At 60.1% G+C, this 69,072-nt stretch overlaps 1 protein-coding gene across 8 annotated transcripts; it reads left to right on the top strand.

The window, feature by feature from the left end:
* The first annotated feature begins 1,106 nt into the window (after nucleotides 1–1,106).
* Nucleotides 1,107–46,978, top strand: LOC123620178. 8 transcript variants are annotated; one of them, XM_045525185.1, is made up of 8 exons: nucleotides 1,107–1,263; nucleotides 34,092–34,490; nucleotides 40,930–41,013; nucleotides 41,613–41,710; nucleotides 44,085–44,283; nucleotides 44,441–44,776; nucleotides 45,130–45,221; nucleotides 45,333–45,636. In XM_045525185.1, the coding sequence occupies exons 2-8, from the start codon at nucleotides 34,247–34,249 to the stop codon at nucleotides 45,402–45,404; spliced, it is 1,125 nt and encodes a 374-aa protein (XP_045381141.1). In that variant the 5' UTR covers nucleotides 1,107–1,263; nucleotides 34,092–34,246; the 3' UTR covers nucleotides 45,405–45,636. The 8 variants fall into 8 exon arrangements, with proteins under 8 accessions (XP_045381141.1, XP_045381143.1, XP_045381138.1 ...); XM_045525187.1 differs by having other exon boundaries at nucleotides 45,152–45,221; XM_045525182.1 differs by lacking the exons at nucleotides 45,130–45,221; nucleotides 45,333–45,636 and adding an exon at nucleotides 46,627–46,978.
* The last annotated feature ends 22,094 nt before the right edge of the window (nucleotides 46,979–69,072 follow it).

Consider the following 69,072-nt stretch of genomic DNA (forward strand, 5'->3'; position numbering starts at 1 on the left):
CTGTGTACAGTGCCGTGTTGGGGGTGTGCAAACCAACGAGCCTCCCTGTGTACAGTGCTGTGCTGGGGGTGTGCAAACCAACGTGCCTCGCTGTGTACAGTGCCGTGCTGGGGGTGTGCAAACCAACGAGCCTCCCTCTGTACAGTGCTGTGTTGGGGGTGTGCAAACCAACGTGCCTCGCTGTGTACAGTGCCGTGCTGGGGGTGTGCAAACCAACGAGCCTCCCTCTGTACAGTGCCGTGTTGGGGGTGTGCAAACCAACGTGCCTCGCTGTGGACAGTGCCGTGCTGGGGGTGTGCAAACCAACGTGCCTCGCTGTGTACAGTGCCGTGCCGGCAGAGGCGTCTGAGGGAGCCCGGGCGAAGCTGAGCCGGGGCCGCGCTGCTCCTGTGAGCTGTTCCATCCCTGCCCGGCTGCGGCGTGTGGGGCTCGTGCCTGCGAGCACAACCTCGCCTGTGCCCCTGCGGTGTGTTTGCTGTACAAGCACATTCCTAACACCGGTGCTCACTTGTTTTAACGTTTCGATAAAGAATTCTGGACGTGTTGCCCAGTGCTGGCGCGGCACAGGGCCGGCAGCAGAGAGGCGCAGGGTCGGGGCAAAGGCCTGGAGGAGCCCGGGGCTCCCGTGGGCGGAACCGAGACCCGCGTGGGCCGGTGGAGGAGGCAGCCGAAGTAGCAGACCGCGAGGTGGAGTCCTTGCTGTCCGGACGGTGGTCCCGGGACGGCAGGTGCAGGTGAGGAAGGGGGGGGGGAATTGGAGCCTCGTGGCCACGGCCGGCTCGTAGGACGGAGCAGCCGCCATGGAAACCGCCAGCAGCTCCTCAAAGTGCTCAACGTGCAGCGACCGCGTGACCCAGCACTTCTAGGTGAAAATCGAAAACCTACGTCCCCACAAAACCCGGACCCGGCGTTGGGCGCGACAGCCAAGGGCGGGCACAGAAGTCCGTCACTGGACAAGCAGGAAACAAAACGCCATCTAGCCACGCAATGCGCCGTGAGGCCACGTGAGCAGGGAGGGCGCACGGATGTCGCTGTGACGTGGATGAGCCACGGAACGTCCTCCGCGCAGGAGGCGGGTCGCACAGGGCCGCGAGGGGTCGCTCCGTTTTCGTGCAGTGCGCGCCGTGGGCGACTGCGTGGAGACCGGTGGGTCCGGGGCTGCCCAGGGCAGGGGCTGGGGAGTGACAGCCGCTGACCATGGGCTTCCTTTTGTGCCATGAAAATGTGCTACGGCCTGTGAACACGCAAAGGCCGCTGAAGTGGGTGAGTTTTACAGTGCATGAGCTTTCCCCGGTGGAGCTGTTGGAGAAAGAAAAGGGGCGGGAGGGGTCTCCAGGGAGCAGAGCCGGGCCCAGGTGGGGACAGGAACGTGGGGACAGGAACGTGGGGGCGGACGGCGCGGACTGCGGCCTGGGTCCTGCGGTGACCCGCCCCGGCTCGCTGCGATTTCGCTTCATGAGACTTTGCAGGCAGGGCGGGTTTGGGGCTTTTCCTGCCGGGCGGTAGAGACAGGCTGAGAGGCCGCGTGTGTCCGTGTGTCCTGCCGGCATTTTCTTTAACCAAAACGATGGAGGTGCCCGGGCGGCCCGGAGCTTGGACCGTCTCGGGTCTGACACGGAGGCGTCAGTCCTGCTTCCCGAGCGTGCAGCCTCCCCACAGCCGAGGCTGGAAACTGCTGACGGGCAGCGCGTCTTTGCCGCAGAGAGTGGCGTCGGCAGGGAATCACTCTGTCTCATCCGGGGCCAGGGTGGCAGCGGACCTGGGGCTCGGACTGTGGACTGTGTCACTTTGACCCCGCGGCGCCGGTGACCAGAGCGAGTTTCCAAGTGGGCACTCGTGAGTGGGGGAGCGGGGCCTCCGTGGCCGGTGAGTCCTGAGCTGAGGCCGCGGGTCCCAGCTTACCGTCCTGGCCCAGCCACCCGGCCACCTCCAGCCCTGAGGAGGGTCCCGCTGGGGAGGAGTCGGCAGGACCAGGGAGGGACGGTGCTGGCCGGTTTCCCCGGCAACATTCCTCTTCCACGTCCCTCCCCGTGCGTCCCTCCCCGTGCGGCACCCTGGAGAAGGAGGCTGCGACGCACAGCCCACACTTCAGGGCTGCGGATTCTGTTTACTTTAATGTCATGTCCTGGAGAGCTTGTCCTTGTGGGTCTCGGCACAGTGCCCCATTGTGTGCACAAGCCACACACATCTGTGACTTTGTTAAATGCTGTGAAGGCCCCGTGCACCGGGGTCGTGCCGTGGCGGGTGCTGGGCTAGGTCCTCAAACACTCGGCTTTCACAGTACAGAGACTACACGGGTAGTCGTGTCTCAGCGTAGTTTTAAGTTTTCATTTCTCGTATCATGAATGACTGAGCATTTGTTACATGTCCAAGAGCCATTTTTATTTCTCTTTTTTGGCAAACTCTTTGTTCACTCATCTGGAGAGTTCTTTCTATGTAGAGATTAGCTCTTCATCTGTGATACTAACGGCTCGTATATTTTCCCTGCGTGTCATTTGTCTTTTAACTCCGTGTTGCGGTAGTTGTTTGGGCAACGGGAAAAATATTTTAGGCAAAAAATTTCATCTTACGGCTTCCGGATATTGTGTCATGTATAAAAGGCCTCTCCACTCTGGGTTACAAAGGACTTTTCCTACGTTTCCTTCTAGTATTATTATGGTTTTGCTCCCTGACATTTACGTTTTGATCCTTCTAGAATCCTGCCGGTGTCTGGTGTGAGCTATGCGTCCAACTTAAGGTGTTGACCCAGTTGTCTGAGTATCATTTGTGAATAGTCGTCTGCCCATCACTGATTTATCACACACTAGCGTCTCACACGTAGTTGGGCTCTTCCTGAACTATATTCTGCTCTGTGCGTCTGGCCCGGCAGGTGCCAGGAAGGACTTGCCGCCGTGTGTCCGCTGTGCAGGTGGGACCTCACGACACGGCCGCGGTCACCCCACGGCAGCCCCGGCCCCTGCTGACTCCCGGGCTCCTTCCTCCTCCCGTTGGGGGCAGCTGATCAGGAACAGCTGCAGATGAAGGGTCTGCGTTTCTTATCTGTGTCCTCCAGTCTCACAAGACACTGCCCCATCTGGGGCTCCCAGAGAGCCATGTGGCGCTGACGGTGGTGACACTAATCTCTGAAGAGGGACAGTTTTCTGTGGAGGAGCTTCACGAGATGGTTCTTTGACTCGAGGCTGAAGCTCAAGAGCCGTCCTGGCTTCTGCTTCCCTCACGCCCCTCCCCCGGCTGCCGTCTTCCCTGTGGCCGTCCCCCTCCGCTCACCTGTGGCCACGGCGTCAGCGCAGGGGCCGGCCCCCCGGGACCCCAGCCCTCCTGGGCCGAGGGGCTGCTCCCCTCTCGGACCACAGCGCTGCCCGTCTCCGTCCACCGGGCTCGTCTCGGCACCTCGTGGCAGGGCTGGGCCGGCTTCTCGGCACCTCGGGCTCAGAGCTGCGTCTGACTGGACGGGGAACCGGCTCAGGACGTTGTGGTGTTTAGACTGTTCCGTGAACTGCATTTGTTCTGGCTCAGGAGAAGCTGCCTGCATGTCCGCTGTCACTTAACCCTAAAGCAGGTGGCGTGGCAGGGGCACCGTGGTGCACAGCCTCACCTGTCTGTGGGTCACTGCGCATCGCAGGTGGCCGGGGCTGCCTGGCCTCGGTGACCCTCCCGGGCCCTCACGGCCCCCATTCTCCCCCTCCCACGCCTCCCAGGGCCTGTCCTGGGTGAAACCAGAGGCAGGTGTTGCTCTTCCTCCTCCTGGCACCTCCCTGAGCCTCTCTCCTCGTCCCAGCTCATGCTCAGCTCACCCTGGTGTGTTGGTGACTCATGGCTTAGGGCGGTTTCCTTCCTGGGGACCTTGGCGTCTGTGAGCAGACCCGGGGCACCGAGGAGCAGCACCACTCCCCCCGGTCCCCGCCGGCTGCTGGCCCTGGTCCAGCGGAGGTGACCACTGGGAGGCCTCCGGGGCCCAGGGGGACATGCATGTCCCACCCCAGGTGGCTGTGACGAGGCCACAGGTCGGGACGAGGAAGAGACCCACGTCCTCTCCCGGACTCGGGGGCCCTTTGGCCGTGAGCACCCAGGTCTGCGGGGCGCGGAGCCGCGGTCTGGGGAAGGGCCACCCCCTCGCCGTGGCAGCCGTCCGCAGGCTGTGTGGGCAGGGCCGGGGTACACACCACAGGCTGCTTTCGTGCCCGCAGGGCTGGTGCGCTCGGGGTGCTGTGCCCTCTCTGCCACCCCGGCCAGGGCTGCCGTGTGTGCGAGATGTAGGGGGGGTGATGGGGTCCAAGTCGGACTTTGCCGGGTTCTGTCTCATTAGGGAGTAACTCGGCCGTCGGGTCAAATGCACACACTGCCGGCACCGTGAGTGACGACAAATCCCTTCAGCAGAAAGACGTGAACCTTTAAGGCCCTCGGAGCCTCCTCTGTGGTGGGGCCGCCGGCAGGGGCTGGTCATAGCGGGGCTGGTCACAGCGGGGCCTGGTCCCGGCAGGGCGGGCTGCTCCGTGCTGAGGCCACAGCAGGAAGCTCCCCAGAGCCCCGGCAGCCGCAGCCGCCCGGCCGCACTCTCGCTTCCTGTTCCGTATGTGCATGATCGAAATGTCAGGGAACTAAAAGGAAAAGTGGGGTGGGTGTGGTGGAGCAGGAACGAGGGTGCACTTTCCTGGTGGGTGATGCCTGGTGGATGACTTGTCGCCCGGAATGTGCGTCGGAGCCAGAGGAATGGCAGGAATTAGCTGGATGTGAGAAGGCCCTTGGGCCGCGTCCCTGGGGACTCACATGGGGCTTATTCTAGATCCGCTCTCTCCTCCCCCGGCTGATGAGACTCAGAGCTTCACTCCCCAACTTGGATCTCAGGGCTCCTCCCTCAGGGCCGAGGCTGCTGGCTGCCCGCGGTGGCCGCGCCCTGTGTCCACCGGCGCTGTGTCAGCGAGAGGCCAGAGTTTAAAATCCACCCAGGGTCGTGGGGAGCAGCCGCGGCCGCAGCTGGAGCCGTGTTTGAGCCAAAATAGAAGCGACGGAGAAGTTCAGCAGCTTCTGTCCTCGAGGGCAGAGTGTCGGCCACGCGGCTCCCGTTACTCACTCAGGAGCACGTGTGTCCCCGCGGATCTAGCAGTGGACTCAGCAGACGGCGTCCCCGCCCCCGCAGACCTGTGTTCCGTCAGGGCAGAGGGACAAGCGAGCGAGCCGAGTGCCATGTGCCGCACCCCCGGGGCTGGCTGTTTCTGGGTGGGCGCGGAGAGGGGTGGTCCCGGCTTCCGCGGGCCTTTGAGGCTGAGGGCTGGGAGGCGGCAGCTCCAGTTGGACCCAGAGCCAGTGCCCCAGGGCTGTGACGACGGGGGTGGGGGGGTGGGGGGGTGATGGACGGCCACGGGGTGCGTGCTGGGCCTGACGCCCACCCGTTCTAAGGGGCCCTATGCTGTTCTTCCAGGCTGGCACTGTTTCCAGCTCGTCTCACGAGCGTAATCCTTGAACGCCAGGTTTGAAGGGGAGTCAGGTGGGGAGAGAGAATTCAAAGCTCTGACTGGAGCCCAGAAATGCAGGCCTGGATTTGGTGGGAAATTTAGAGTGGTTATGCAGGTGTAGACCCGGCCCCTTCCCCAGGACGTCCACACACTCACCTAGCCTAGGTGGGGTTGCGAATTGCAAAGAAAAATGGGCATCAAGATTAGATGTCTTTTTCAGCTGAATTTTAAGGCCAGTGTTGTTCTAGTTTTCCAAATTAATTTTGTGAGGTTATTATTCAGATTAACATGAAAGCCTGCTCAAAACGATCCAAAGATTCCTATACCTCACTTTCTTTTATGAATATAGAATATGTGTTACTTCCAAATGAGATATTTGTGAATAAAATCTAGTCTTGTATAAAAAGTGTAATACACTGTATTAATTATCTATTATCGTAGGACGAATTACTCCAAAATGTAGTAGCTTAACTTAGTAAGTTGTTAGAGCCCAGTTGCTGTGGGTCCGGGTGTCTCTGCAGGCCCTGCCTGGGCTCACCGGCTCAGGACCCGTCTCCAGGGTCCGTTGGGGCGGGATTTGCTTCCGAGCTCGCTCGGTGGCTTGCTGGGTGTTGCTGGAGTCCCCAGGGCTGTTCACCTGAGGGCCCAGGGTCCCCGCTGGCTGACTGCCGGGGGTCTCGCCCCCGGGCAGCCGGCAGGGGAGACCGAGTGAGAGTGCGTGCTTGTGAGCAAGTCAGTCTCTCACTACCTAATCTTGGGAGTGACATCCATCACTTTTGCCATCGTCTATTTGTCAGCAGCAGGTCACCAGGCCCAGCCCACACACGGCGGAGGACATTCCAAGGGGCGTGAACGCCGGGAGACGGCTCCGAGCCCCCGACCACACGTGCTGAGCGAGCACAGCTGCTCTGGGCATGCGTTAGGGGGGTCTGTGACGTCATGAACACAACTCGTCACCTCTACAGCTTGTGCAGAATCACATGGTTGTATCAATATATGTTGAAAAGATATTCAGTGTAAGTTAACAACCATTCCCAATTTTTTAAAAACAACCCTGTAAGTCATATGGGAATAGAATGAAACTACTTAAATGTAATCAAAACCAACCTACAAAACCCCTTTCAGTGAAGTTGGGGAGCTAGACAGTGATGCCTTAGTCACTGTTGTTTGAGATTGTGTTGGACATTGTAGAAAATGCAGCACAGTAAAACAAAATGAGCTATATGGTATAAAATTCAAAAGTAAAAATAAAGCTACCTCTTTTGTGCTTACGATATGAAGGTGTATCTGGAAAATACAAGAGATGCTAGTAACAAACTACTGAAATTAATTAGTAATTTGGTTAAGTGGCTGGATAGAAAATAGATGTATAAAAACCAATAACTTCAAAACAAAACAATGCAACAACAAAAAACCTAATAGCTGTTTGCTATATATCTACCTATCTACATATAGACATGTTTATCCATCTATCTGTCTATTTAAACCACTGTTGGTTCTGTTTCTCTGGAAAACTCTGACTAATACACAGTCTAATACACGATCAGATATTTGAGCTGTTGCCACCACAGGAAAGATAGAGGGTGGCGTTTGAGCTCAGCTGGGTTTAATTACCAGGCGAAAACAAATAAATTAATACTTTTCAAAGTAACATATCAGAATTCAGAATATATATCATTTATCATGTCCAGTATATAGTCCAAAATTCCTAGACATATGAAGAAACAAAAATATGTGACTCATGCTAAAAAACACAAAAAAAGTCCATTACTGGGGACTGACCCCAAGATGATCCAGATGTTAAAATTAGCAGACAAAAATTTCAAGGCAAAAAGAACAAGTTGGGACGTGTCAATGTACCAGACTGCAGTGACTGTGGAACAGTATCTCATTATGGGTTTAATTGGCAATTGCTAATGGTTAACGAGGGTCAGCATCTTTTCACATGCTTAGTAGCCATTCATTTATCAGACCTGTTCAAATCTCGTGCCCATTTTAAAATTGGGTTGTCTTTTGATTATAGAGTTTTAAGAATTCTCTATACATTCTTTTATATAATATCCTTTAAAAATAATATTCTTTTATAAAGTATTTTATATAATACGTTCTTTTAATGCATATTCTTTTATGGAATCCCGTACGAAGAATTTTATATTACAAATCCTTTTTAAAATATGTAATCTGTATCTTCTAGTCTGTGGCTTATGTTTTCATTTATTCAGTGGTGTCTTTTGAAGTGCAAAAGTTTTCATTTTGATGCAGTCTAATTTATCAATTTGTTCTTTTAAGGATGTGGTTTTGGTGTTGTATTTAAGAGCTCTTTGTCTAACATAAGGTCACAAAGATTTTTCTGCTACATTTCTTCTAAAAGTCTTATAGATTTAGCCATTACATTTAGGTCTATAATATCTTCTGAGTTATTTTGTGTGTATGTGTTTGGTGGAAAGAAAGGGTCTACATTCATCTTTCTTGCATATGGATATCCAATTTTCCCAGCATCATTTGTTGAAAAGATTATCATTTCTCCAATGATTGCCTGGACACCTTTGTTGACAATCAGTTGACTATAAATGGAAGAGTTTATTTCTGAACTCTCGGTTCTGTTCCACTGATCGACAAGTCTATCTGTCCTTAATGCCAGCTCCATGGTGTCTTCATTACTGTGGCCTTGGGGTTAGTGTTGAAGTTAGGAAACTACAAGTCTTACTTGTAGTTCTCCTTATTCCAAATGGTTTTGGTATTCCAGATCCTTTGTAGTTCCATATACATTTTAGGGTTATCTTGTTATTTTCTGAAAAAGAGCCTGTGGGGATTTCAATATGGATTTCATTCAGTTTGCAGATTGACCTGAGAATTGCCTTCTAACAATATTGAATCTTCCAATCCATGAACATGGGCTGTCTCTCAATTTATTTGGATATTTTTAATGTCTCTCAGCAATATTTTGTAGTTTTCAGGGTGCAATTCTTGGACTTCTTTTGTTAAATTCATTCTTAAGATTTTTTCTCTTTTGATGCTGCTGTGAATGGAAATTGTTTCTTAATTTTCTTGTTTGTGGCTGTTATACAGAGCTATAAGGGATGGTATATAGAGATACAGTCAATTTTTGAAATCTTGTATCCTGTGAATTTGCTGAACTTCTTTATTAGTTAAAGTGTGTTTTTGGTGGAGTTCTTAGAATTTTGCACATGAAGGTAATCTGCAAATAAGGATAGTTTTACTTCTTCCTCTCTAATACAGATGCTTTGCTTTTATTTATTTTGCCTGATTGCATTGGCTACAGCCTCCAGTACAATGTTGAATAGAAGTGGTGACAGTGGATATTGTTTCCTTATTCCTGATCTTAGAGAAAAAAATTTTAGTCAGTCTTTCATCATTAAGTATTATGTTAGCTATAGGTTTTACACAGACGCCCTTTGTCAAATTGAGGACGTTCTCCTTCCATTCCCACTTTGTGGAGACATTTTATCATGAAAGACGCTGGATATTTTCAAATGCTTTTTCTGAGTCTGTTGAGATAACCATGTGGTTTTTGTTCTTTATTTTATAAATGATGTATCGCATTAATCAGGTGTTGGATGTTAAGCCAATATTTGGATGTTAGGGTATAAATCCCCGTTGGACATGAAGTATTTTACATGTTGCTGGATTCAGTTTGTTGATATTTTGTTGGGGATTTTTGTATCTATATTCATGAGGGTTTTGGCCTATGGTTTTCTTACCTTGTGACGTCTTTGGCTATGGTATAAGGACAATACTGGCCTCATCGGATGAATTGGGAGCTATCCCCCCCCCTCCTCTGTTTTCATGAACAGTTTGTGAAGGATTGGTATTAATTCTTGCAGTGTTTGCTGGAATTCACCAATAAAACCGTCTGGCTTTTCCTTATAGGATGATTTTAATTATTAATTCAATGTCTTTCCTTGTTACAAGTCTATTTAGAATATATTCTTTCTTGAGTCAGGCTTGGTAATTTGTGCCTTTCCAGGGATTTGTCCATTTCATCGGAGCTGTTTAATTTTTGTCATAAAGTTGTTCACAGTAGTATTTCATAACCCTTTTAGTGTGTGCAGGGTCAGCAGTGATGACCCTGCTTTGCTCCTGGTCCTGGTCATCTACACCCTCCCCCCACCCACCCACGCTGCCTGCGCGTCCCACGCCAGCCGCTCACCTCGGCCTGTCCTCCAGCCGGGTCCCCGCAGCTCCCTTCGCGTGGCTGTCTGACGTGGGCTTCCTGGCCGTGTGACAGGATACAGCCGCCCGCCTGACGCAGGGGCTGGCGTTACAAGGGGCTCAGTCGGTTTTGGCTTCTCTCCCATTTTTGTCTCCCTTGACTCTGGTCCACGAGGACTTTGGCAAACACCCCACGTGGTCCGGGCAGGGAGCCCCATGCTCTTCCCCGGGGTGGAGTGTCCAGTCCACACCCAGCAGTGCTGTGGTCCAGGTGCATCAGCACAGCGCTCCCTCCTCCATGCTGGCTGCTTGGACTGACGGCCGGTGTGGGGCTGGGGCTGGAGTGTGGGCGGTGGGGTGGTCATCTTGGGTGGCAGGTCAGGGCCCGGGAGGGGCCGGTTGTCAGCCTCGATGCCATGCCGGTGCACACGCACAGTGCTTGTGCCCTGTCTCTCCTGTGCTGGCCCTGGCGCATCCGCCCTGGCTCCAGTCTCCGGGATGGGAGTGGCACGGTGACAGCCCAGCAGACCCGGGAAAACACTTCCCCGGTGAGGACCACCCAGACTGATGCTTGTGTCTCTGCTTTTCTGTGTTCCTGTTCTTTAAAGGGCCATGAGGAAAATGTTATTTGAATCAAATATAACCTCGTTATAGATGTTTCTGGCAAAGAAACATGCCCACCAACTCCTGTTGATTGGCTGGAACCACATGGACTTTGGCTTTTGTACTCCTTGTGAACATTTGTATTCCTATCTAAACTAGGCATAAACAAAGGGACAAAAGCTCCCCAAACACGGGAGATGTCAATGGCCTGTGAGGAGCTCACCTGATCTCTCTTGCAAGAGCAGAAGTGCTTTAGTTTAAGAACAAGGCATCCTGCCCAGGCGTTGAGTTTTCAGGTACCTCCAAGTTTTGGGAGCTGCCTGTGAAGACTCTGGGGAGTCTTGCTGGCTCGGTGACGTCCCTCCAGAATCTTCCCACAGCTAAGGTGGCACATCCACAGTGGCGGTCGTCACCAGGCCTGTCCAGGTCCTGTCCCGGGAGCCCCAGGCCACACACGCCCTGAACGGCAGCCCAGGGCCCCTTCGAGTCCCGGCAGGGCTGGTGGGAACAGGCCGGCCTTGTGCCCTGAGGTCAGGACAGGGAGCCTCTCCTGGGGGCCCCCAAGACTGCCCCGCAGCTCTCTCTGGGACGGGGGGTGCGTGTGCTGCTCTGGGCACGGGTGGCCTGTCCCTCCGGTGGTGGAGGCTGTCCCAGCCACCATCCGCCTCTGCGCACCAAGACAGCAGTGCCCAGACAGCTGCGGGGGTTCGCAGGGAGAACATGCTCTGAGAAAATAATGAATGGGCAGTTTTTCCAGAACTTGAATTCTGTTGGCTTCAGACATGAACTTTCATGTGTAAAAGCTGAGCTGTGTATTTTACGAGACCAAAGACACATAAACGTGGTGCGGCGTCAGGAACACCCTGCAGTTCCGCATGAGGGTCACTGGCCCCGGCTGGCTCTGTGATGCTGCTGCTGTTTACATTCCGACCCCAGACTCCCCGCATTCCTTGAATTGCTGGGAACCGGGCCGGGCTGGAGACCAGCGTGAAGTTCAAACCCCTCCCCCACTGTCCACACAGCCGCCACCAGCCCTTGGACTGGGACATGCTGGGGACGTTGTGCGGAAGCCCCAGGGGCAGGGGTGGCGGGACAGCAACCTGGTGACGGTGGGGCTCGCCCTCCTGGGTGCAGCCGTGAGTCTGGGTCCGGGAGGCCCAGGGAGGCTGTGTCCGCAGGGCTGAGTGTGGCCACGGCTTCCCGCTGGGGACAGCGCAGGGTGGTCAGCGCGCCCCGCTGCTGGGGAGACAACGCACGGTGCAGGAAGCTCGGGCCTCGGGAGGCCAGAGCCAGGAGACACCTCCCTGCCAGCCGTGGGGGTGCCCCGCTGTGCACTTGGGGTGGGCTCGGGCAGCTGTTGGGAGGAGGTGCGTGGTCGGGAGACTCAGTGGAAGCGCAGCTGGGAAAGGAGGGGCGGGAATGGGGGGGAATCGGGGTGCAGCAAACGCCCCGGAGGGAGGTGGGGCAAGAGGGCGCTTGTCCAGGCCCCCACGTGGGGGAAGCAGCTGAGGTGGGAGCCAGACGGTGGGGGGGCCCACCTGTGCTCTGCGGGGCAGGCGGGTGGGGGGGCCCTGGAGGCGGAGGGGCAGCTGAGGCCGGCCCCCCAGGGAGTGCGGCCCTCACAGGGTCAGAGCGAGAGACCCTTCCTGCCTCAGTCGTCCCATTGCATTGACGGGGGTGTCCGCTGAGGGGGACATGGGCCGCAGGCGCCGTGGGCTGCAACACAGCAAGGCCGACAGCCCAGCAGGGAGAGGCCCCCACCGGGCAGCTTCACGCCCCCCACGGAGGGTGTCTGAGAAGCCCACCCCCAGCTCCGGCGGGGGCTGCTGTCCTCCGGGGAGCACGGTGGGCCTGCAGGGGGCCGCGGCCCCGGGTGGGGGGCCTGTCTCGGGGTGGGGGGGCCTGATGAGGATCTGGCGCCGCAGAACCGGCTGCCGTCCCCGCAGGGCAGGGTCCCCCCGTCCCCACAGGGTCCCCCCATCACCACAGGGTCCCCCCGTCCCCGCAGGGCAGGGTCCTCCCCATCCCCACAGGGTCCCCCCCGTCCCCACAGGGTCCCCCCGTCCCCACAGGGCAGGGTCCTCCCCATCCCCACAGGGTCCCCCCCGTCCCCACAGGGTCCCCCCGTCCCTGCAGGGCAGGGTCCTCGCCGTCCCCACAGGGTCCTCCCCGTCCCCACAGGGTTCTCCCTGTCCCCGCAGGGCAGGGTCCCCCCGTCCCCAGAGGGCAGGGTCCTCCCCATCCCCCCGGGTCCCCCCGTCCCCGCAGGGCAGGGTCCTCCCCGTCCCCACAGGGTCCCGCCATCCCCGCAGGGCAGGGTCCTCCCCGTCCCCACAGGGTCCCCCTGTCCCCACAGGGCAGGGTCCTCGCCATCCCCGCAGGGTCCCCCCGTCCCCGCAGGGCAGGGTCCCCGCCGTCCTGCCTGGTTCCCGCGCTCTGGCCCACACGTCCCTGGGGCCTCGGCATGAAGACACTTTCTTGAGAAGAAATTTTTTCCTTTCTGACTTAAAATGAGGGGTTGTAAGTTGGTGCAACCAATCCCACATTCTCAAGAAACCGGTTTCCCTCCCTGCCGGCCCCTGTTCCAGCCGCACTTCACGGTCGTCACTGTCACTTTCCCAAGAGCGTCACCGCGAAAGTCTGCCCGGGAGCGCGAGTGTCGGCCCTCACTTTCTCTGTTCCCCATTTCCTCACCACTTCTTGTTACCCCGGGTTTGCTTCCCTTTCCGACTCAGCTCCCGCCCCGGGCCGCGTCCTGCCGGCGACTGAAGTTATTGAAGCCGCGTTTCACGGCGTGTGAGGTGCCGCCCCCGCCTGGCACAGCTCAGGGTCGCGGGTACTGCAGCCCCCGGCTGTCCCCAGGGCTTCTGCCCCCGGCCAGCCCCACGGTGACCCCTCGGGGTGACAGCTCCCATGCCTGCCTGCTTCTGGGGCCTCTGACTTAGCTGAGGTTTGAGGCTGTGGGGTCGTTGCCCCCTGAGACACCCCGGGGCAAGGAGGGGTCAGGGTGACCAGACTCAGCGGCGTGAAGGGGCCTTCCAGAGTCTTCTGGCGCCTTCTGGGACCCAATCCAGAGACTGGTTCTCAGACAACCCCCAAAGTCCCTTGGGGTTGTCTTACTTGCTCCCAGGGAGCTCGGGGCTTGGATGGCGGGACCCCCAGGAAGGGGACAGCCCCAGGCCCTGGAGATGCCCCTGCATGGGGAGGGCGGGACACTGTGGAGACCCCAGCTCCCTGCTGGCAAAGGGGGCTCCTGTCTCCTCACCGTCCTGGGCTTGTCCCTGGGCTCCGTCACGCAGTCCCTTCCTCCACCTCCCTGAGGGGAAACACCTGTCCCGTCCCAGGAAGCCCCAGGTTGTCGGGAACCCGCTCTGGGTCCCCAGCAGGGTCCTCCCGTCGGAGAGCAGGTGAGACAGTGGGGACAGCCATGTCACATCCCACAGGCCCCGGGACCGAGGTGACAGTGGGGACAGCCATGTCACATCCCACAGGCCCCGGGACCCAGGTGACAGTGGGGACAGCCATGTCACATCCCACAGGCCCCGGGACCCAGGTGACAGTGGGGACAGCCATGTCACATCCCACAGGCCCTGGGACCCCAGGTGACAGTGGGGACACCCATGTCACATCCCACAGGCCCTGGGACCCAGGTGACAGTGGGGACAGCCATGTCACATCCCACAGGCCCTGGGACCCCAGGTGACAGTGGGGTCCCCTGTCCCCCCTCCCGCAGTCCCTGGGCCTCCAGGCTGACGTCTGCTGCTCTGGCAGCTGCGGGGTAAGAGCTGCCTGCACAGGAGTGAGTTTCTGCTGCTCGTCTGGCCCTGAGTCGGCTGACGCTGAGCCAGCGGCCAGGACAGCCACAGCCGGTCACCGCGGGGGGCTCCCCGGCACTGGCTCCACCCTCGTCCTATTCGCAGTGGTCCTGTCTGGGGGTCTGGTCAGCACAGAAGGGTCGTGCCCTGGGTCTGCTTTGACTGTCCTGGTTCTCAGTGACGCCCGTGGTCCCCACCCGCCATCTCTGTGCCTGGCCACCCGCTGCCTTGGTGAGTGGCCTTCCCGCCCGACCCGCCATCCTTTGTGTTTCCTCAACACGAGTCCGTGGTCGACCACCCGCGTTACAGACGTTTTCTCCTCGTTCGTGACTTTCCTCTTCCCTCTGTCTCTCGGCTTCTGATGACTGACTTGGGTGCAGGAAATTCGTCAGCCTCCTCCACCGTCTTTGCGTGTGAGCAGGCGCGTCCCAGCCCCCAGCACGGAGAGACCTTCTCCTGCGACGGCTGCTCTCACGTGTAACTCTCACGTGCTGCGCTCACGTCTGCTCTCACGTGCACGTCTGTGTCCATCTGGAAGCCATCTGTCTGTGCTGGGTCTGAGACCGGGATCCCATGTCACGTTTTCTACACACAGAGCCAGTTCCTGGCACACGGGCCCTGCCGAGCACCGGGTTCCTCCGTGTGCGGCTGCCCTGGGCTCTCCGTCCCGTCCCCGGCCTGGCTCAGCCCAGCATGTCCCGATCCGTCACCTGACTGTTGGCCCCGCAGCCTCCCGCCTGGCTGCCACCAACACCCCTCGTGCTTGTGGGTGCGACGCTGTGCCAGGAAACATGTCCCTAACGAAGCCTCTGCCTCCCGGAAGCCCACGCGAAGGGGGCCGTGTCAGGAGACAGAGACTAGCGCCGGAAGGTTCTGGGGAAAGTGGGACGAGACTCGCGCGTGGTGGGGTGGCTGCTGTCGGAGGGGGAGTTGGGAGACGCAGGAGAAGGCGGCTGGCGCTGGAGCAGAGGAGAGGGGCTGGAGGGCGTGCACCATGGGACGCGCTCCGGGCAGCGGGGACAGCGGGGACAGTGAGTTGGAGGCCCGAGGAGAGGAGGGCCTGGAGTGGCTGGCGAGGGCTGTGGCCGTGGTCACAGGAGATGAGCTCAGGAGGGTCCTGGGGCACCGTGGGGGGCCCTGCAGGCCACGGGGTGCTGTAGGTTCCCCCAAACAAGGCAGGGAGAGCTGTGACCCCCCCACATGTGACGCGTGTCCTCCTCCCTCACTTCCAGTAGGTCTCGCATGTTTCTTCCGTGTGCGTAACCGGAATCCAGTGTCTTCACACTGCGCCCACCGTGTGAACACGTCACACACGGTGCTGGGAGCCACCTGCAGCCCAGGTGCGGAGAGGAACCAGCCCCGGTCCCTGCTGTCCTTGCCCTCAGGCAACGGGGGGGCGTCCGTGAAGGGCCTGTGTCCCTCCCCTGTCTCGGTCCTAGCCGGGCGGAGCTTCCCTGCCTCCCCTGTTCTGGTCAGGACAGCGAGGAACTTCTGGGGAGATTTCCCAACTTGGGGAGGCCCGGAGCGTCCGGCAGCAAGGCCGGTCCCGTGGCAGGTTCGGGTCTAACTCTGGCTTTGGTCGTAGGAGCCACGTTGACGTGCTCGGTGCGTGGTGTGGAGGGACTTTCTGCACCGAGCTGCCGTGTCCCCCCGTGCTGTGGCCACACGTGGTCCGTCCGTTCCTGGACTTTCTGTCCTGTGACCACGTGTTGGTTCTGACACCAGCACCGCACCATCCGCGGCCTTGTGGGTGCTGAGATCACGTAGCGCAAACCCCCAAACCTGTCACCTTTCGCAGCTGTGGTGGCTGTTCTGGGTCCCTTGCGTTCCCATGTGCATTTTATAATCCGTGTTTACAGAGACAAATGCCTGCTGGGATTTTGGGATCTGTAGGTGAATACTGAAAGAACAGACATTGTAACGATGTTGAGTCCTCCCAGACAGCCGTCCCCAACTTTGTGGCACCGGGGACTCATCAGCTATTCCTGTCTTTCATGGTTCTGTGTGTTCTGTGGGGTTCGTGGCACACCCCGGTGGCTCGGTCACAGCGCACCTGTGGACGCTATTCTGCTGCTTGGCTTGTGGCGTAGGAATCTTCACTAAGGTGCTTCCGTTTCTTCTCTATGTCCTTTGTGCCATTGTTGTCACACACCTACTTCTTCACATATTATACTCCTCCATAATAAATTGTTATTTTTGCCTTAAACAGACAAATCCATTATAAAGACATTAAAAATGAGAAAAAAGGCTTCTATCTTCACCACCTATTTACTGTTTCTAGTGGTCTTCATTGCTTTGGATAGATTCAGTGGCTATCTGGAATCGTTTTCCTTCGGCATAAAGATTATTCTTCGTTTATCATATTGCATGTCTGCTGGTGATACATTCTCTCAGGTTTTGTGCGTCTGAAAGTGTCACAATGTTGTCGTTTCATTTTTGAGGATTTCTGCCGAGTATTGTGGATTCTGAGTTGACAGTTCTCTCTTCCCCGGCACTTTTAGATGTTCCTCTGTTGTGTTCTGCCTGCTGCTGTTTCTAGTAAGAAAGCATTCGACGGCACTTGTCACCATGTATCTCACATTGTTTCCTGTCGCTGTGGAGCGTGGTCGGCCTTCACCTCCCGCCCTGTGGGGCTATGGAGGTTGTTCAGATCACAGCGCCCACCAGCCTCCCGGAGCCTCACACATGCGCCCCTCGACCCCCACATGCCCCCCGTCCCGGTCCCCGTCCCCGAGCCTCCACCTGCGCCCCAGCCCCTCCCTGTGTGCTCGCCCCGTCTCGGCAGGCCCCTGTCCTCCTCCTCAGCTGGCTGTGGCCTTTCCTGTCCCCCAGACCGCCTGGCTTCTCTCCTCGGGGTGCCCATGTCACCCACACCCTGTCCCTGCCTCCATGTCACCCTGGCCAGCCTCTCCGTCTGCTCTCCCTCGACCACCTTTCACCTGTGATACTTGTGGTCTCTCTCTGCCCCCTCCTCATCTGGGCACTGCCCTCACCCTGCCCTCGTGACAGTCAGTCCCCAGCCAACATGGCTGTGTCCCCTCCTAAATGTGCCACCAGGTCTCCAGGTCAGGGGAGATGCTGCCCAGGGTGGTGGAGGAGGGGGCCAGGCGGAGGCAGGACGGGTGGTCCTGGGGGTGGCGGGAGGCACGGGGTGGGGGCCAGGGAGGCTCCTGACGGGGGTGCTGGCCACGCGGGGCCTGGGGGCAGGTGCACATCTGTGCAGGCCAAACCAGTGACAGCTGCAGTGGCCAAGGCAGCCCGTGTCCCCAGGGTATCTCACACAGCTGGTCAGTGGCCAGGCTGGGATTCAGCCCCAGGGCACTGGTCCTGCCTGAGGGTTCTGGGGCTTTGTTCTCACGGCCGGGGCCTTCCCTCTGTCCCCGCACCCACCCAGGGTTGTCACAGCTGTTCAGGGACTCTGGGGTTTCCCTGCCCAGACCCCACCAGGCCCACCTTCCCGTTCAGACCTCAGTGGCCGTCCCCGTCCTGGGCACGCGCTGAGCTCTGCTGCGGCCGGGCTGGGTCCGGCCACTCTCAGGGCCCACTGCACCCCCTCCCCGTTCCTGTGTCGACAGAACCACTCTCCACGGTCTCGGGCCCCGTCAGCGGAGGCTGCCCCAGATTCCCACCGCTCCGGGAGGGGCTCGTGGCGGCTGTGCAGCCCTGAGCCTGGGACTGCTGTGCCCGCAGAGTGGCCGGAGTCCCGCACCCCGGGCAGGTCCCAGACCCCCACGTCCCCAGCTCAACACCGGACCCAGCGGCGGCTTCTCTCTCTCTCTCTCTCTCTCTCTCTCTCTCTCTCTCTCTCTCCTTTTTCTCTGTTCACATCCTGATTCCTCATCTGTTTATTAAACATGTGGATTTTTTGATTTGCAGTTTTCTGGGCTGCGAAGGCCTGATCCCACCAGCTGTTTACAATCTATCATCGTGCACAAGCGGCCGCGGTTGTTATGGGGCCTAGTCCTGGGAAGGAGAATCTGGGTGTCCAAATATTGGACTTTCCGCTTCATGAACGAGTGTGGCTCTCAGCATTCGCCTCCCCAGATTGGCAGCGCATTTGCATATTCTCCTGTTTGCTCTGCTGCTCAAGGTCGATGCCATCGTCGAGGTGTCATTCTGAGTAGGTGGCCCTGGGAAACAGAACCATTGCTGTTACCCCGGCGTTACATTGGGGGAGCCCTGCTCCCCACGGAGGCCTTGCTGTCCTCTTTCCTGTGACCGCAGTGGCACCTGCCGGGGCCCTGGCTGCTCCCGCGTCTGTCCCAGCTCTGTCCCCAGCGCCCCCCGCCCACCCCCTGCTGAAGCTGAGTTTCAGAGCTGCTGCTCGAGCAGGTGCCCCCGTCCTGCCCCCCACGCTGCGGCCTAAGGAAGAAGAGACACTAGCGCCAGCCCCTGGCACCCCAGCGCCCTGGGACCCCAAGGAGCCACTGGTGGCCCCTGGCCATGCTCTGCCTGGGCGTCGCCTGTTTTCTGATTTCCCGTCCCCTGTCTGCCCGGCCTCGCTCAGCCCTGCTGTGCCCGGCGGGGGGGACCCCCACTGGGCCTGGCCATCACCACCTGGGGTCCCCCTGGGCGTGACCCTGCGGCTGCTCCCTGACTTGAGCAGTTGGCGTGCGGGTCCTGCCCACCCCTGTGGTGCCCGCGGCAGGCCACCTGCCTGCTCTTCCTGAACTGCCCGGCCCAGTAGCTCAGGCCTAACCTCGGGGCCCACTCACCTCGCCTCCCTCCCCAAGCCCAAGCACTGGCTCTGGGAAGTGTGGGGTCCCCGCTGTCACCCCCGCGTCCACGGACCCGGCTTTGCCCCTGCCGTTTGCAGCCAGGACTGGAGTGCCCACCCCCACCCAGCCCCTGCCCCCGGGGCCCCCCCACTCGGCACCCAGCGTCTTCCCCAAAGCTCACCAGCAACGAGAACACACGGCACATACGTGACAATGCAGCCACAGCGTGTAAACCACTTCCCGCGTTCATCCCGTGCCGGCTGTCTGGACGCACAGGTGGGGTGGCCATCTCCCCGCCCACCGCATGCCTGCGTAGGCTGCCCTGGGCCAGCCTGGCTTCAGGGGTGCCCGGCATCGCCCTGAGGCCAAGCAGAAAGGCCTGTGGTGCTCCAGGCCGGGAAGGGACGGGGAGGACCCTTGCCGTGGGCCTCCTGCCCCACCCATGTCTTCCTGGGTGACCTGAGTCACACCCTGCCCTTCTCTAGAGCCTGGTCTCCAGCCGGCTCCGGGCCCCGCTCTGCACTCCCCCTCGGAGGGAAACTGCTGCCCTCCTGGCGAGGTCCCCCCGGGACGCCAGCCCAGGGCCCTTCCCTGCTCCCAGGGCCATTCGCAAGGCCATCGCCCAGGCCTGGGGCGGGGCCGCACTGCTCACTCATTCCCGCCCCAGAGCGTCGCCATGGTGACCCGGCACCAGCTGATGTCACGCTGCCCGGCACAGGCCGGAGCCTTTATGTTTCCGGATGGAGCTGCTTAAAATGCCGAGCTGCCCGGCCAGCTCGCTGGGCCGCACTGTCGGAGAATGCACAGAAGCTGGGAATCAGACCCACCGCGCTGGCACTAAGGGTGGGCAGCGTGGGCCGGCTCCACACGGACCCCGGTGCGGGGTGAACGGCGCCGCTCTGGGCAGGAGGAGGCACCTGAGCCGCTGTGCAGGGGTGGGCAGCGGCGTGCAGGGTGTGGAGGGGCCGTCCATGAAGTCTGCCCCGGCCCCTGCTGCGGGACCCCCTCAGATTTCAGCTGGGGGCCGGGCCCCTCCTGGCCACGCACTCCGTGTCAGTCTTGAAGACTTGGAGAGTTTTTCTCCTGCTGATGTTCCCGCAGGGCCAGCGCGCCAGGCAGGGCTGCTCCGGAGGTCCAGGCCCCGCGGTCTGCAGCCACCTGCAGCCAGGCTTGTCCGACAGCTGTCCCCGCACATGTCCTCTCGTCCTTTGCCTCTGTGAGTGGCTGTGGCCACCAAACAGGGGGCAGGGGCTCACACGGGTCACACTATGTAAAAATTTGACCTTTCCCCGGCTGTGAAACCCTGGGGCCGAGTGGATGCCGTTAGGACTGTTCACAGGTAGACAGTCGAGCCTACTAGTGAGACCCAGTGCTAACGTGGCTGTCGGGGTGGGAAGCAGGGGAGATGCCGTTTGGCTTCTTCAGCTGTGCTTCAGCACAGGGCAGGCCGGCCTCTGTCTGGTGGAAGTTCTAGTTCCCACACGCCCTGCGAGGGGGCCGGGGCCCGAGGGAGGGTGAGTGGGAGGGACGTGTAGACACTGTCTTGAGACGACACTGAAGACAGGAAAATCCCATTCGTCTGAGCCCTATCTGGATCTGCTTGAATTCTCGATAATTTGGACAAAAGTGGGTAGGAGGGTTTTTTTCATTAGCCACGAGGACAGAGGGACAAATCTGCTGTGCAAAATGTGAGTGTGAAATCTTGTGTTGCTGACGTCAGACTGACGCAAGATCTGTTCCGAGCAGAGAGAAGCCAGCGCGGCCAGCAAGGGCGCGACGTGCGGGGAGAGGTTCTTGCTCCCACACCGGGCCACGCGCACTGCGGCTCGTCGTTTGCCACTCGAGGCAGCGGCACCGGGTCTCCCCCAGCGCAGTCGGCGTGTGGCCCCTGTCTCCCGGCTGCGGGTCCTGGGTGGCTGTGCCCCGTCTTCAAGTCCCGTCTGTGCCTTGCTTGTTTTCCAGGATCGCCCTTTCGTCTAACGAAGTGAATCTGTGTCTGGCGATGCCACTGTCATGTTAGGGTTTCTCGGCACGTCCACCAGCGCTGGCCAGGGCTGTGAGTGACAGTCCTCATCCACACAGCCACACACGTGCACGGGGCCGAGGTCCTGTGGGCACTGGTCTCGCTGCCCGAGGAAGGCTGTCTTTGGCGTTGGCATCAGCCTCTTCCTCCTCCTCTCCCTCCGTTGCCCAGCGCGACCTTGAAGGAGCCAGCTCTTGCTCCGCAGCCCTTTGGACAACACACACACACACACACCTCTCGCCCTCTCCACGGCGTTCCGGCATCGACAGTACAAGTACTTCCGGGTCACACGCGTGCAGACTGAGGCTCAGAGACGTGAAGTAGCTTGCTCAGGGTCACACAGCTATGAGGTGGCACAGCCAGGATTTGGACCAGGCCTTGCTCAAAATGCCACCTTGGTCAGGCTGAGCAGTGGCCACGGCTTCCAAAGGTGCCTCCCCCAGCTCGAGCCCGGCCACCAGGCTGGGCAGAGGTGCGGGTGGCTGAGGCCGGGGGAGGGCTCCTCACGGGAGCGTGGGCGGCCGGCCGGGATCCAGGCTGGAGGATCTGCCCATCCTGCTTTGGGGTCACCCGGCAGTGGCTGGTTTGAGATAAAAACACTTATTGGTGGAGAATCAAGACACAGGGAAGGTTAGTTCAGGGCAGGGATGTGGGTGTCTGCCGGCGATGACTTTGGCCTCCCTGGGTTCGTGTTTCCCTCTTGGCACACCTCGGCTATTGTCCGCGTCGGCTCGCACTCCCTGTCCCCAGGCCAGCTTCCTTCATAACAGGATGGCGGGCACGGCGGCTGCTGCGGCCGGTCCAGCTGCCCGAACACTTGAGATAAGCCTGAGGGCAGAAACCCCGAGTCTGAAAAGGGGGCCCCGTCCCAGACTCTGGGCTCGGAGGGTTGTGTGTCCCGTTCTCAGTCGCGGGGACGTTGACAGGCTGGAGCCTCATCCCGGGAGGAGGGAGCAGACCTGGGGTGGGGGGCGGCTGGGGCTTGCACTTGAACCCCCAGCCTAGCTTTAACTCCTGAAGGCCTTTTGTAGCTCAAGATTCTCCTTGATTTGTTCATTATTGGTTGAAGAGCCAGTCTCAATTTTTCATCCCACAAATGCTAGAACTTCTGAGCTCCCTTTGTTTTCTCTCAATCCTGCTGCAAGCTCACCTGCTCTTTTCTGAGCTTGTCTTTCGTCTTGAGCTACTTCACGACATGCATCAAATGCAGCAGTAACAACTAACTCACTGTAGTGACATTTTGCTTGGAAAGCTCTTCGCCCAAAACCAGAATTGCACTGGGTATGTTTCCTGTTTTCTAAGTTATTGCGGGAGCCAGTTTTAGGGAGTTTTTTTCCATTACACAACACAGGTTGCCGTTCCCAGCTTTCTAAAGCAGTTTCTTCAGCCACTGTCTGCCAGTGCCGTATGTTTCAGGTTTTACTATGGCAGCGTCTTAATTTTAACACCAAATTCTTTGTCAGTCAGCTACTGCTGCAATACTGCTGTGTAACAAGTGGCCCCACCAACCCCAGGGGGTAAGACGGGGACGTTTCTTCCTCACCCCTGTGTCTGTGGCTGGCTGTAGCGTCTCTGCCTCAGGTGGCCGGTGCCGCCCAGATGTGCCCCTCGTCTCACTCTGAGACCAGCATGGAAGAGGCAGCAACTTCCCCGGCACGTCCCGCCCTGAAACTTCTGCTCAGATGTGCCCCACCGTGTGTCTGCCAATTCCAATGGTCACAGCCAGTCCCATGGCCAAGCCCTGGTGCTGGGCCCGGGAGGGGAGCAGGGTGGTGGGCACACAGTCCCATCTGCTCTGGGGCCGGCTGCAGGGTGAAGGCAAAATCGACACTACGCACTGCCCCGTCCCTCCGCCCCTGAAGTCCTGGGCTTTGCAGACAGGGTGAGAAGCAGTGGCCGTGGCTGAGCTCAGGGCAGGCCTGTGCCCCATCAGCCTGGTCCTCAGTGCCCCTTCGGGGGCCCCCAAGACAACGGTGCCTGTCTGGGAAGAGCCAGCTCAATGAGAGACAGACGACACTTGCAGGCCTCCATCCTCACCGTCTGGACGGGAGGAGGGAAGAAAACCTGGCATCGTTGCCCTGCGCCGAGTGCCGGCCACGGCCCACCTTGCATGGCACACGCCCGAGGGTGGCGGCTCGCACAGCCCGACCAGGGGACTCTGGGGGGTGGGCGGGAGTAGGGGAGCAGGCGAAGGTGGGGGCTGTGCACCCAACTCCGGGGAGCTACATGTAAGCCCCCAGGACCAGAGGAGCATCCACCGGGGGGGACTCAGTGGAGGCACAGTTTGCTCATCAGCAGGGGGGGCTTGAAGCTGCTTCTGCCCGGGGAGACCACAGCCTCGCCCTGACAGCCTGGGAAGGACAGCGGCAGGGACTCCAGCCTTGCTGGGGAGAGCGAGCCCAGGGACCAGTCTGGGGGGCTGAAAGCCCCCCAAGACATTCTGTGCCCGGCCCGCGGTCCCTGTTCCTTTCCCACAGAGGGACAAGGGGAGCAGTCTGGGAACAAGAGGTGGGCAGAGAGAAGGGACGTCTAGCGTGTAGGCCTCCCAGAGCTTTCTGAAGGGCCCCGTCCCCACTGCATGGATGACGATGCCGAGACTCAGAGGTCGCAGAGTTAGCTCGAGGTCACAGGTGCTGTGTGGGTGGATGGCCAGGGCTCGAGCTCAGGGCTGCATGGGCCCAGCGTGATGTCCCCGGCCTGCTGCTCCCGAGGGGGGCATGGGGTATCTCGCTCTGGTTTTCCTTCCCATAAACTCTGAAGCAGCGGCTGCAGGGACCCCCACGCTCTGTGGCTCACTCGCTCCTGTTCCCCGGGCTCAGCAGAGGCCCTCTGCCAGCCCCAGGGACAAGTGTCCTTCTCGGGGGGGTACGCGTGGCCGGCACGGGGTGACAGGGCAGGATGTGGTCGCACAGCCGTGTCCAGACCTCCAGGCGTGTGCTGCCTGGGCCGTGGGCCTCCCACGCTCCAGCCTCTGCGGGGGGGCTGGTCCTGGGGAGGTTTTGGCTTCGGGCCTTTTGATTCCTGCCCCTTCTGGTTCCCACCCTGTCCCCAGCCTCCTGTCACTGCTCCTACTTCTCAACCCCTGCCTGGGTGGCTTCTCTGATAGGATCGGGCAAGACCCCGGAGCACAGCTGGGTGTGGACTTGGGGCTTCTCCATCACCCATGTGAGCATGCACATGGCGTGTGTTAGTGTGTTTCTCTGTGGGTACAGAGTCCACGTGTCTGTGTGTGTGTGTGCTGTGTGTGCACAGTAATGCATAACATATATCTGGTGTGGATGCAGAGTGTCCACGAGATACATGTGGTGCGTGCACGTGTTGTGCGTGGCATGTTTGCAGGACTGTGTGCAGGTGTTTGCTGTGTTGTGTGTGCTACATCATATGTGGGTGAATGTGCTGTGGTGCATGTGCACGCGTGCAGTCATGTGCGGAATGTGTGTGTTTCTGTGTGTGCATACAGCATTGTGTATGTGTGGGAGCTGCAGCGTGTATTTTGTCTGTGCCTGTGCACACAGTGTTGTGTATAGTATGCAAGTGTGTGCGTGTGTGCGTGCGTGTGCGTGTGTGTGCACATGCGTGTGTGCGTGTGTGTGGATGCGTGTGCATGTGTGTCTGCGTGTGTGCATGTGTGTGCACGTGTGTGCATGTGTGTGCGTGTGCGCACGTGTGTGTGCGTGTGTGTGCATGTGTGTGTGCACGTGCGTGTGTGCGTGTGTGCATGTGTGTCTGCATGTGTGTGCATGCATGTGTGCGTGCGTGTGTGTGTGCATGTGCATGAACCTGTGCTCTGGAAGCAGAGACTCCCGTGTGGCTGGACACGTTCTTGCTGGTGTGGAAGCATCAAAAGTCAGAGTGTTCGATCACACAGGGGGTCTTTGCAGAGATTAGACACATGGCTCAGGAGGCCCTTGGTCCTCTCAGCAGAAGCCAAGAATAGAGAGAAGATTATCTAGGAAAGACCTGGGCAGGACCCTCTTGTGAGACAGAGCGAATTCCTGTGACACGCACGGGACACCAGCAACATCCTTGAAATGTCACATCAGAGAAACGTGGCCAGCTTGGACCGTGAGGAGCAGAGGGAGGAGGGGGGGAGAGATGACGGACGCTGCCGCTCGGCAGACCTTGGCAGGAAGGAAAGAGGCTGACAGAGCTCCTCGGCCCAAAGCGAGCTGCGTTCCGTGGCGGGAGAACGAGTCCAGGGCGGAGCCACGGACGCAGAGTGTGGACCTGGGAGCCGCGAGACTTATCCGCCGGCCTCGAAACCCAGTGTTGGCGCAGCTGGGATTTGAAATTGCTCGGGCCTGACGACTCCTTTTTCCCTTTCGTTTTCTCCCGTTTTGAATGAGAATGTCCGTAACTGTCAGCATATGCCTGTCCCAGCGTTGTATTTGGGGAGCAGATAACTTGTTTCCTGAGTTTCACAGATTTACAGATGGAGAGGAATCACCATCCCTAACTTATAGTATAAGATCTGGGACTTCGGAGTTTGATTAGATCTAGATGAGATTTTTGGACTTTGACTTCGTGTCGTAGCGAGCTGGAGGCCCACAGGTGTCAGTGTGGCGTGACTGTATTTTGCCCGTGGAGGCCCATGCAGGGCAGACTGCGGCCAGCAAGGCAGTGGCTCCCAAAGACGCTGCACCCTGAGCCCCGGGAACGTGCCACCCCGTGGCCAAAGGGCTGGCAGATGTGCCTCCATCAACGGCCTCGCGACGGGGAGACCGTCCCGGGGCAGCCGGTGCCAACGCAGTCGCGAGAGTCCTTATGAGAAGGAGGCAGGAATTTCCGAGTCACAGAAGGGGAGAGGTGACAGGGGGGCAAAGGTCAGAGAGACGAGACTGGTGGCTTTGGAAGTGGGGCGCGGGCAGCCTCCAGAGGCTGCACAGACACGGAAGCCTCCAGAAAGAAGGTGATTTTGCTGGTGCTGTGATTTTAACCCCATGAACCCATTCTTGACTTCTGATTTCCAGAACTGTAAGATCATAATCTGTGTTGTTTTAACCCATTAAATCTGCAGTGGTCTTCCATAGCAGCAACAGAAAGCTAACACGGGGGCTGTGGGAGCGGCAGGCTGGGGCGCGGGTGCCTGGGAGCCCGGGAGGGACATGCCTTCTGAGCGGGTGGGGCCGTGTACACGCGGGACCCTGCTCCTCCGCCAGGAGGGGGCTGAGAATTGACACCCAGACCCCGCGTCGCCGGTGACCGCAGCAAGAACACTTTTGGTGGAACAGGAGAGACAAAAGCCTGGTTAGAGAAGGTTCTGGAAAGAGGAGGAGGGGGTGGGGATGGGCAGAGCACCTTCCCTGGGGTCTTGCCACAGAGCAGAGAGGGTGCAGCGTCCTGGGCTGGGGGGGCTGGGGCTCGCGGCCGCGGTGGCCAGGGGCGGGGAGGTGCCGTGGCGGGAACACACGGAAATTCTTTTCTGGTTGCTTCTATTTTCCCAGTGAAATGGGAAACAGTCGTCTGTTTTTCACTTGCTAAATGTGCTGAGCAGGCTTGAGGGGCGCGTGAGCTTCGGCAGGAAGCAATCGTAATACATTGCACATGCGGCTTCAATATTGTTTGGTTGGAGAAATAATATACCGCCCAGCTCGTTTGTTTTAAGTTAGACAAACACCCCGGGGCCGGCCTGCTGCTGGAGAGGGCTGTGTTTGGAGTGGGGCCGCGGCGGCCCTGAGGTCAGCTCTGTTTGACATTCCTGACGGGTGAAGGGCGTGCTTTAGAGCAACAGCGCGGCCGAGGGCATGCGGCCCCCTGGAGCCGCTCCGGGGCCCTGCCTGAGAAATGTCTCGGGCCTAGAGATTTCTCCCCAATTTTAAACATCTGTTGGTGCTTGTGGAAAATAAGGCTGGGATTGTTTTGCTCGCAGCCCACGAAAGCCGCCATTGCGCCGTGTGTAACGTGCCGTTGACAGAGCCGCACACGCCAGCAGGCCCCGCAGCTCCGTCTGGTGACGCCAAAGGGGCCCCCAGCCTGCGGGGCTCAGCTCCGAGCAGAGGCGTCCTGGGAACCGAGGCGCATACGGATTCGGGGCTCGACCTGCCAGGTCTGAGGTGTGCTGTGTCCCATCTGGTATCTTGACGTGCCCAGACCTCTTGAGGCCGGATGCCCTGGGCCGCCCTTTGGTGGGTCCACCTGACCCTTAGTGAGCCTTTGGGGGGGCCTGTCACGTTCCCCCCGACTCCCGCAGCGCAAGTCACAGCAAACACCCACCCCCACCAGTCTTGTTCTGCGTCTCCGGTGGGCAAGATCCGGCGTAGGGTTTTGTTTTATTTCATTTGTTTTTTTTGAGCAAGCTGAGGCCAGCTTGGTGGAATGTGACTCTCAGGCATTTGGGGGGCCCCTCCTAGTCTCGAGGGACCTTCTAGAACCCTGCCTCCCTCCTGCCAGCCTCCCCTGCCAGGGCCTCCTTGCTCCTCCTCACTGGTGGTCCCTCCCTCTCCAGGACCAGGACGCTCTTCCCTGGCCTCCTTCGGGTCCCCTCCCTCCAAGGGCCCTGGCCCCCACCCAGCCCCGGAAGCAGCCGCCCACCTGCGGGCAGAGGTTCCAGCACCTGCAGGGAGCAAGACCCGGCCTCCGTGTCCTCGCCCGGGTGACACTGAGGGTGCTGAGAAAGTCTCAGGGCCGGGACAGGGACCTCCAGCCGCCCGCTGTGTCCGGCACGGCCGTCTCCCAGGCCCCTGCTTTTGCCTTTGGAGAAAATGGTCGTGGGCCGCGGACCCACACGGTGGGCCTGAGGGTCCATGGGTGGGGGCTCGTTGACGTGGAGGTCACGACAGACTCCCGAGTCAGCCTCATTCCTGGGGGAGTCGTCGTCACGGTTCCGTGCAGTAGCTGCCTCTCTGTGGAAAGAGGAGCTAAAGTCATTTGCTGGTTTGTTCCTAAGGCCCCTCGGGATTCAAGGCGCGTTTCTGGTTGGGGGACAGCCTTCCTCCCAGCTCCAGCCTGCTTTGCCAAGGTCTCCGCAAGGCACGTTTTCTCTGTGGGGCCTTCAGAGGACACTGGGGACATCCCACCAGGGGCCCTGGGGGACACGGGGTCAGAGACATCTTCCGGTGCCCGATGCCAGGCTTGGGGCTGCCCCTGGGCTGTGAGCCGGGGGTGGGGGGGGCACCTCTGAGTGGCAGGTGGGCCGTGGGGTCTGCCTGGGGGGCTGGCTGTGGCTTCCCGCGGAGGTCCTGGCTGGGAACTGAGTCACGCAGCCACGGAAGCCCCTGGTGGCTGGTGAGGCTGTTCTGCAGTGGCCTGGCTGCAGACGGCGCCAGGGGACAGCCATTGCGGGGGTTGGTTGGCAGGATGCTGAGGCCAGAGGATTTACAAGGTGCCCTAACTGGGAACCGGGACAAGGGACCTGGGTGCTCCTGTCTGTGCAGAGGGTGCTGGGAGCCCCGTGGTGGAGACGGGGCCCCCCTTACCCCAAGGGACCCAGCCCGGGAGGAGCCCTGCCCACCATAGGGGGTGCCCGAGCCCCTTGGGGACAGACGCCAGGGTTAACAGGACTTTGGTCAGAGAGGTGACAGGCCGTGACCCCAACGGAAGTGGTGGTGAGACCGGCAGGTGCCGACTCACAGAGACACAGGGACGCAAACGTCCCCACGTCCGTGACCAGCCTGGATTGGACAGTCACGCCCAGGACCCGGTGGATTTATGAGAGAGAGAACGTTCCAGACCGAGTTTCCCCCACCTCAGCGCCCACCTCAGCCCCTGTGTGGGGGGTGGAGCAGCCGTGGGAGAACGTGGGGTCTGGCCTGGGAGCGAGGGTGGGGTCAGACAGAATCCCCCGGAACTGCCCCTGCCCTGCCCAGCGCTGGCTGCAGCACGGAGCCGCCACCCCAGCCCTGCCCCAGGTGGATGGGGGTCCCTCCTGGGGGGGGCAGCGTGGGGGCCTGGGCACAGCCCCTGCCCAGGGGAGACGCCTGGGCACAGCCTGCTGTTTGCACTTATTCTCCCGTCCCCCGCGCAGGCCCAGGGCACCTGCCCCAGCTCCAGGTGAGACTCGGCAGGAGAAGCTGCGGGGGCCCAGGGATGGAGGGGCGGGTGGGGGCTGTGCCGGGACCCCTCCTGGGGCTCTGGGGGTGGGGGGGGGCTGTGCCGGGACCCCTCCCGGGCCCAGGGACAGAGGGGCGGGTGGGGGCTGCGCCGGGACCCCTCCCGGGGCTCTGGGGCGGGTGGGGGGGGTGCTGAGGCCGGAGGAAGAGCCTCTCACCGGAGGGTGCGTGTGGCCGTGCTGTTTCTCACACGTTTACGTCCTGTTTTAGCACATGGGAATGTCCTGAAATAAAAGGCCGCCCTGTCCCCACAAGAAGGAGCAGGTTTGCTGGGTGACCTCCCGCACTGCCCTGCGCCCGCCACCTGCCTGGGACATGCGGGGTCCTCCCCCCCCCCCACAGAGGGGTGAATCTGAAGCCCCTGGGACCCAGGCCGGGGGTCTGCTGTGTTCCCCACCCCAGACACCCCTGTGTGTTGTCAGTGCTGCCCACCGGGGCAGGCCCCAGACTCGGTGGACCAAGGGCGAGGGGTGGGCTTGGTCTTTCCCTCACAGGCCCCTGGGTTTCCCGAACCCCTTCTCAGGCCCCTGGAGAGGCTGGGGGGCCTGGCACCGTCCCTGGAGAGGGCCGGGACTGTCCCTGTGTTGTCCCCGGTAGGGCAATGACCCAGCACCAGGCCAGGCCACGAGGGCCACAGGCTCAGCCCAGCTGCCCCCTGTCCGTGGCTGAATCACGGGGCCCAGGACGGAGGGAGAAGGTGCCCACAAGGCGGCTCTGGAACCTCGTGAGAAAACCAACACCCGCCTGTCCTTCCTTCCAAGCGTCACCGTCACCATCCAGGAGCTCAGAGCCCTCGAGGCCCAGGCTGAGGAGCAGGGGGGGCTGGACCGGGCGCGGGGGCGGAGAGGGTTTCTGGGGCTGGGTGGGGGCTCTGCGGGTGGGAGGACGGTCCGGGGAGACCTGCCTGCTGGGACAGCTGCGGAGGGGACCCCAGCTCCGTCTTGGGCTATCAGAGCAGCTGAGAAACTCGCCCGACTGGGGTCGTGGAGCCCAGGACAGCTCGAGGGGCAGGAGGGGTCCTGGCGGGCCGAGGCCCTGGGGGCCAGCCGGGAGGGGTTTGTTTCTGTGCCGTGTCCGGAGGAGCCACTGCTGGGGCCACGTCCCAGCCGGTCAGAGGGGCACCGTCCTCTGGGACAGGGAACCTCAGCTGCCCCGGTGGGACCCTGGCGAGGCTGGATCCGGCTGGAGTTCTAGTCTGTTGTTCTTTGGGGGATTCAGCGCCGTGGGCCGGGGCTGGCCGCACCATCCGGAGGCCTGGCCCTGGCCCCCCTCACCGGGCGGGTGAGGTGGAGGCTGGGACTGGCCTGAGCCTGGTAGCCACCTGGGACCAGCAGGGAGCAAAGGTGACCCCTTGTCCCCACACGGGCAGAGGCCCCCAGAGCCTCAGGACATCTCAGCTGGGGCCTCCCCTCCCTCCGGCAAGATGGGCCCAGGCTGCCTCTCCTGGGCCTCCCCCTGCCCTCCCAGCCTCCTCCCTCAGACCCCCGGTCGCAGCCCTGGGGGAGACAGGGAGTCTGTCTGTTGGGAACAATGCCAGCGTGTGGCTGTTCTCTGCAGACACACCCGCTGCTGGGGAGGGGAGTCCCCCTGGACCTCGGTTTGGGGCAGGAAACGGGCTTGTCCCACGTGCCCTAAATGAGTGTTTTGCCCTTCAGACTCCGGAGCATTCCTGAGGCCAGGCTCCCACCCCGCCTGCGCTGGGTGGCTCTTGCTTCGGGCCCCTCTCCTGAGAACACCTGGGTGAGGGCCGGGGTGCCCCAGACTTAGGGGCCCAGAGGAGGCCGGGCCCCCCTTTCCCTGTGCCCCAGTGAGCCCCCCAGGAGAGAACGTGCCCCTCTGAATGGGGCGAGGAGGCAAAGCCCCTCGGGGGTTGAGCAGAGGGCGCCGTGGAGGCTGGGCTGGGGGTGCGGCTTTGGGCCTGGGCGGTGGCCCCTGGCCTCCACAGTCCCCGTGGCTGCCCCGTGGAGGAGACTCCAGGGAGCCCTGGAACAGGGCGGCTTCCGGAAGTGTCCTGAGGTCCAGGTGGGAGGTGGGGGAGGAGCCAGGGGAGCCCTCACCATCTGGGGGTGGAGGCCCTTCCTGGCCGTTTGACCCTCACGGTGCCGAGGTCAGGAGGGGCAGCCCCGCGGTGGGAAGGTGACGGCCGTGCAGCCCTGGCCTCTGCCCCACCCCACCCCACGGGCCACAGTGCGGGCTGCGGGCGCCAGCCCAGGAGGGCCCTGTGGCAGGGCTGGAACCCACCGGAACAAGGCCCGTGCTGTTTCCCAGGGAAGGGGCGCACCCCGCTCAGACCTCACTGGCCGGTTTGCGGCGGGAGCCCTGCCCGGCCGCCCACGCCGTCCCGCCTGCTCCCGCTGTGAATCTCACAGGCATCTGGATCAAATAACCAGCTGATAGCGCGTATAAAATTAGAGACGGAACTCTCCAGAAGGCACAGGCCACCACGATTCATTCCAATACTATGCGTTCAGGGGCGGGTACGGCTCGCTGGGATTCGCAGGGCGAGGGGGGGATGTGGCTGGGGGCTGAGTCAGAGGGGAGGAAGGGGAGCCCGGCGGGCGGGGGCTGCGGGGGTGGCCCTGAAACAAGCAGGAAGGGGTTGGGGGGCTGAAGGCCCGTCCTGCCGCCTGGGGAGGTGCTGCAGGGGGTGGGGAGTGAAGACTCCCACCAGCCCCCCCGCTGCTTAGACCCGTCACCTGCAGTTCCGAGCTTGGCCCGGCCAGTGTCTCCACCCGGCGGACGACGGCCCCTTGGGGACCGGCAGGCTCCCCCAGGCCGTGTGTCCATGGCCCCTCCGGGCAGCTGGACATGGGGGCTGCAGGCTTGGGCAGCCACCCCAACCTTACCGGCCTCCCTGCCCTCCAAGCCTAGCCAGGGGTGAAGTTCAAGGGCGCCAGGCACCCGAGGCCACCACACCAGGGCTGAGTTCCCCGTGAGGACTGATGAACACTCCGGGGCTCCAGTCCTCTCTGGCCACGCTCCTCTCCGGCCCTCGCTGTTTCCAGACGTGTCACTTCCAGACGTGTTGTTTCTAGACGTGGCCTTGGACATCTCTGCAGGGCGGGGGCTCGGGGTCTGTGCGTGTGCGTTTCCGACAGACTCCAAATCCCCTCTCAGAAGGCTGTTCCCATTCACAACCCTTCATAGAATATGTCATTGTGCCCTTTTCTTCACCTGAGCAATATTGGATTTTGTCATAAAATATGTTTCAATTTCTTATTTCTATGATTAATGGCAAAGTTGGATATTTTGTCATTAACTCATTTTAATATTTTTTCTGTTCTTACCCTTTACCACTTTTCTATTGGGTTGTTCACTTATTATTGATTTGTGGGAGTTCTTTATATATGATGAATATTAGTACTTTGTGTTTATATTGCAGACATGTGTTCACAGTCTGCTGCTTAACATTTAACTTTCTAATGGTGCTGTTTTCATCACAGAAGTTTTTAAATTTTGCATAGTCAAGTTTGTCAATTATTTCCTTTAAGGCTTTGGATTTTGCATTTTGTCTGCCTCCTGAGAGTGTATGAATATGCTCTTGTATTTTCTCCAATGTTTTTATAATTATGCTTTTTGCCTTTAATCTAAGTTTATTTTGGGGTATGGGGTGAGACAGAATGGAACCATTTTTCCACATTAAATGTTAGATATCTCGAGTGTTGGAGAACACAAATTATAGCTTAGGGGCCTGGAGCCCGACTCTGAGTTGGCTTCCCGGGCTGCAGTCCATGCCCTGCCTCTGGCAGCTGGTGAGCTGGGCCTCAGTTTCCTCCTCTCCAAGGGGTGCTGTGAGGGGCAGGAGAGCCTTGAGTGACTCAGCCCCAGCAAGTGCAGCCCCAGGGGTCCAACGGAGCCTGACGGGGGGCCAGGACCTCCAAGCAATTCCCTGGGCCCCAGGGGTCCCCTGCTGCTTCTTGCCTCTTCTAGAAGAGAGGGGGCGGGGATAGGGCTGGGAGGGGGTGAAAACCCCTTTCTTAAAGGCTCCAGGTGCCCTGGCTGAAATAAGACTGACACCTACGCCCAGCCCTGCCCCTGTACCATGCTGGTGGCCTCAGAACAAGGACAAAGCCCCAGGCTGCTGGGGTCCACAGTGTGGTCATGGCCCCCCGACACGACAAGCCCAGAGGAGGCGCCTGCCGCGGAGACGAAGGCTGCGCTCCTGCCAGGGAGAGGGTGCCGGGTGTGGGGCAGAGACAGCCCAGGGGCTCAGGTTCCGCACTTGGAAAGCAAGTGACGATGGCCCTGCCCGCTCCAGGGACAGGTCGCCCCTGACGCACTGAAAAGGCAGAAGTGTGTCCACCTTCCCCAGAGGCCTGCACAGTGAGGGGCACGGGGGTGGCTGTGAGCCCCGGCTCCAATGCCCTCTTGATGAGAGGCCCCTGGTGGTCCGGCCCCTCCCTCTCGCTGCCCCGGCCTCGCCCAGATCTGCTGGCGCTGCCTCTGCCGCCCCTGCAGCCCAGCCCAGCCCAGCCCCCGGCAGCTCCTCCCTGGGGCCCCTGAAGCCCCGCCGGCCTCCCTCCCTCCAGCGGCCCTTCCTCTCCAGCAGCTCCCGGCTGTGTGTCCCCTGCCAGAGCCTCTCTGCGGCCTGGCGCCTCGTGCCCTTCGGCTGGTAAACACGTGGCTGTTAATTTGAGTCACGTGAGTAGGGGGAAGTCAGGAGGAGCCGTGGGGTGCTGAGGGTGTGGGTGCCGCTGAGCAGGTCCTGGGCCGGGGCCTGACCATTTCCTACAGGTCGTCCCCCTCGGCCAGGTTGTCCCCATCGGCCTGGGCCCAAACCACCCGCACCCTGAGCCGTCCTTGTCTGACAGAGGAGGGAGTGTCTGGGTGCTCAGGGGACCATTGCCTTAAGGATGGCACCTGGGCCCCCACGGGCAGGTGGCACTCGGCCCCTCGGCAGCCCCCAACCCTCGCGTGACCCAAGCTGTGGGCACCGCTGCTCGGTGGGCGTGGCAAGTGCAGAGACCCGTCCCACGTCCCCCCCAGGGCCTGTCCCACATCCCCTGCCAGGTCCCACGTCCCACACCAGGTCCCACGTCCCCCACCAGGGCCCACGTCCCATGCCAGGTCCTACGTCCCACACCAGGTCCCACGTCCCACTCCAGGGCCCACGTCCCACGCCCAGGCTGAGCTTCAGCAGCAGCGGAGATCTGAGCCCTCCGTCTGTGGGCGCCCCGGGGGCTCAAAGAAACAGCTGTTTCTCAAAGCAGGTCTGTGGATTCTGCAGGAGGAGGTGACTGTCGTTTCCTCTTTTCCAGACGAGTGGCACGGAGCCTGGCTCACCTTTCCAGTCTGTTCACGTCTGCAGGACTCGAGGCTGAGCTGGGCCTCCCCGCTGCTCCGTGGCCGCCGATATTGCTGAGCTGGGCAGGGTTGCAACACTTTCCTGTAAAACGGACTGAAACAGAAGTTGATGCCTTCCTCATATAAGAAATACATAAATCAGTTAAAAATAGTCCTCAGAGCGGATGTGATGATGCCGTGGCTGTCACAGGAAACACATGAATCAGACTCATCCTTGGTTACGGGAAGGTGGAGACGGCCCAAGGTCCCCGGCCCCTCCGGGGCGACGTGGGTGAGGGGGTCCCTCTGGCTGTGCCCTGCCAGCAAACGCTGCCCAGGAAGGACAAGAAAAGCCAGGCTGGCTCTGCTTCTGGGTATGTTCCCATTGCTGTGAGTTTGTTTCTTGAATTCAGCCCTTCTTATCAAGCAGAGGAGCTGGCTCGGCTCAGGGTTGATTGCGGGGGGCAGGCGGTTTGCCGTGGGCCAGTGGTTCAGCTGGCGCCTTCATCCTGGTGGGGAAGTCGTGGGCGCCACCCAGAGAGCTGGGGCACAGCGTGGCCTCTGTCTCACTTATGAAGAACCAGGACCTCTGCATGTGGTCACTGGGCGTCGAAACAGAAACTTCACACCCGCCCCGTGCGGTCACCCCAACCCAGGGCGTGAGCTGCCGCGGCCGTCGCTGACTCAGCACAGCCGGTGCCAAGGCTGCTGCCACCCTGTGGGGCTGGGTGGGGGCTGAGAGCCTCCTGGCGTCCCGTAGTCACCACAGGGAAGGGGACTTGGCCTCAGAGGCTTCATCAGGATAGGGCGGAGGTGGACTAGAGGGTGGGGGACCAGCGACCCCGAGGGACTGTGGGCGTCGAGGGCAGGGGCGCCAGTCAGCACATGCATTTTCCTCGGGCCCCGGGACCCTCAGCTACCTGACCTCAGGCTTCTATTCCTAGGGTGGAGGGCAGGGAAGAGCCCAGGGAGGGTTAGGGCAGCCAAGACCGGTCAGTCAGCTGTGGAGCCAGGAGGTAAAGTCGGCCTTGAATATAAAGCTCAAGAAAAACTCAACTCAGAAGCAACTATGGGGTTGAGAACATGAGGTCCCGAAGGGGGCAGGAAAACCAGGCCAGCAACTGCCGAGAAAGCTCCGTCCCTGGGCCGGGCCCCTCCCAGCTGGGCGGGGGGCTCGGGGTGAGCAGAGGGGACTGAGCCCGGGGGGCAGCATCTGGGAAGGTCCCTTCCCAGGAAATCCCCGGACACAAACCTGCAGGAATCTCCCAGAAGCTCAAACACAGTCTTCTTTTCATAGGTTGGGGCCAATAAAAGTTATTTTCCCCCAGTTTCAATATTTTCATAGGTCTTTAGAAGCTTTTGGACCCTCTGCCCTGAGCGTTAGGGTCCGATGGCTAAAGGAACCCAGGTTCCAGAGCCCCTCTCCTGGGGAGGGGCCCCTGTTCTCGCAGCCTGGCCTGGAAGTGAGCTTGTGCCCCCCCCAGGGCACCCCACCCAGCCAGGAGAGGCCGACGGGCAGGGAAGAGGTCAACCCCGTGTGCACACACATGCACACATCTTCACACACATGCACATATGTGCGTGTACACATGCTCATACTCACATCTTGGCATGTCCATGAGTGTACACACATGCACACACCTGACTTCACACACACACACACACACACACACACACACATGCGTGTGCACTTGCTGGCATCCATACATGTGGCTTGAGGAGAGGGCAGGGTCCGTTCTTCACTGTCTCGCAGTTCCTCTGCCCCGGCCTTGGGCCCAGCAGGGGTGCACGGGCTGTTGGCCACTCGCGTGAGTGAGCTCAGCGCGGCCGTGAGCAGGCCCAGGTCTGCGAGCCGTGGACACAGCGAGGGAGAGGCGGCAAGACGGGGGCTGCAGGGGTGGGCTCAGAGGGGCCTGGACTTGCCCGTGGCCCCGAGTCCTTGCCTGTGCCACACACGCACGCCCATCCACGAGGCTGAGCGTGGGCGTCACGGCTCCCAGCGGGCAAGGGAAACTCAGAGACTAGCCGGGGTCTCCTTGGGAGGGGGCGACGGCTCTGCTCTCCCCCCTCCTGCTCCTTGGGCACCCGCGTCCCAGGTGAGGCAGGCACTGAGGTGGAGCCACCTGCCCAGGCCGCAGCAGGGAATGACAGGGCACAGACGCCATCAGCACAGGACACACTGGGGCCCGCTCCCACTGCCTGACCCTCTGGTACACGTAGCCCCCCTGCCATGGCCCTGGGGGTCTCGGCCGGGGCTGTGGGACTAGGGCGGCCTGTCCCAGAGCTGTCATGAAGGGCAGGGTGGAGGCGGGGGCTGGGGAGCTTGGGCTCGCGCCGGGCGGCCGGGCTCCCCTGTGAGCAGCTCCCGCTGGCTCCGGTGCTCTGGCCAGGGCTGCGCACACCTGGGAAGGCAGGGACGGCTGGTAGGGGTCCTCGCCGTCCCGTGGCTGAGAGGCCCTTAAGGCACTCCCAGGCACCCCCAAAACTGGAACAGCCCAGACATGGGGGTGCCGACCCCTCCCAGAACAGGTGGGCACAGGGCTCTCGAGGGCAGAGCTGCGAAGCGAGCGGGGGTCTCGCCTTGTGCGGACGGCAGGTGCAGAGTGAGCGCCCCGCCCCCAGGAGGCACCGGGAGGCTCAGTGTCTGCCTGTGGGGACCGGGGGGCCTGATTCAGCTGCTGGGGTGCTCGCCTCATCGCGAGCCCCTGCTGGGGGCCTTGTGGGCCTGGCCCTCCACGCCCCGGTGTTTCCCACAGGCTCGACCGTGCTGGGCTGTCCCTAGGAGGGTGGACGAGCCTGTGGCCCTGGGGTCCTGTCCTCATCGGATCTGAGGCCACTGCCAGGGAACAGCATCCGGGTTTCGGGGGGGTGGCAGGCCCGCCTGCAGCAGGGGCGAAGTCACAGCGTGGCTGGCTCTGGGGGCCGCTGGGTGGGGTGCAGCCTGGAGCCTGCTGGGGCTGAGTCACCCTCTGGCTCAGGAAGCCTGACCGCATGACTCCCAAACTGATGCAACGTGGACTTTCTGCTGAGCATGAGCTGTTGCTGTTGCTGCTGAAGTGAGGGGGGCTCGGGGCTTCTCTGCGCAGCCCTTTCAAGGACGGTTGGCCCCAGGGTAGGCAGGGATGGCATCGAGGGTCCTGCGGGGAGAAGTCGGGAAGGAGGGCTCCGTGCCCTGGCCAGCCCATGAGCTGGACAAGCCAGGGGCCTCCCTCTGCCTCGGCTGGACCACACTGGGGAGGGGACCAAAGGAAAGGACACCCCTGCACGTCTACCCTGTGCAAGGGCCATTCTCATTCCTGGTGGCTCCCCAGAAACTCTTCTGCACACACCGTCGTCCCCCACGGCACACGGTGAGACCCAGATCCTCACGAGAGCCCCGAAGGAAGCAGGTGACAAGTGGCTCCTTTCCCTTCCTGGGGGACCACGCATGGCTAGGAGCCCACTCCGGGTGGCACTTCTGGGAGCGGGCGACAGTCCTTGCCTACTTCTGAGCAGGGGTGATTTCCTGTTTCCGGGGTCAGCACAGTGCCTTTCCAGAAAACCCACAGAGAGCTGCCCTTACGTGTCATGTTCTCACAGATCGTCGAGGGACCTGGCACTCCGGCCTGGAGAGGGCATGACTGAGAAATGAACCAGAAAGGTGCAGGAAGGAAGGGCACGTGCCAGCTGTTGCTCTGGCCCTTCCATGTTGAGGTCGGTGTTTGGTGAGAGGAAGATCCTGAGGTCAGAGTGCAGCCCCATCACATTCACTCAGGAGGGTGCGTCCGGCTGTGTGCGTGGGGGCAAAGACGAGTAGCCAGGGTCGCGCCGTGGATGGACGGCCAGAGCTGGGGCATCTCTGTCTGCAGACGCTGGTGCCCCTTGGGCCGGGGAGACGGCACAGAGCCATGTTGTCGGCACATCTGGGAAAAGACAAAGCCACTGACCAGAGAGACACAGGAACACACACCCACACGGCACACGTACCCAGACACACGCACTCACACAGAGAATGCGCCACATCACACACAAGAACTCACAAACAACAACCACATCACACCTGTGCTCTCACACAAGCACACACTGTGTCACACACATGGACTTACACATGCAGAGAACACATCACATGGACACACACACACTCTCACACACTCTCACACACACACTCTCACACACACACACACACACTCACACACACTCTCACACACACACTTATACACACACTCTCACACACACTCACACACACACACTCACACACTCACACACACAAACTCATACACACTCTCACACACACACACTCTCACACACACACACACACTCTCACACACACACACTTATACACACACTCACACACACTCACACACACACACTCACACACTCACACACACAAACTCATACACACTCTCACACACACACACTCACACACTCACACACTCTCACACACACACACTCTCACACACACACTTATACACTCTCACACACACACACACTCACACACTCACACTCACACACTCTCACACACACACACTTATACACACTCTCACACACACACACACTCACACACACTCTCACACTCACACACTCATACACACTCTCACACAGTCACACACACACTCTCACACACACATACACACACAGTCACACACACTCACACACACTCACACTCACACACACACTCACACACACAGTCACACACACTCTCACACACACTCACACACACACTCTCACACTCACACACTCATACACACTCTCACACAGTCACACACACACTCTCACACACACATACACACACAGTCACACACACTCACACACACTCACACTCACACACACACTCACACACACAGTCACACACTCACACACACTCACACACACACTCTCACACTCACACACTCATACACACTCTCAGTCACACACACACTCTCACACACACACATACACACACACAGTCACACACACTCTCACACACACACACACATACACAGTCACACACACACACACATACACAGTCACACACACACACAGTCACACACACACTCACACACACACACACAGTCACACACACACACACACTCTCTCACACACAGTCACACACACACAGTCACACACACACACACACAGAGTCACACACACACACACACACACACACACACACACACACACCCTTCCCCTGCGCACATCCCGGTGAACAGCCCCGATGCCGCGGGATGGGGGCGGAGTCGGGGCGGAGCCGGGGGCGGAGCCGGGGCGGTGGAGTCAGGGGCGGAGTCGGGGGGCGGAGCCGGGGAGGTGGAGTCAGGGGCGGAGTTGGGGGAGGAGTCGGGGGCGGAGCCGGGGCGGTGGAGTCAGGGGGAGGAGTCAGGGGCGGAGTCGGGGGGCGGAGCCGGGGCGGCGGAGTCGGGGGCGGAGCCGGGGGCGGAGCCGGGGCGGTGGAGTCGGGGGCGGAGCCGGGGGCGGAGTCAGGGCGGTGGAGTCGGGGGAGGAGTCGGGGGCGGAGCCGGGGGCGGAGCCGGGACGGTGGGGTCAGGGGGCGGAGTTGGGGGCGGAGTCGGGGGCGGAGCCGGGGCGGTTGAGTCAGGGGGAGGAGTCAGGGGCGGAGTCGGGGGCGGAGCCGGGGGTGGAGTCGGGGGCGGAGTCAGGGGCGGAGCCGGGGGCTCGTCCGCGCTGCGGGGCCCCAGGCCCTGCTCCGGCCCGAGCCCGGCTCTGTCACCCATGTCGCAGGCTCGCGGGCTGACCAGCAGCCTGGGGGGGGGCCACACCTGAAGCGTCAGCCCCAAACACGCGAGAAGGAAGAGAAGACGCAGGGAAGGGCGGGGTGGGGGTGGCGGGCGGACCTGCTCTCCGGCCTCCTTCCCGGACACGCTCCCACGGCCACAGCCCTGCCCGCTCGGGGACAGCCTGAGCCCGTCCTGCTCAGCCCCTGGGGGTCCCGGGAAAGGCCCGGGCGAGCCGCCCCGGAGTCGGGGTCCCCCGGGGACAAAGTCCAGGCTGCGGCCCCTCGCGCTCTCCTGCAGCGCCACCTGCTGGCGGCCGGGAGCCCCGTGTGCGCCGGGCGCCCCCGGCCCCTCCGCTCCGCCCCACTGCGGGGACGCCCATGTCCCCCCACCCGCCCCGTCCCCTGGAGCCACAGGACCCGCTGACACCGGCTCCCTGCGTCGGACCCGCCACATGCAGACTGCGGGGGGCGGGCGAGACTCCAGGGACCAGGGACGAGGCCTCCGATCGCTCGGGGACAGGAAGGCCGGGGCAGGGGTCCGGCCCCAGGCCCACTCCTAGCGGTGGCGACAGGGCCCGCGCGAGCCTGGTGGCCGGGCCGCCCTGCGCCCCCGCACAGCCCCCGCCAGCCCGAGGGGAGGCTCTGCGCGGGAACGCGGGAGGCCCGGGAAAGCTGACGCGTCCCCGCTGGGCGCAGGGACCCGGCACACTGGAGCCATGTTCCGGTACCATTTATAAACACATTGATTTAGGGCTTTCCTTTTCCTAAAATCCCCAAATGGCTCTCCATTTTCTCAGATAAAAGTCCTTTCTTGCAGGGCCAGGCTCCCGCTCCTCTCCGAGCGCCCCGCAACCCCTCGCTGTCCCCGCCTCACGTCCCTCCGGCCCCCACCGCGGGGCTCAGGGCCCCCCACAGCCGGCGCCGAGACTGTGCGGTGAAGCGGGGACGGTGGGCCAGGCAGAGCCGGTGGCTGCAGGTGGGGGGACTGGTTGGGAGGCAGGTTCACCCCGCAGGTGACGACGAGGCCGCGGAGCAGGGACGTGGGGGCCGCGTTCAGCAGACGGGGCCCAGCGGGTGACCAGAAGGAGGTGGACGTAACAGACCCTTTGCCTGGGGACCAGGTGTGGCCAACACGTGGACCGTCACAGCCACGAAGCGAAGAGTGCTGCCTGGGAGGCCGGTGGGCGGGGAGGAGCCTGGAGCAGGTGCGAGAGGAGCGTGGAGCAGGTGGGGAGGAGCCTGGAGCAGGTGGGGGAGGAGCCTGGAGCAGGTGGGGGAGGAGCCTGGAGCAGGTGGGGGAGGCTGGGGGGAGGAACGTGGAGCAGGTGGGAGAGGCAGGTGAGGGAGGCAGGTGGGGGGGAGGAGCGTGGAGCAGGTGGGGGAGGAGCGTGGAGCAGGTGGGGGAGGCAGGTGGGCGGGGAGGAGCCTGGAGCAGGTGGGGGAGGAGCGTGGAGCAGGTGGGGGAGGCAGGTGGGCGGGGAGGAGCCTGGAGCAGGTGGGGGAGGAGCGTGGAGCAGGTGAGGGAGGCTGGGGGGAGGAGCGTGGAGCAGGTGGGGGAGGCAGGTGGGCGGGGAGGAGCCTGGAGCAGGTGGGGGAGGAGCGTGGAGCAGGTGAGGGAGGCAGGTGGGCGGGGAGGAGCCTGGAGCAGGTGGGGGAGGAGCGTGGAGCAGGTGAGGGAGGCAGGTGGGCGGGGAAGAGCCTGGAGCAGGTGGAGGAGGAGCGTGGAGGGAGGTGGCCCCGAGGGAGGTGAGCTCGTGCGCGGTGGCTCCAGTCCCCCGGCGCTGTCACTGCGTCGCACCCACAGAGCGGGGCTGCCATGAGCCCGTCGGTCGCGGGAAGCTCTCGCTGCGCGCTCAGCCCACTGACCCAGCGGTTCTCCCACCTCAAGGACTGCGCAGACAGGTGGGGACAGGTGAGGTGGGACCAGCGGGAGGACGGTGGAGGATGGGGCCACGGCGAGCCCCGCGGGCTGCCTGCTCGGAGGGCAGCTGCGTGGCCCAGCACTGACCCCGGGAGGGGAACTTCCTTCCTTCCCGGGGCGGCTCTCTGGCCCTGGGCGCAGCCGGGCTCGGACCCACCTTCCTGCTGGCCTAGCGAGGCCGCGTGCTCCTGGGAGCCGATTGCCCTGACCTCTGGGCTCCAATAAACCGGAGTTAACGAGCGGTGTCACTGTGGACAGTGAGCACCGTCCCTGGGTCTCTGTAGGGCGGAAAGACACACTGTCCCCGCCAGGCGGTCAGTCAGGTGGGGAGGGCGAGTCTGCATTGCCGGTGAGGTCCAGAAACCGAGCGGAAAACCCCAGAGCCCACATCAGTGAAAAGTCACTGGTCTCGGTGACATCTCCACAAGCCACACGTTTCCTGCATCTGCCTTTAAAGTCAAGAACCTGAAACTGAATAAACCCCAGCCCGGGATGGAAAACACCTCCGTGCAGGTGGTGGTGGCAGGTAGCGGGAGCCGTGGCCAGACAGGGGCGGCCGCCGTGGGCAGCAGAGGGGCTGACCAGGTGTGGACGCTGCCTGTGAGGCCGCTGCCGTCGATCCAGAAAACTCGGGGCCAGTGGCGCGTCCCGAGGGACCCAGGCCTCTTCTTGTCAGGGCTCTGCCTGGGGTGCTGCTCCCTCCCGTCATGGGGCCAGGCCCCACCCTGCCTGGCCGAGCAGAGGCTCTGCCGGGGTCATTTCTGAACGTCCGGTTGCCCTGTGCTCCTAGGGAGGAGGGGGCCTAACTTCAGGGTTCGCACCTTGGCGGTCTGGCCCCGCCCTGTCCGCACCCCAGCTGCGTGGGCTCGTGGGTCCCCTTCCACTGTGGCCCCCATGTCCTGTCCCCAGCTCATGCCTGCTGCCCAGCCCCCTGTACCACCATATTTTACTTTCTGTGGAAAGACACAATTATAAGGACAGAAAACAGATCAGTCCTTGGCCAGGAGTTGAGCGAAGGGAGGGGTATTTACTACTTAGGGTCCGAGCTGGGGACATTTCCAGCGGGTTCTGGGAGGATGCCCCTGATATGCATTGGAGAACACAGGACTGGACGGCCCAAAGCACGACCTCGTGCTTGACCGTGTCAAGAGCAAGGTCAGCAGTGACAGCCACAGCTGCAAGAAGACCAAGAGCAGCTTCGACCGCTGGGACACGGAGGTCCCAGGCGGGTGCAGACGGGCGTGGAAATACACGTGATTCGGTGGCAGGACGCAGCCTCACGGCAAGGGGGGCAGAAAGGAGCTGGCCTGGGTAAAATAATGTTTTGCCTAAAACTGGAAAGAAAAACTAACTCTATATAAACACTCGACTCCAGCTGGTAAATCTCTTTCCTACAGTGGTATGGGTTAGTGATTCTGAAGCTACTGTCACGTGTCCCTGGCTTTCACAAGTAAGCGGGTTCACTGCGGGGGATGAGAGTAGGTCCTCACAGCCGGATGAGGAGGTCCCGGTGCACCAGGGCACAGGCCAGGGGGAACCCGCGGTGTCGAACGCAGTGAGATACATCCGTGCAAACCCAGGTTCGTGTAACACACACACACAGATGGTTTAACCATACATATGTACACATACATGTGCACACACGGGTCAGTGCACATCTGTGTTTCCTAGCTTTGTTCTCCAAGAGGCCTGGAGCCGTGTGCCACCCTAGCAACGGTGCCCACCAGGCCCAGATGTCAGCTTCTGAATTTCGTCTTCGGTAAAGGGAGCCAGGGCTCCTTGCAGCAATGGCTAAGGCCAGGCCTGAGGCAGAGGGAACGCGAGATAAGCCGGGGACATCTCATAGTCCCAGAAACTGAGGACGTGCTCAAACCCCGCCCCCCCCAAAAAAGATGTAGGCATTTAAAAAGGACACAGGAGCCAAAATGAGAGAGTTCCCAACAGGCACGGCTGGAACAATCTGAGTGCACACACACACACAATGAATTGTACCCCAAATATTAAAATAAATATCCACGAATTCATACTGATATAAATAACGATTCATTAAATTAAAACTGTGGGAAGGGACAAGCCTTCCTTACAGGCAGATTCCAAACAATAGATGTGGAATGAATGAGGAAGTACAAAGTCACCGTGGGATCCCATAGCAGCAATGCTGCCGGCCAGACCCACAGATGGAAGCTAAAATTAGTTTGCGAAGCTTTAAAGAAGGTACTTGTATAGTCTCAAAGTACCTCCCACCGATATTCATTCATGACTGTGGTGGTTTTAACACACGTGCCCAAATCCTCTGATGCTCCTTCCTCTGAGAGCTGCAACTCAGGCCGGACTCAGTGACTTGCTTCTATCCAGCAGGGCACGGAAAGAGCAAACCGGTGCTTTACGGTGGGGAGACCTGGCAGACCCCACGTCCCGGCCGGGTGGTCACGGTCCAGACCACCCGGGAGGCGGCGTGCGGGTGTCGTGGGCCCCGGCAGGACGAGCGGAGGCGGGCACTCCAGCTCTGCGGAGCACTTCCCGTCTAACCAAGAAGACGTCAGGCAAACCGCAGGTGAGGGACATTCTGCAAAACACCCGAGCGGCTCTTTGCGGAGGTGCCAAGGCTGTGAAAGGGGGAAGGGGCGCAGGTGGAGGGACTGAGAACACCGGGTGCCGGCAGGCAGGCCGGCCAGTGGGACTGTGCCGCGTGGCATCTCCGTTTCTGCCAGGGCGCCAGGGCGGCAGGATGCTGACCCCAGGGGAAGCTGCCGAAGGGCCCGTGGGAACTAGCTGTGCCGTCCCTGCAGCTCCTGTGGACGTTGGTTTTTCTCAAGATAAAGCCACGCGGCATCTCCACACCCGGAAGGAGAGGCGGGCCTCAGGCAGAGTCCTTGCTGCACCGGCCACACAGGGCCACAGGGCCACCATCCCTTACTGGGATTTGTGGGACCAGATGTGTTTTGGAATTCAGAACATTTCTCCATTTCAGAGACGGTGGGGTGTGGCTATTGGGCCGGCCCTAGAGAATCCGGCGTCCCCGCTGCCACCTAAGAGGCCCTGCTTCGGTAAGTACTTTGCAAACCGTTCTCAGTGACCCCCACAAGCATCCTGCTTTGTTGGGAACGTACCTGAGGCCCCGCAGAGGGTCCTTGGAACAGCCCCTGGGAGCCGCCACTGCCCCTCCCACCCACTCCCGCTGGCAGCACCCGTGGGGGTAGCTGGGGAACCCAGGGCGTCTCCCACCGCGGGGCTCCCCGCCCCGGGCTGCAGCCGCGCTGAGCTCTCAGGAGCAACTCCAGTAGAGATGCAGACTTCTTAGCCGCGACCTCGGCAGTACTTGTGTGATGGCCGCAGTCTGTCTTCTGGGAATCCGAGGGGCGGTGGGGTTTTTTGGTCTTGTTTTGATCAAACCTCCTAGGTGAGATACTCTGGGATACCAGGAGGTCTTGCAGGTGGTCTGTGGCTCTCGGAGGTTTCTCCTTGGTGGGCTTTATCAGCAGCAGGTGGGAGGTGAGTTCAGGCAAAACAAGTGGCCAGCAGGGGTGGCTGGGAAGAGCGACAGCGGCCGCGTGTCTGTGATCCGTCCGCAGACGTCAGCCCCTGAACCCCCACTGTTTGCAGACGGGAACTGAGGCTCAGCGAGGTCAGGCCAAGGTGAACCCCAGCGCCCGGCTTCAGCCCAGACCTGCCTGACACTGAGGCCGTGGCTACGCCAGTGTCCAGGGCTGGCCCAGTCAGCTGTGAGGCCGAGGTGGGGACCCCAAGGTCCCCTGCATTGGAGGTGGCTGGGACGGCACGGGAGCCGATCACAGTCCTGAAGGACACAGTCCCAAATGCCATGACTCGAAATGTTGAAATCCCAAAAGATTAAAACCCCCAAAATGTAATTCTGGAAAAAAATCATTTTAAAATTCTTTAAAAGGTATTTATTTACATTTTTTAAAGGGGATTTATTTGCAAAACATATAAAAACATTGCAGAACACCTCAGAGGCTTCTTTATAGTAAAAGAGGCAACAATAACACACACATTTGTGGAAGCATAAACACTCAGGTACACTAATGACAGTCACCTGGGGATCACAGTGTGAGCAGATGAACTGTGTTTGTACAGAAATAAGTCAAAAGGGAAACATACAAATGCACGTCCTGCGGTTTCTATGCTCCCTGCTTTAATTCAGGCACGGAAGGTGGATTCACAGGCGCATGTGTGGGCACGTGTGGGGGGGCACATGTGTGGGTACATGTGTGTGTGGGCAATGTGTGGGGGGGCATGTGTGTGTGCGTGTGTGGGCACGTGTGTGTGTGGGGGTTGTGGGCATGTGTGTGTGTGTGGGCATGTGTGTGGGCGTGTGTGTGGGGTGTGTGTGTGTGTGGGGGCACGTGTGTGTGTGGACACGTGTGTGTTTGGGGGGGGGCATGTGTGTGGGCACAGAGGTCACAGAGAGACATGGGCAATGCCCAGAGGGGCCGCTGTCCCTTCCTTCCCAAACACTAACTTCAGGTGCTTTGCCTCCGGGCTGTGAGCACACCCTGCTCACTGCTCCCCTGGGAGCCTGAAGGCCGCCCCGTCCCATCCGCGGAAGGAGCTCTGAGGGCCTGGGCAGCCGCTTCCTCTCTGTGGCCGGCTGAGCCGTGGGGCGAGTGCGGAGCTGCCGTGGCAAAGCCTCAGTCTGTCCGTCACCCTCATTGTGTCGCCACAGGTGTTAGGCCTGCCGCCCCCCGTGCTCTGTTCACTGCCGGGGCCAGACCCGTGGCCGGCGTGGAAAGCCAGGCGCTCTGTCCCCACAGCCTGCAGGGGCCCGGCAGGCCCAGCCCACCCAAGCCTGGGAACCTGTGCCTTTCCCATCCCCCTTCCTAAAGGTGGTTTCCTTTGTGTTCTCTCCCCCCGCACGGTGAAACCACACTCTGAATAGAAAACCGATTTGCAAAGTGCTTTGAGCTTCCATCTGCCAAGGTCCCCTTGAGGCCACCCACCCTCCCTCGTGGACGAGAGGGCTCAGCCACCTGGGCCGCGTCACTGACCTGCCACGTGTGGACTGCAGCCTGCCCGTCACCAGTGCGCAAAAACATTTCATTCACTTATTTATTCCACAAATAGTTTTTAGGATCTCACTAGAGAAGTGCTGATTTTAAAATCTAAGTCCTTATTTCTTTTTTTTATTGGTTCATAATAGGTGTATATAGTTTGGGGACCCATGTGATAGTTGAATGCATTCATAGGATTTGTAAAGATCAAATCAGTGTACTTGGGATATCTACTACTATAAATATGTCTTTTCTTCATGCTAGAACTGTTCAAATTCTTCTTTTCTAGCTGTTTTGAAATGTATGACAGATTATCGTAAACCATAGTCACCCTACGGATCTATCTAATACTAGGTCTTGTTTCTTCTATCAAACCATGTATTTGTACCCATTAATCAACTTCTCTCTATCCCTCCCCCCTCCCCAGCCTCTGGTATCCACCAATCTGCTCTCTATCTTCATGATATCCACTTTTTTATTTTTATTTTTATTTTTGAAATGGAGTCTTACTCTGTCACCTGGGCTAGAGTGCTGTGACATCAGCCTAGCGCACAGCAGCTTCAAACTGCTGACCTCGAGCGATCCTCCTTCCTCGGCCTCCCAGAGTGCTGGGATTACAGGCGTGAGCCACCGCGCCCGGCCAGGAAATGATACTGAATTCAACTCTCAGTACAACAGGGACAAAGGGAGACTGGAATCCAATGGGCAGGGCAAGGGTGAGGACGGAGTTTGGTTAGGGGGCGAGGGCTGGGGAGAGTCTCGCTGAAAGGACCAGCGGATCCTTCGCTACCGCGGGGCTCAGTGGGCTGAGGCAGAAGTCAAGTCGTGACGGCCGAGGACCCGTGTGGAGTCTGGCCCTCCTTGCACTCAGTCACTCCATAGGAGACTAAGGAGGGGGTCCAGGTGGGTCGAGGACCTCGTCCAAACGAGGAAATGCTGTCCACGTGGCTGGTGGCTCACGGCTCCAAAGCCAGGACCAATGGTGACTCACACGCAGAAACTCAGAGTTGTGTCTCTTCCCGGGTGTGTCTCTTTGAATCTCTGTGTGCATGTGTGTGTGTGCGTGTGCACGCATGTGCCTCAGTATCTCTGAATGTCCCTCCCAGTCCCTGCCTCTCTCTTTCCTGGGGTTGGTGTTTCCCCCGTCCTGGGCCCTGGCAAGCTGTTCTCTGGAGGTGTGAGCTGCTCTGTCTCCCGCCTGTGTCGGCTCTGTCACACCTGTCTGACTCCCTTTCCTTCCCACCACGAGACGCCAACCCCAGTCCTGCTCTCTGACGTTTTACTGCATTGTAGAGTAGACTTACCTTCTGTGTGTTTATTTTTATAGGACATGAGCACGGCACTTTATCTTTTCTTCTTTCTTGACAAAGGAAAGATCCAAACAACAAAATTAATGGGCTCTTCGCAGTTGTGCCCTGCTGGGGCCCCTCCGCGGGTAGCCTCAGAGACGGGGGTGTGGCGAGGCTGGAGGCTGCTGCCCACCCCCCAGGCTGTCTCTGCCATCTTAGGGCCCTCCGATGACAGGTGGGGGGCAGCTTCCAGAGACCACACCTGAAACTGTCCCCTCTGCACACAGGGAAGGCCCTGATTCATGGCCAACGCGTTTCTCCTCAAGGCCCAGAAACTGAAACTGGCCAGTTTTTCCTGCCTGTCCAGTTTGGGCGGCCAGGGGAAGCAACCAGAAACCCAGTTTGCAGGAGGGGGGGGGCATGTAAGAGACGGGGATGGGGGGGGAGGAGGGGAGGGAACCCGAGACCCCAGGTTTCCCAGGCTTCCTGCCACTGCCCGGCACGGGGGACAGGGATCAAGGACCACAGCTCTGGCCCCTCCAGCTCCTCGCTAGGACCCCCTTCCCCCTGGTCCCCTCCCACTCTAAGGCTCCTTCTCAGTCTCCCGTGCTGAGGTTCCTACTCCCCCAACTTCGAATGTTGGGTGCCCTGGGCTCACCTGCTTGTGTGGTCTTTCCCCCCACACGTAATACCACCCCTACACTGGCATCTCAGAGCTGCTTTCCTGGTTCTAGCTGCCTCCTCCACCTGGATGTCCCGTGGGCACCTCATGTGTGAGCTCCCGCCCACCCTGAGGCCTGTCTTCCCGTCTCAGTAATGGCGCACGGGACTCGGCTCTGTGTCACAAGCCCCACGTCCACCCTCGGTTTCCTGATGGCTCCGTTTGACAGTGTATTCCAAATCCACCATCCTCAGCCACGTGGCCCACCCTCATCCTGGCCTAAGCCTGGATTGTTGCCACAGCCTCCCAACGCCCTGCTGTCCCCCTTCCTGCCACAGCCCTGTCTCCACCCAGCAGCCAAAGGGTTGTTGTAAGAGGAAGCCCAGGTCACGACCCTCTTCTCTCATCCCCTCTGCAGTGAAACCCAAGTCCTCCGCATGGCCTGGAGGCCGCATGGGGTGGCCTCTGCCCCATCCTTACTGCCCCCCGGCTGCCCTGGGCCCTGGCCCTCCCCGCCCACGCACTCCTAACTCAGAGAGCCCCTCCTGCAGGCATGTGCTTGGCTGGCTTCTGCCCACGTCTTACCTCCTGTCTTTGACCATCTCCTACCAAAAACCGAAGTCCCAGGACTCTGGGACCTCACTGTCCTGCCTCTCCAGCAGCTAGAGTGATGCACTCGGTATTCAGGGACTGGCCTGGACTTCAGCAGCCTGTGTCCCAGCTGGAGGGGCCAGTCCTGAGCCCCGCCCCCCCACATCAGGGCAGGTCCCCTACTTGGCTCCTGCTCCCGCCTGGCAGCACAGGCCACCAAGCTACCAACTGCAGGAACCAGAGCCTTGTACATGAAGCCCCAGCTGTCCTCTTCACAGGCCGCATTTCTTTCAGCTGAGACCCTCTCCTACCCCCGGCAAAGCTCACTTAACGGTTCAGGGGACCGTCAACAAGGCCCTCGTCCAGAGGACACTGTAGCACAGCTGCCCCTGTCTTCACAGGGACACCAAGAGGCAGGTGGCGGCCTGGGAGGTACAGGGCTCAGTGAGGCTTAGGCGAGAACCTGTTCAGGTGGAGTCCAGGCACTGGCCCCTTTCCGCAGGGAAGCGGGGTCTTCCCTGATGCCCTGGCCCCAGTGGCACACGCTGACAGGGACCTCGATCATCACCCGCAAAGTCCCATCTGTCTGGGCCTCACCTGGAGAGATGGAATCCCCCGTGAGACCGACTATCCCAGGTGTTGGTGCCCCCCCCCCCGCCTGGCAAGGGGCCCTGGCCGGCCAGCCAGGGCAGCCGCTGGGGTGGAGGCTTCCAGGACAGTGCACGTCTGACCTGAGTCAGTGTGTGTCCAGAGGCTGCTTCTGCCGGCCCGGGAGCCCGAGCGTGACAGCAGAGTCCTCAGCCCCAGAGGGACGCGTGGCGTGCTGGGCGGGCGCTGAGAGCCTGGCTGCGCTGCTTCTGCACCAGCAGTGCTATTAGTCCCCAGCGCAAGCTGCACTTCCTTGTTTTCCAGTGGGGGCTTTGGGAGCTCGCCCCCCCACTACACGGCGAGGTGCCGAGTTCCCGGAACGCAGATGCCCGTCCCGGAGCTGCCCCTCTCCCCGTGTGCCCGGCGCAGAGCTGGGAGGAGGGGCGGCCGAAGAGGAAGGGACTGGAGTTCCAGGGACGATCGCCCGCTGCGCGCGAGGTCTCCGTGCATCATACCCTCGCTTGCTGGGGGCCACGACCCTGCTTTACGGTCAGGAAACAGCAGCTCAGAGACTTTAAGTAACTTGCCCAGGACCCCACAGCTGGACGGTGACACCCCCAGGGTCGTCTGCGTCTATTAAAGCCGAGTCTAGTTTCAGGTCTCCGAGCACCTCCCTAGAACTGTGACCCAAGCCTTTCCCGAAGAAGCACGTAGCTGGGGAAACAAAGCGCACGCTAAGAACGGCCACCGAGCGGAGCGGAGCCGACTGGCTGCGGCCCAAGAGCAGACGCGCCCGGGCCCAGCCAGGCTTCCGCGCGGTGCTGCCCCTGACTCTGCTGCCACCAGGTGGCTGCGCAGGGAAGTGGCCCAGAAACCACAACAATTTTTTTCAGCCCCAGCTGAATACTTTTGGGTCACGTAACGCTTTCAGAATCTGCTTAATGTGGGAAAAGCTTTCCTCCAAGGACACTGCACACACCAACCCGAGCCAGACGTGGAGTTCCGGAGGCTGTGAAGGGACTCGGCCTCAGACTCCAGCGGCTCACGCGAAGGCCTCCCATCCAGAGGCACCTGGAATTGGGATTTGGTCAGAAGGGTCCAAAGCTGCCTCGAGGTTAGAACACAGCAGAAATCCAAGAACAGATCCCTGATTCTATTAAAATGCACTAGATAGAGTGGGGGCATTTCAAATCAGTGGGCAAAGACAGACGGTGTGATAAACGGTGTTGGGGTAAATGCTCAGCTCTTGCTCCTTAACAAACCACCCCAAACCTTAGTGAATTAACACAACATCGTTTATTTGCTCACAGCTCTGTGGGTGGACATTTGGGCTGGCGCACAGGGCAGTGGCTTTGCTGGCCTCACCTGAGGCCCCTGGCATGCTTGCAGTTGGCTGGGACGACAGAGGTGGGGTGGCCATGTTCCACCAGCAGGCAGCAGTTTGGTCCCGACTTCTGCACGGGACAGCCGGTCTCCAAAGGCAGGGAGCGATGTCAAGCCCCAGTGCACAGCTCACGGCCTCTGTGTGCATCACACTCGACAATATAACACAGCACAAGGCCGGGCGCGGTGGCTCACGCCTGTAATCCCAGCACTCTGGGAGACTGAGGAGGGAGGATCGCTCAAGGTCAGGAGTTCAAGACCAGCCTGAGCAAGAGCGAGACCCATGTCTCTTCTAAAAATAGAGAGAAATTATCTGGCCAACTAAAAATATATAGAAAAAATTAGCCGGGCATAGTGGCGCATGCCTGTAGTCCCAGCTACTCGGGAGGCTGAGGCAGGAGGATCGCTTAAGCCCAGGAGTTTGAGGTTGCTGTGAGCGAGGCTGATGCCACGGCACTCTAGCCCGGGCAACAAAGCAAGACTCTGTCTCAAAAAAAAAAAAAAAAAAAAAAGCCCCCTTTGTCCCTGCAGCCAAAGATAACCATTATGAATATTTTAGTGTATTTCCTTCTAGGGATTTTTTTTCTATATATACTTTTACACATTTTCCAAATTTTCCATAATGAACATACTTTTACATTTGCAGTCACAGTGGAGTCCTGTCATGAGCATCATAGGCCTGGCCAGAGTGAGACTGGGAAAGTAAACAGCAGGATGGGTCGACCCACCGCCACTGTGAGGGTGGGTGTCTGCTGCTGTCACCCTGAGGTGGGGACGTGATCCTCTTCTGCGGGTTCGGCCGTCGTGGGGCTGCTCAGCTGCGCATTGTCGTCCCCACCCGGGCTGACTGAGGCAGTCTCTTGGCAAAGGTTAAGAATGAACAAAGCTTGGATTGCTAAGTCAACTGCCAAGGACAATAGAAATTACACCATATACTTACTTTGATAGTACTCTTAGTGGTATAACCTCCTCTCTCATTTTATGCCTCTCTTTATGTTTTTTGTTATGTTTCCGTTTTGATTTTAAGAAAGAACCATCTTTCATATCTCCAGTATCCTTTTCCTCTTCAGTAGAGACTTCTAAATCTTGAGAAATAAAAAAACACCAGTTAAGATGTGTGGCTGTGAAACATAACCTGAATTTATCTAATTCTTAGGTTTGTTTACTTTGGAAATTTCTGAAGCCTCTTTTTTCATGTTGTCTTTCTGATTCATTTTCTTTATTTTTGATCTGGGAGTTGGGCATTCTGCATCTTCAGAGCTACTTCTCTTCCTTTTTCCTGTTCTGACTTTAGGTAAGCTGGATACTTCAATTCTTTCTGGCCACATTCCAGAGACCCCGCCTTCCGTGTGATAGGGTGGCCGTTCCAAAAACCACAGGGAAGGCTCAGGTCACACCGCGGAAATTCTCGCCCAGGCTCCGGTCAGGTTCATTATACAAATGAGGGATTCACTGGCTTGGTCTGATTGGTCAGTGTGGCTGAGTCCTGATTGGTCAATACAGATGAGTCTGATTGGTCACTGTGCCTTACTTCTAATCGCTCAATGCAGCTGAGTCTGATTGGATAGTGTGGCTGAGTCCTGACTGGTCAATGCAGCTGAGTCTCATTGGACAGTGACGCTGAGTCCTGATTGGCCAGTGCAGCTGAGTTTGATTGGTCAGTGAGGCTACTTCCTGATTGGTCAGTGCAGCTGAGTCCTGATAGGTCAGGGTGGCTGAGTCTGATTGGTCAGTGAGACTGAGTCCTGATTGGACAATGCGGCTGAATCTGATTGGTCAGTGCAGCTGAGTCCTGATTGGCCAATGCAGATGAGTCCTGATTGGTCAGTGCAGCTGACTCTGATTGGTCAATGAGGCTGAGTCATGATTGGTTAGTGAGGCTGAGTCCTGATTGGTCAATGGGGCTAAGTCTGATTGGTCGATTCAGCTGAGTCTGATTGGTCAGTGAGACTGAGTCCTGATTGGTCGATGTGGCTGAATCTGATTGGTCAGTGCAGCTGAGTCCTGATTGGTCAGTGTGGCTGAGTCCGGATTGATCAATGCAGCTGAGTCTGATTGGACAGTGAGGCTGAGTCCTGATTGGCCAGTGCAGCTGAGTTTGATTGGTCAGTGAGGCTACTTCCTGATTGGTCAGTGCAGCTGAGTCCTGATAGGTCAGTGCAGCTGACTCTGATTGGTCAATGAGGCTGAGTCATGATTGGTTAGTGAGGCTGAGTCCTGATTGGTCAATGGGGCTAAGTCTGATTGGTCGATTCAGCTGAGTCTGATTGGTCAGTGCAGCTGAGTCCTGATTGGTCAGTGCAGCTGAGTCTGATTGGACTGTGCAGTTGTGTCCTGATTGGTCAGTGTGCCTTAGTTCTGATTGGTCAGTGCAGCTGAGTCCTGATTGGTCAATACAGATGAGTCTGATTGATCAGTGCAGCTGAGTCGTGACTGGTCAATGAGGCTGAGTCTGATTGGTCAATTCAGCTGTGTCTGATTGGTCAGTGCAGTTGAGTCCTGATTGGTCAATGTGGCTGAGTCTGATTGGTCAGTGCGGGTGAGTCCTGATTGGTCAGTGCAACTGAGGCTCATTGGTCAGTGCAGTTGTGTCCTGATTGGTCAGTGTGGCTTAGTTCTGATTGCTCAGTGCAGCTGAGTCTTGATTGGTCAACGCGGCTGAGTCTGACTGGTCAGTGCGGGTGAGTCCTGATTGGTCAGTGTGGCTGAGTCTCCCAGAGACCGCTGTGGACACACCCACGACCAGTGGGGAACACCTGGTCACATTCCCCTTCACCTTTACTAAGGACGCAGATGCCTTTGCTGGTGTTGCCCAAAGCAACGGGAAGGAGGGTGGCCACCAGGGCTCCGTCACTGCTGGTCATGACCCCTGTCCAGAGACCAACGCCAGTGGCCTCACTTCCAAGGATAAGGGCTCCCTGGCCGCCTCGTCCTTTCCTGATGACATCAGAGGCAGAGACTCTTTCATTGACATCACCAAAGGCAGAGATAAGGAAGATGGCAGCCAGGGCCCTGCGGGCCACGAGTCCCGCCCGCCAGCCAGCGCCCACAGCCGCGTCTGCATCAGCGGGGACTCCATCACCAACCCCTTCTCAGTCCTGGACGTAATTTGCAAGGGCCCCGGCTACATCGCCCACGGCCCCCAAAACAATGGCTTGGTCACCTACGGCTATTACAGGAAGAGACCGCTGAGGTCCAGACTCGGCAAATTGAGTTGTGGCGGCCACAGAGAGGCAGACCTCAGCTCCGGCTGCACCTGCCGAAGGCCACGTGCCAAGCCCCACGAAGAAGTGTTGATCTGGGTTTCCCTGACCCTCTGCATCATCTGGCTGCTGTGCATGTGCAGACCGAACCCGGCAACTTCCCCCAGCAGGTGTGACACCTCCAGCTGCGCTTGCCCTCTGTCCCTAGCGGGTGTGACACCTCCAGCTGCATCTGCCCTCTGCCCCCCAGCAGGTGTGAAATCTCCAGCTGCGCCTGCCCTCTGGCCCACAGTGGGTGTGACACCTCCAGCTGGGCCTGCCCTCTGCCCTCCAGCGGGTGTGATTGGTCAGTGCAGTTGAGTCCTGATTGGTCAGTGCAGTTGTGTCCTGATTGGTCAGTGCGGCTGAGTTCTGATTGGTCAGTGCTGCTGAGTCCTGATAGGTCAGTGCAGTTGAGCCCTGATTGGTCACTGTGGGTGAGTCCTGATTGGTCAGTGCAGTGGTGTCCTGATTGGTCAGTGCAGCTGAGTCCTCATTGGTCAATGTAGTTGTGTCCTAATTGGTCAGTGTGGCTGAGTTCTACTGGTCAATGGGGCTGAGTTCTGATTGGTCAGTGCAGGTGAGTCCTGATTGGTCAGTAAGGCTGAGTTCTGATTGGTCGGTACAGCTGAGTCCTGATTGGTCCAGGCAGTTGTGTCTGGATTGGTCAGTGCAGCTGAGTCCTGATTGGTCAATACAGTTGAGTTGTTATTGGTCAGTGCAGCTGAGTCCTCATTGGTCAATGTGGCTGAATTCTGATTGGTCGGTGCAGCTGAGTCCTGATTGGTCAGTGAGGCTGAGTTCTGATTGGTCAGTGCAGGTGAGTCCTGATTGGTCAGTAAGGCTGAGTTCTGATTGGTCGGTACAGCTGAGTCCTGATTGGTCCATACAGCTGTGTTCTGATTGGTCAGTGCAGCTGAGTCCTGATTGGTCAGTGCAGTTATGTCCTGATTGGTCAGTGAGGCTGAGTTCTGATTGGTCAGTGCAGGTGAGTCCTGATTGGTCTGTGCAGTTGTGTCCTGATTGGTCAGTGCAGCTGAGTCCTGATTGGTCAATGAGGCTGAGTCTGATTGGTCAATTCAGCTGTGTCTGATTGGTCAGTGCAGTTGAGTCCTGATTGGTCAATGTGGCTGAGTCTGATTGGTCAGTGCAGGTGAGTCCCGATTGGTCAGTGAGGCTTAGTCTGATTGGTCAGTGCTGTTGTGTCCTGATTGGTCAATGTGGCTGAGTCTGATTGGTCAGTGCAGCTGAGTCCTGATTGGTCAGTGCAGTTATGTCCTGATTGGTCAGTGAGGCTGAGTTCTGATTGGTCAGTGCAGGTGAGTCCTGATTGGTCATTAAACCTAAGCTCTGATTGGTCAGTGCTGCTGCGTCCTGATTGGTCCACACGGTTGAGTCTGATTGATCAGTGCAACTGAGTCCTGATTGGTCAGTGCAGCTGAGTTCTGATTGGTCAGTGCAGCTGAGTCCTGATTGGTCAGTGAGGCTGAGTTCTGATTGGTCAGTGCAGTTATGTCCTGATTGGTCAGTGAGGCTGAGTTCTGATTGGTCAGTAAGGCTTAGCTCTGATTGGTCCATACAGCTGAGTCCTGATTGGTCAGTGCAGTTATGTCCTGATTGGTCAGTGAGGCTGAGTTCTGATTGGTCAGTGCAGGTGAGTCCTGATTGGTCTGTGCAGTTGTGTCCTGATTGGTCAGTGCAGCTGAGTCCTGATTGGTCAATGAGGCTGAGTCTCATTGGTCAATTCAGCTGTGTCTGATTGGTCAGTGCAGTTGAGTCCTGATTGGTCAATGTGGCTGAGTCTGATTGGTCAGTGCGGGTGAGTCCCGATTGGTCAGTGAGGCTTAGTCTGATTGGTCAGTGCTGTTGTGTCCTGATTGGTCAATGTGGCTTAGTTCTGATTGCTCAGTGCAGCTGAGTCCTGATTGGTCAATGCGGCTGAGTCTGATTGGTCAGTGCAGGTGAGTCCTGATTGGTGAGTGTGGCTGAGTCTCCCGGAGAACGCTGTGGACACACCCACGACCAGTGGGGAGCACTTGGTCACATTCCCCTTCACCTTTACTAAGGACGCAGATGCCTTTGCTGGTGTTGCCCAAAGCAACGGGAAGGAGGGTGGCCACCAGGGCTTTGTCACTGCTGGTCATGACCCCTGTCCAGAGGCCAACGCCAGTGGCCTCACTTCCAAGGATAAGGGCTCCCTGGCCGCCTCGTCCTTTCCTGATGACATCAGAGGCAGAGACTCTTTCATTGACGTCACCGAAGGCAGAGATAAGGAAGATGGCAGCCAGGGTCCTGCGGGCCACGAGTCCCGCCCGCCAGCCAGCGCCCACAGCCGCGTCTGCATCAGCGGGGACTCCGTCACCAACCCCTTCTCAGTCCTGGACGTAATTTGCAAGGGCCCCGGCAACATCGCCCACGGCCCCCAAAACAATGGCTTGGTCACCTACGGCTATTACAGGAAGAGACCGCTGAGGTCCAGGCTCGGCAAGTCCAGCTGTGGCGGCCGCAGAGAGGCAGACCTTGGCTCTGGCTGCGCCTGCCGAAGGCCACGTGCCAAGCCCTACGAAGACGTGTGGATCTGGGTTTCCCTGACCCTCTGCATCCTCCGGCTGCTGTGGATGTGCAGACTGAACCCCAGCATCTTCTCCCAGCAGGTGTGACACCTCCAGCTGTGCCTGCGCTCTGGCCCCAAGCAGGTGCCGCTGAGCGAAGCCACCTCTGAGCACCCCCACCCCTCCAGCAAGCCCCAGCCCCAGTCCCCTCCTCCCACCTCTTGCCTTATGGTGGTTTTGTGGGTGTCTGTTGTGATTGTTCTTTGAGCTGCACGTGTGTGTTCCGAGAGCTTTACTGTGTGTGTGTTTAACTTCAATAAAACAAAACAGAACCAAGTGGTAGCTCTCCATCTAAGGGGACTGCAGCCACCGCCTGAGCTGGGAGCAGCGTCATGGTCTCATCCTCCCCGTGTCTGGCGCATCTTCCCCTAAGTCCCTGCAGGGAGCACCCCCCCCCCCCGCCCCGTGCTCAGCACTTCTTCCCCCCAAGAGAGCTTCCACTTCGGGAGTCCTGAATTCCTGGTCACGTGTATGTCCTGTGACAGGACAGGACACTCTGGCTGGCAGGTGCAAGTTAACATCCTTTCTGTGTTGACCCATGGGGTTATCTGGGACAGGCCACCTGCACCGCTCTGGGAATGATTAATGTCCCGAGCCAAGATGTGGTTGCTAAGCCTTTCCCTGCTCCCTCCAGCTTTCTGGGAAGGAGCCACAGGAGGGCCCAGGGACATCTGGGTTTCAGAAATGCCACACAGTGCGGAGGACACATTTATAAGAGCCCAGTTTCCATCTCCAAGGAGCAGGGGGCTTTGGGGAAACATACTGTCCCAGCCAGGCAGGGACCTGACCAGAGCCACAGCCGTGTCCTGCCACCCTGTCTCTTCTCTCCTGAGGCAGGGCCCGTCCCAAGGCTCAGACCACGGGTCCGAGATGTGGGTGACCCTGAGGTCTGCTGAGGGACTTGGGAAGCCTCGCTCTGCAGAGGGAAACCTTCATCCTTTGTCGAGAGAAGAGAAGATTCTACCTGTTGGGCTGGCCTGAACCGCACAGGTGTGTGTGCTGAGTCATAGCGGGGAGGGGGCTGCTCCTGCCGTTGCGGGGTTGGCTCAGGCGGAGACGCCGTGCCAGCCCGACGGGGCCCACCCTGCTTACGGGGCACTGGGGGAGACACCGGGTTGCATCCCTCACCGGGCGTGCACTGGGCAGACAGGCTGGAGACGGTCCCCAGGAAGGAGCCTACGTCCCCGCCCTCTCACCAGCCAGTGCAGTGTGGCAGCAGCTGCCCTCATCCTGGGGTAGGTTTGGGAATCTGCCCTGAGCCACGGACCTAGCGGGGTGGGGGCTGGGCAGACGGCAGCGCACCCGTCTGCACCCGGCCAAGCGCTGGGGTGGGGCCTGGCGGGCGCTGGGCCTGGGAGGAGCACCTGGTGCCCGGCAGGGGCCACCACACCCACCTCCTCCGCCTTCCACGGCCCGCCAGGCCACAGGGCCACCTGAAGCCTTAAACGCAGAGGAGGGAAAGGCCCCGCCTCCCACTTTCCGGCGCTGCCTGGGCTTTCCCAGGTGGGCCCGGCGCCCCCAGCTGCACGCCGGGCTCTGGGACCCTCTGCCCGCGGCCCGGGGCGGGGCAGCCTTGGCAGGAGCTCCCGAGAGCCCGCACCCCTTCCACGGGGCCGTGGGGCCCAGCGCACCCCCAGCCCTGGCAGGGAAATGCCGCGGGGCTGAAGGCTCCGCTCCCGGTGACCCCTCAGGCCTTCTCCCCATGTTTCGCCCGAGGCCCGACCTCCTGGGCCCGCCTCCCGCCCCATCCTCCACCTGCCCGTCCACCCCCCACCCCTCCCATCCCCCACCTGCCCCGCCACACGCCAGACCCCCGCCTCCCCGGCGCCCCCTTCCCCGCCCCTCTCCGTCCTCTCCCCATCCCGGTCCTCCCGCCCCGCCCCGCCCTCGCCCGCTGTCCGGCTGCGCCCCCGTGTGGCCGCGGGGGGACGAGCGGAGCCGCGGCGCGGGGCTGGGGGCTGGGCGCGGACGGGAGGGGCGGGGCCGGGGCGGACAGGGGAGAGGAGCGGGGTCGGGGCCGGGGCACCCCGCGGTCCTGGGCGGGCCAAGCCTGACACTCCCCGCGAGCAGCATCGTGACGGTCGTTGTAATGAGTCGCTGAACGTGGCTGGCGGAAACAGATCGTGCAGCGCGTGCTCGTGGTCCGCGGGGACAGCGCTAACACGCACTAGCTATTCTGGTCGTCCTCGTGGGGAAACTGAGACACACAAAGCAGTGAAAAGGCCAAAGCAGGCCTGGGACTCAAACCCTGGACAGCACAAGCCAGAGCTGGGCCTGAGCCCTCACCCAGCCCTCGCCTGACCCTCGTCTGGCCTGAATGTCAGCTTAGACCCACCTGAATGTGACACAGCAGTAACTACTCTTGAGGACCGAACTGACAGACGCTTTGAATGTCAAAGTCTCAGGTAACAATAAAGGCAGACACGTTTTTAAATGCAATTACTGTCAGTTTAGCCGACGTCGAGGGGACTCAAAGTGGTGAGCAAGTTCCTGATTTTAGATAAATTTCCTAGTGACGGGGGCTCAGCCTGCTCAGGGTCGGCCAAGTCCACCCAGAGCTCGAGACTGAGCCCGGGCTTTGGGTGCCTTGGACGGGTCTGGCGAGAGCTTCGATCACAGCTTCTGTCGCTGCTGGGGACAAGAGCCAGTGCAGCCCTAAATGCCCACGTGTGTGCCCGTTGCAGGGCTGGAGTCAGGGCCAGGTTGGTACCCCTGTACCCTGGGGATGGGATCCGTGCTGGCCCTGCGGTCCTTCAGGTGGGGAGGCAGGCACTGGCCTGGGACAGTGCCCTCCCCTCCCGGGAACATGCAGCCCTCCCTGGTTGGCCGAGGCTGCTCCATCTGCAGCGTTCGGTGAGGCGACAGAGGCCAAATAAGTCCTTGCGGGCAGCGGGGTGGGCAGAGCTTTGGCCTGATCCCTGCCACAGGCTGGCTGGAGGTCCCTTGCCTAAGAGAACTGAGGGTCACACCCCCTGGGCCAGAGGCCTGGCTGCAGAGGAGGTGCAGGGATTTCCTTCCCCGGGCTGCTTGGGGCCTGGAGACTTTGCACCTCTGTGCAGGAGACCAACAGGGGCTGGGACTTGGGCGCTCCCAGCCTGCTTCCCTGGTCTTGGAGCAGTGTCTCCATCTGGGATGGCAACTGTCCCAGTTTGCCCGGGACCTTTGGTGCTAAACCGGGGGCTTTCCCCTTTCCCCCCAAGTTCTGCAACACGCTTAGAAGCAGCTACTTACTCGCCTCCCACACTTGACTTCGGATGTACCTGTAGGTGACAATTTTAGTATTTTGCAACTGTTTGCCAGTCCTGTGGGCAACGAGCACCCAGGACCTCGGGAAGCAGGGTGTGAATGCCCTGCAGGTCGGAGCAGAGAACCTATTCCAGACACCCAGAGATGATTCAGAGAGCCTGTGCCTGGGGCCCTGCCCCAGGACCGGCCCTGGGTCTGTCCAGGTGCAGTCAGGGAGCGCAGCGAGGGCTGTGGATGTGGGGTTGGCACAGGACTTCCGCCCACAGGGCGGGGCAACTGCAGCCTTTACAGAAGGCTGGGGTTGGTGGGGTCACCAAGTACTAACCAGGCCTGACCCTGCTTAGCGTCCGAGATCAGCCAAGACCGGGCGCAGTCAGGGTGGTACCGCCGTAGACAAGGAAGAAAAGGTGGTGCAGAGCTGGGGAGAGTGAGGGCACCCTGGGGCCCACATCTGAGAACAAAAGGACGTCACCGCTCTTCTGCCCGAGGTGGCCTTGGTGGTGGCAAGTGGAAAATGACTTTTTCACGCCCAGTTCTAACCCAAGCTGGTTTCCAGACCCAGAGCCCACCCAGGGAAGGGGGACCAGGGTCCCGCAGCAGTTTCTGCAAGGAGAGCACGGGGTGGCTGGCAGACCCGGCCCCTGGATCACCTGCGGACCCCCGTGGGCCCTGGGCGAGTCTCTCTGCAGGAGAGCGGTGGGAGGGGTGCAGCTCTGCCGTGGGGGCTCCTCTCACGGGTAGTTTTTAAAATAGCAAATGGGCCATGAGCACGGGCACCCACGCCGCCTCCCCACGCCTGAAGGACCTGCCACCCCTTCTGAAGGCCCTGGCAGCCTCCTGGTGGGGGTGACACAGTCTTAATAATGTATCGGGGTGTTGACAGCCTGCTCTCTGGTCCCCCAAGTAAAAGGAGTTTGGAAATAAGGTGCCTTCCCCCGATTGTCTGACCCTGTCACCCTGGACACTTATGGCAGACCGTGTCCTGCAGTCCCAGGAGTCCCCATCATGTGCTCTGTGACATTGGAAGGATGACTCGCCTGTTCACCTCTGGCGTCATGTGTCTGCTCCTTTCCTGTGCAGCCTCGGTGACATAGGAACGAAGGTCAGGGTATGGCAGGCCCCTCCCGAGGCCTCCCCAGAGCCCGCCTGGGTGCTGATGCCTCAGCCAGGTGCGCAGAGGCCAGCCTGGCCGGCGGCACTGCGGGTCCCTTCCCCTCCCGGGGGGCAGGGGGGCGCCCTCCACACCATGATGGGGGTCCGGGCGGACGGGAGCGAGGGCTGGACGGAGCACCTGGACGGTGCAGTTGTGCCCTGACTGGTCAGTGCGGCTGCATTCTGATTGGTCAGTGCTGCCGTGTCCTGATTGGACAGTGTGGCTGAGTTCTGATTGGTCAGTGCAGCTGAGTCCTCATTGCTCAATAGAGCCGAGTTCTGATTGGTCAGTGCAGCCGAGTCCTGATTGGTGAATACAGCTGCATCCTGATTGGTCAGAGCAGTTTGTCCTGATTGGTCAGTGTGGCTGAATTCTGATTGGTCAGTGCAGCTGAGTCCTGATTGGTCCGGGCAGTTGTGTCTGGATTGGTCAGTGCAGCTGAGTCCTGATTGGTCAATACAGTTGAGTTGTTATTGGTCAGTGCAGCTGAGTCCTCATTGGTCAATGTGGCTGAATTCTGATTGGTCGGTGCAGCTGAGTCCTGATTGGTCAGTGAGGCTGAGTTCTGATTGGTCAGTGCAGGTGAGTCCTGATTGGTCAGTAAGGCTGAGTTCTGATTGGTCGGTACAGCTGAGTCCTGATTGGTCCATACAGCTGAGTTCTGATTGGTCACTGCAGCTGAGTCCTGATTGGTCAGTGCAGTTATGTCCTCATTGGTCAGTGAGGCTGAGTTCTGATTGGTCAGTGCAGGTGAGTCCTGATTGGTCAGTAAGGCTGAGCTCTGATTGGTCAGTGCTGCTGCGTCGTGATTGGTCCACACGGTTGAGTGTGATTGGTCAGTGCAGCTGAGTCCTGATTGGTCAGTGCAGCTGAGTCCTGATTGGGCAGTAAGGCTGAGCTCTGATTGGTCAGTGCTGTTGCGTCCTGATTGGTCCACACGGTTGAGTCTGATTGGTCAGTGCAGCTGAGTCCTGATTGGTCAGTGCAGCTGAGTCCTGATTGGTCAGTGCAGTTATGTCCTGATTGGTCAGTGCAGCTGAGTCCTGATTGGGCAGTAAGGCTGAGCTCTGATTGGTCAGTGCTGTTGCGTCCTGATTGGTCCACACGGTTGAGTCTGATTGGTCAGTGCAGCTGAGTCCTGATTGGTCAGTGCGGCTGAGTCCTGATTGGTCAGTGCAGTTATGTCCTGATTGGTCAGTGCAGCTGAGTCCTGATTGGGCAGTAAGGCTGAGCTCTGATTGGTCAGTGCTGTTGCGTCCTGATTGGTCCACACGGTTGAGTCTGATTGGTCAGTGCAGCTGAGTCCTGATTGGTCAGTGCAGCTGAGTCCTGATTGGTCAGTGCAGTTATGTCCTGATTGGTCAGTGAGGCTGAGTTCTGATTGGTCAGTAAGGCTTAGCTCTGATTGGTGCGTGCTGTTGCATGCTGATTGGTCCACACAGTTGAGTCTGATTGGTCAGTGCAGCTGAGTCCTGATTGGTCAGTGCAGCTGAGTTCTGATTGGTCAGTGCAGCTGAGTCCTGATTGTTCAGTGCAGCTGAGTTCTGATTGGTCAGTGCAGCTGGGGAAACATACTGTCCCAACCAGGCAGGGACCTGACCAGAGCCACAGCCGTGTCCTGCCATCCTGTCCCTTCTCTCCCGGGGCAGGGCCTGCCCCAAGGCTCAGACCGCGGGTCCGAGATGTGGGTGACCCTGAGGTCTGCTGAGGGACTTGGGAAGCCTCGCTCTGCAGAGGGAAACCTTCATCCTTTGTCGAGAGAAGAGAAGATTCTACCTGTTGGGCTGGCCTGAACCGCACAGGTGTGTGTGCTGAGTCATAGCGGGGAGGGGGCTGCTCCTGCCGTTGCGGGGTTGGCTCAGGCGGAGACGCCGTGCCAGCCCGACGGGGCCCACCCTGCTTACGGGGCACTGGGGGAGACACCGGGTTGCATCCCTCACCGGGCGTGCACTGGGCAGACAGGCTGGAGACGGTCCCCAGGAAGGAGCCTACGTCCCCGCCCTCTCACCAGCCAGTGCAGTGTGGCAGCAGCTGCCCTCATCCTGGGGTAGGTTTGGGAATCTGCCCTGAGCCACGGACCTAGCGGGGTGGGGGCTGGGCAGACGGCAGCGCACCCGTCTGCACCCGGCCAGGCGCTGGGGTGGGGCCTGGCGGGCGCTGGGCCTGGGAGGAGCACCTGGTGCCCGGCAGGGGCCACCACACCCACCTCCTCCGCCTTCCACGGCCCGCCAGGCCACAGGGCCACCTGAAGCCTTAAACGCGGAGGAGGGAAAGGCCCCGCCTCCCACTTTCCGGCGCTGCCTGGGCTTTCCCAGGTGGGCCCGGCGCCCCCAGCTGCACGCCGGGCTCTGGGACCCTCTGCCCGCGGCCCGGGGCGGGGCAGCCTTGGCAGGAGCTCCCGAGAGCCCGCACCCCTTCCACGGGGCCGTGGGGCCCAGCGCACCCCCAGCCCTGGCAGGGAAATGCCGCGGGGCTGAAGGCTCCGCTCCCGGTGACCCCTCAGGCCTTCTCCCCATGTTTCGCCCGAGGCCCGACCTCCTGGGCCCGCCTCCCGCCCCATCCTCCACCTGCCCGTCCACCCCCCACCCCTCCCATCCCCCACCTGCCCCGCCACACGCCAGACCCCCGCCTCCCCGGCGCCCCCTTCCCCGCCCCTCTCCGTCCTCTCCCCATCCCGGTCCTCCCGCCCCGCCCCGCCCTCGCCCGCTGTCCGGCTGCGCCCCCGTGTGGCCGCGGGGGGACGAGCGGAGCCGCGGCGCGGGGCTGGGGGCTGGGCGCGGACGGGAGGGGCGGGGCCGGGGCGGACAGGGGAGAGGAGCGGGGTCGGGGCCGGGGCACCCCGCGGTCCCGGGCGGGCCAAGCCTGACACTCCCCGCGAGCAGCATCGTGACGGTCGTTGTAATGAGTCGCTGAACGTGGCTGGCGGAAACAGATCGTGCAGCGCGTGCTCGTGGTCCGCGGGGACAGCGCCAACACGCACTAGCTATTCTGGTCGTCCTCGTGGGGAAACTGAGGCACACAAAGCAGTGAGAAGGCCAAAGCAGGCCTGGGACTCAAACCCTGGACAGCACAAGCCAGAGCTGGGCCTGAGCCCTCACCCAGCCCTCGCCTGACCCTCGTCTGGCCTGAATGTCAGCTTAGACCCACCTGAATGTGACACAGCAGTAACTACTCTTGAGGACCGAACTGACAGACGCTTTGAATGTCAAAGTCTCAGGTAACAATAAAGGCAGACACGTTTTTAAATGCAATTACTGTCAGTTTAGCCGACGTCGAGGGGACTCAAAGTGGTGAGCAAGTTCCTGATTTTAGATAAATTTCCTAGTGACGGGGGCTCAGCCTGCTCAGGGTCGGCCAAGTCCACCCAGAGCTCGAGACTGAGCCCGGGCTTTGGGTGCCTTGGACGGGTCTGGCGAGAGCTTCGATCACAGCTTCTGTCGCTGCTGGGGACAAGAGCCAGTGCAGCCCTAAATGCCCACGTGTGTGCCCGTTGCAGGGCTGGAGTCAGGGCCAGGTTGGTACCCCTGTACCCTGGGGATGGGATCCGTGCTGGCCCTGCGGTCCTTCAGGTGGGGAGGCAGGCACTGGCCTGGGACAGTGCCCTCCCCTCCCGGGAACATGCAGCCCTCCCTGGTTGGCCGAGGCTGCTCCATCTGCAGCGTTCGGTGAGGCGACAGAGGCCAAATAAGTCCTTGCGGGCAGCGGGGTGGGCAGAGCTTTGGCCTGATCCCTGCCACAGGCTGGCTGGAGGTCCCTTGCCTAAGAGAACTGAGGGTCACACCCCCTGGGCCAGAGGCCTGGCTGCAGAGGAGGTGCAGGGATTTCCTTCCCCGGGCTGCTTGGGGCCCGGAGACTTTGCACCTCTGTGCAGGAGACCAACAGGGGCTGGGACTCGGGCGCTCCCAGCCTGCTTCCCTGGTCTTGGAGCAGTGTCTCCATCTGGGATGGCAACTGTCCCAGTTTGCCCGGGACCTTTGGTGCTAAACCGGGGGCTTTCCCCTTTCCCCCCAAGTTCTGCAACACGCTTAGAAGCAGCTACTTACTCGCCTCCCACACTTGACTTCGGATGTACCTGTAGGTGACAATTTTAGTATTTTGCAACTGTTTGCCAGTCCTGTGGGCAACGAGCACCCAGGACCTCGGGAAGCAGGGTGTGAATGCCCTGCAGGTCGGAGCAGAGAACCTATTCCAGACACCCAGAGATGATTCAGAGAGCCTGTGCCTGGGGCCCTGCCCCAGGACCGGCCCTGGGTCTGTCCAGGTGCAGTCAGGGAGCGCAGCGAGGGCTGTGGATGTGGGGTTGGCACAGGACTTCCGCCCACAGGGCGGGGCAACTGCAGCCTTTACAGAAGGCTGGGGTTGGTGGGGTCACCAAGTACTAACCAGGCCTGACCCTGCTTAGCGTCCGAGATCAGCCAAGACCGGGCGCAGTCAGGGTGGTACCGCCGTAGACAAGGAAGAAAAGGTGGTGCAGAGCTGGGGAGAGTGAGGGCACCCTGGGGCCCACATCTGAGAACAAAAGGAGGTCACCGCTCTTCTGCCCGAGGTGGCCTTGGTGGGGGCAAGTGGAAAATGACTTTTTCACGCCCAGTTCTAACCCAAGCTGGTTTCCAGACCCAGAGCCCACCCAGGGAAGGGGGACCAGGGTCCCGCAGCAGTTTCTGCAAGGAGAGCACGGGGTGGCTGGCAGACCCGGCCCCTGGATCACCTGCGGACCCCCGTGGGCCCTGGGCGAGTCTCTCTGCAGGAGAGCGGTGGGAGGGGTGCAGCTCTGCCGTGGGGGCTCCTCTCACGGGTAGTTTTTAAAATAGCAAATGGGCCATGAGCACGGGCACCCACGCCGCCTCCCCACGCCTGAAGGACCTGCCACCCCTTCTGAAGGCCCTGGCAGCCTCCTGGTGGGGGCGACACAGTCTTAATAATGTATCGGGGTGTTGACAGCCTGCTCTCTGGTCCCCCAAGTAAAAGGAGTTTGGAAATAAGGTGCCTTCCCCCGATTGTCTGGCCCTGTCACCCTGGACACTTATGGCAGACCGTGTCCTGCAGTCCCAGGAGTCCCCATCATGTGCTCTGTGACATTGGAAGGATGACTCGCCTGTTCACCTCTGGCGTCATGTGTCTGCTCCTTTCCTGTGCAGCCTCGGTGACATAGGAACGAAGGTCAGGGTATGGCAGGCCCCTCCCGAGGCCTCCCCAGGGCCCGCCTGGGTGCTGATGCCTCAGCCAGGTGCGCAGAGGCCAGCCTGGCCGGCGGCACTGCGGGTCCCTTCCCCTCCCGGGGGGCAGGGGGGCGCCCTCCACACCATGATGGGGGTCCGGGCGGACGGGAGCGAGGGCTGAACGGAGCACCTGGACGGTGCAGTTGTGCCCTGACTGGTCAGTGCGGCTGCATTCTGATTGGTCAGTGCTGCCGTGTCCTGATTGGACAGTGTGGCTGAGTTCTGATTGGTCAGTGCAGCTGAGTCCTCATTGCTCAATAGAGCCGAGTTCTGATTGGTCAGTGCAGCCGAGTCCTGATTGGTGAATACAGCTGCATCCTGATTGGTCAGAGCAGTTTGTCCTGATTGGTCAGTGTGGCTGAATTCTGATTGGTCAGTGCAGCTGAGTCCTGATTGGTCCGGGCAGTTGTGTCTGGATTGGTCAGTGCAGCTGAGTCCTGATTGGTCAATACAGTTGAGTTGTTATTGGTCAGTGCAGCTGAGTCCTCATTGGTCAATGTGGCTGAATTCTGATTGGTCGGTGCAGCTGAGTCCTGATTGGTCAGTGAGGCTGAGTTCTGATTGGTCAGTGCAGGTGAGTCCTGATTGGTCAGTAAGGCTGAGTTCTGATTGGTCGGTACAGCTGAGTCCTGATTGGTCCATACAGCTGAGTTCTGATTGGTCACTGCAGCTGAGTCCTGATTGGTCAGTGCAGTTATGTCCTGATTGGTCAGTGAGGCTGAGTTCTGATTGGTCAGAGCAGGTGAGTCCTGATTGGTCAGTAAGGCTGAGCTCTGATTGGTCAGTGCTGCTGCGTCGTGATTGGTCCACACGGTTGAGTGTGATTGGTCAGTGCAGCTGAGTCCTGATTGGTCAGTGCAGCTGAGTCCTGATTGGGCAGTAAGGCTGAGCTCTGATTAGTCAGTGCTGTTGCGTCCTGATTGGTCCACACGGTTGAGTCTGATTGGTCAGTGCAGCTGAGTCCTGATTGGTCAGTGCGGCTGAGTCCTGATTGGTCAGTGCAGTTATGTCCTGATTGGTCAGTGCAGCTGAGTCCTGATTGGGCAGTAAGGCTGAGCTCTGATTGGTCAGTGCTGTTGTGTCCTGATTGGTCCACACGGTTGAGTCTGATTGGTCAGTGCAGCTGAGTCCTGATTGGTCAGTGCAGCTGAGTCCTGATTGGTCAGTGCAGTTATGTCCTGATTGGTCAGTGAGGCTGAGTTCTGATTGGTCAGTAAGGCTTAGCTCTGATTGGTCCGTGCTGTTGCATGCTGATTGGTCCACACAGTTGAGTCTGATTGGTCAGTGCAGCTGAGTCCTGATTGGTCAGTGCAGCTGAGTTCTGATTGGTCAGTGCAGCTGAGTCCTGATTGTTCAGTGCAGCTGAGTTCTGATTGGTCAGTGCAGCTGGGGAAACATACTGTCCCAACCAGGCAGGGACCTGACCAGAGCCACAGCCGTGTCCTGCCATCCTGTCCCTTCTCTCCCGGGGCAGGGCCTGCCCCAAGGCTCAGACCGCGGGTCCGAGATGTGGGTGACCCTGAGGTCTGCTGAGGGACTTGGGAAGCCTCGCTCTGCAGAGGGAAACCTTCATCCTTTGTCGAGAGAAGAGAAGATTCTACCTGTTGGGCTGGCCTGAACCGCACAGGTGTGTGTGCTGAGTCATAGCGGGGAGGGGGCTGCTCCTGCCGTTGCGGGGTTGGCTCAGGCGGAGACGCCGTGCCAGCCCGACGGGGCCCACCCTGCTTACGGGGCACTGGGGGAGACACCGGGTTGCATCCCTCACCGGGCGTGCACTGGGCAGACAGGCTGGAGACGGTCCCCAGGAAGGAGCCTACGTCCCCGCCCTCTCACCAGCCAGTGCAGTGTGGCAGCAGCTGCCCTCATCCTGGGGTAGGTTTGGGAATCTGCCCTGAGCCACGGACCTAGCGGGGTGGGGGCTGGGCAGACGGCAGCGCACCCGTCTGCACCCGGCCAGGCGCTGGGGTGGGGCCTGGCGGGCGCTGGGCCTGGGAGGAGCACCTGGTGCCCGGCAGGGGCCACCACACCCACCTCCTCCGCCTTCCACGGCCCGCCAGGCCACAGGGCCACCTGAAGCCTTAAACGCGGAGGAGGGAAAGGCCCCGCCTCCCACTTTCCGGCGCTGCCTGGGCTTTCCCAGGTGGGCCCGGCGCCCCCAGCTGCACGCCGGGCTCTGGGACCCTCTGCCCGCGGCCCGGGGCGGGGCAGCCTTGGCAGGAGCTCCCGAGAGCCCGCACCCCTTCCACGGGGCCGTGGGGCCCAGCGCACCCCCAGCCCTGGCAGGGAAATGCCGCGGGGCTGAAGGCTCCGCTCCCGGTGACCCCTCAGGCCTTCTCCCCATGTTTCGCCC

The sequence above is a fragment of the Lemur catta genome, chromosome 15, assembly GCF_020740605.2.
Source record: "Lemur catta isolate mLemCat1 chromosome 15, mLemCat1.pri, whole genome shotgun sequence".
Taxonomy (NCBI): Eukaryota; Metazoa; Chordata; class Mammalia; order Primates; family Lemuridae; genus Lemur; species Lemur catta.

Excerpts from the sequence above, each read along its gene's own strand:
- LOC123620178 (XM_045525182.1), top strand. The coding sequence starts at position 34,247 with ATGCCTTCCTCATATAAGAAATACATAAATCAGTTAAAAATAGTCCTC. Across the intron at positions 41,014-41,612 it reads CGGGGAGGAGCCTGGAGCAG|AGCGGGGCTGCCATGAGCCC; the intron begins GTGCGAGAGGAG and ends TCGCACCCACAG. Across the intron at positions 41,711-44,084 it reads CTCAAGGACTGCGCAGACAG|CAGGGCACGGAAAGAGCAAA; the intron begins GTGGGGACAGGT and ends GCTTCTATCCAG.